Source organism: Cetorhinus maximus, chromosome 25, assembly GCF_964194155.1.
Source record: "Cetorhinus maximus chromosome 25, sCetMax3.hap1.1, whole genome shotgun sequence".
In the NCBI taxonomy this organism is placed as follows: domain Eukaryota; kingdom Metazoa; phylum Chordata; class Chondrichthyes; order Lamniformes; family Cetorhinidae; genus Cetorhinus; species Cetorhinus maximus.
In genome coordinates, this window is record NC_135903.1 from 24,212,827 (window position 1) to 24,284,915 (window position 72,089).

Here is a 72,089-nt window from a genome sequence, read left to right on the forward strand (position 1 = left end):
TTTCACCCCACAAAGCCTGCTCACAATAAACTTCCATTAGCAACAAAATAAGCAGTACTCCAGCCATGATTTCACCCTTCCATCCAGAATGACATACGGACATACCTATTAGGAGAAGGGAGTAAGCCATTCGGCCCCTCGAGCTTGCTTCACCGTTTTATAACATTGTCTACATTATACCAGTGACTTACAACTCAAAAGTATTTAATTGGCTGTAAAGCAATTTGAGACATCATGAAACGTGCAGTAGGCAGAGCAACTGTAGCAATGGTGAAATTGGAGGCCCATTGCTGATTCTTTTAGAATAATTAATGACAGAGCAATCAATTGATGTTAGGAAAATGGCTACAAAGAAATCATGACATGTATAAAACAATTCAGCTCAGTAGCTAATGCAACCTTATCTTTCTGACTTATCTGGCACCAACCCACAATATACCATAAATGGCATCTGCCCCTTTAAGCTAATGACACTATCCCCAGGATTTGTCAATCAGACATCTACCAGCAGCTTAGGAATGTAGTCTGAATTGTTGATCTGAATTTTTCAAAGAAGAATGATACAAGATTCATAAATTCAGTACGGCCTTAACTCAAGAACGCGATTGGTTCCCCTTCCCCCAGAAACTGTCAAATTGTGTTGTACACTGTGAATTCAGAGCTTGAAATGGAAAAATGTAATTAATAAATAAGAAACTCGAGCAGCAAAAAATGAGTGACACCTGAGTGACACCTAAACTCCACATCACATCCCTACCCGCCAACCTCCCCCGTGCCATCCTGCCACACCACCCCTCTAACACCCCCCAACCTCTCCCACCCCTCTAACACCCCCACAACCTTCCCCCCACCCACCCAATCTCAACCCCACCTCCCCAACACCCCAAACTCCCTCCTCGCCCCTTGAATACCCCTAACCTCCCTCCTCACCCCTCAAACGCCCCCATCCACCCCCTCCACCTTTCAAATACTCCCAACCTCCCTCTCCACCCCCCAACACTCCCAACCTCCCTCCCCACCCCTCCAACAGCATTAGAATTCATTCCAAAATAGAGATTTCGCTTCCTATATTTCAAAGCACGAACTCTCTCCATTGCTGCGCAGTTGCCGGTTGACCTTTGGGCAGCTTCGTGGCTTTTTGGCAGGCTTTTCAGAAAAAAAATCAGAATCACGAAGCCACCCGAAGGTCAACAGCAGCAGCGCAATAACTCAATGAAACTGACCTGAAAGACCGAAAGATCCTAAAAAGATCGGAGCTCTCAGCCTGAAGGTTCTGACGTTTTTCAAAGTCGGTCTTTCATGTCTGCAGCTCGGCCTCTAGCTGCTCAGGCTGGGACACAAGAGAATACGTTTAGAGCAATGTCCCACCCCGCCCCTAGCCACCGGGCCCCGGTGTTTAGCACCGTCTGCACCGCCCCCCTCCTCCCCCCCTCCTGAGCCCTGGTTGCATGCATAAGTATTCCTAATTTAATACTTATGTAGGGTAACAGATCATAGTCGGCCGTTCAGATAATGTTAGAAAAAAAACTGAGAGATGAAATCATTGCATTTTGTTTAATGCTGCAAGCCTAGGGGCAGAATTTTACATCCCCGTTGTGGCAGGGGCGGGACCAGAAATTGTGGCGATCCATTCAAAAGCCCATTGACTTCAGCGGGACCATAAAATCCCACCAGTGCAAAATTCTGCCCTCGGGGCAGAAATTTTGGCTTGGCGGGCAGGAGCGCACCCGACCCGTTTGACCGTGAAATGATGGCGCGTTGACATCGGCCGAGCGTGCCAACATCAACGTGCAGTCGCGTGATAGTTCAGTCGGTGGGCACACGCCGGAGTTGGCAGCGCGCCAGTCGACAATTAAAAGACCTGTTAAGGCCATTAAGTTATCAATTAAGCTACACTTTGTCACTATGCATCCAACTGAATGGTTGGTGGACAGGCGAAAAGGCCAAGCAGCCTTTGCATTTTTTTGGAAACCTCATCCACAGGCGGGATGAGGTTTCCAAAAGAAAATAAAAATAAAATAAATATTTTACAATTGAATTAATAACATGTCCCTGCTCATGTGACAAAGTCATGAGGGGACATGCTTTATTGCCTTTTTACTTTCTTTACTTTTTTATATATCTCTTCATCTCCCTGAGGCACGGAGCTGCCTCAGGGAGATTATGCGGCGCTTGGCTCGTGCGCATGCGTGAAGTTCATGCTCGGCCCACACGCCCTCCTCCCCCCCACCCGCACAGGCAGCACCGAGTGCTGCCCCTCAGGTTTCACGCCAGCGTGAAATCGCGGTGCGGTGCTGATTGCGGGTGGCGGACAAAATTCTGCTCTTGGTCTTTTGAATGAGTAGGTTTATTTTTATGTGTTGAATGCAACAGAGGAGTGATACCCAAGGCACCGTTGAACTTCCTTGGTCCTGACAGTTCCTTTTTCTTTGCCAGTGTGAAAACTTTTAAAATCAAAGAATAGTTACAGCACAGCAGGAGGCCATTTGGTTGACCATTCCTCCAATGGGATCAGTTTCTCTCCATTGGCTTTGTCTAGATCACTCGTGATATTAAGCATATTGGGACTGTTTTAAAGTTCTGGAGCCAGAAAGAATGGAAAAGGTCACACTCTTTTCACTAATCATCACTCTTGTAATTTTAAAAAAGCTCTCATTCTCCTTTCGTGGCTGTCAAGTTTCATCTACTGCCACGTTAGATTCTTAAAGGTCTCTGTAAAGACATCCTGTGATCTAATAGGGAATGAAAAACTGAAGAGAAAATGAAATAGGAAGGGAAGAAAAAGAAAGGGAGGAAAGCAGAAGTGTGACCAGAATAGAGAGCAAGAAGGTGAGGAATAAAGAGCAAAGTGAGAGAAACCAGCTTCCCAGGAGGAAGAGCGAGGGAATCAAAGATGTAAGTAGGGAAGAAGTTGGGGATCTTGTACAGTCTCGCTTTTCTGTATTTTGGGATCTCACTTTCTTGTGTAAGGGATCTCACATTGTTGCCTAATCATATGTAGCCCACTCACTTATTTTAGCACATATATCTGGCTTTGAGCTAAGCTTGACCAGCCCTGCAATAGAGGCGATGTGATTTGGATGAAAGAGCCAGAATGGTCATAGGAGCTCAAACAGTATCACATCATTTGATGGCATATTTACGTTTAGCTCCTATTATATCCAGTAATTGTAGGAAATGAAGTGCATTTTAATTATTCAATATATATTGTATATATTTCACACTGCAGTGCATCCATAATAAGTAGGATGTTCTATCCAAATTCTATATTTTAAAATTCACACAGTTTTGTGATTACAGGATGACTGATTAATTTTTAATTTTATGAGATATGCAGCAAATGTCAATCAATCAAACACATATTTGACTGTAAGCATACCTCATTGATTTGTTTTTAAAAATAATTGTCAACTGTTCTGGTCAGCTGTCCAGAGTGAATAAACTATTCTCTTTACTGAGTCTTTGATTCAATGGTATGAATACCTAGCTAATATTTGTTATTGACCCTGGTGTATTTTCATGTGGATTCCCATTCTTGTGTGTCTTGATGATGTAATGGTCCACAAAGTCTACCAGGGCAGAATTTTCTAGCGGGTTTAATGGCAGGCTGGGGTTGGGGGGGGTGGGGGGTGGGGTGTGTGTGTGTGGAACAGTGTGTTGGGAGCTGAAAAATTGGTTTCCTGCCGGCATGAAATGAAGGCGGACACATGTGCTCCCGCCCATCATGGCAGGTCACCATTCCTGCCAGAGGCTGGCGTGAAACCACTGAATGGGATGCACCTGAAGGCTCAACCAGAAGTACCCTTCCCCCATCCAATAATCCGCGCTGCCAGCGGAATATCACGCCAGACTGAAGACGTCCAGACCAACGTGGCATTGACATGTCAGGACTCAATTGGAAGAAGACCTGGGGCAGCCTGAAGAGATCAGACTGTGGACCCTGGAACACCACCTGCAGCAATGGGTGGAGCATCAACCATGTGGATCTTCAGGCTGCAGGAGCTTCCAGGAGGTGGATCTTCAGATTACAGGAGCCTCCAGGAGGTGGATCTTCAGATTACAGGAGCCTCCAGGATATAGATCTTCGTGCTGTTGGAGCCGTCAGGACATGGATGTTCGCTCTGCAAGTGGATACTCAGTGCTGGGGGCAGGGGAAAGACGGGGAGGAGGGGAATGAAGAGGTGGGGCGGTTGTGAATGCCTGGAGAGGGATGGGGGAGATTGAGGGTGGTAGAGGAAAGGGAGCGATGCTATGGGGGTCGTGGAATGGGTGAACTGGTAAGGAGCGGGAGGATGGGAAGGGCCATGCTGGAATGTGGGCGGGAGGCGGGGTCTGCAGGTGTTCATGGGAATGGAGGAGATGTGCAGGTGTGAACAGGCATGGAGGGGTGTGCAGGTGTGAACGGGGATGGGGGGGTGTGCAGGTGTGAATGGGGATGGGGGGGGTGTGCAGGTGTGAATGTGCATGGGGGGTGTGTGCAGGTGTGAACGGGGATGGGGGGGTGTGCAGGTGTGAACGGGGATGGGGAAGTGTGCAGGTGTGAACGGGGATGGGGGGGTGTGCAGGTGTGATCGGGGATGGGGGGGTGTGCAGGTGTGAATGGGCATGGGGGGGTGTGCAGGTGTGAATGGGTATGGAGAGGTGTGCAGGTGTGAATGGGCATGGGGGGGTGTGCAGGTGTGAACGGGGATGGGCGGTGCGCGGTTGTGAATGGGGTTGGAGGTGTGCAGGTGTGAACGGGGTTGGAGGTGTGCAGGTGTGAACGGGTATGGGGGTGTGTGCAGGTGTGAACGGGGATGGAGGGGGGGAAGAGGGGAAAGTGGATCAAAGAGAGGAGTCTGTGGTGTTGCCTGATGAATACTGGGGCACACACTGAGGGAATTGTCAATAGGAAGGTACGGTGAGTGTTAAAATGGGCAATAGGTACCGGTAAGGTGAGAGGGTGAGGATTTGGCAATGACAGGTGAAGGTGCGCTGAGGGTTGTTGGAGGGGACTTGGAAGTAAATGCGGAGTCTGGGTGTAGGCAGGATGAGAGGAGCATGCCTAGTGTAACGGAGTGGGCTTCTCGGGAAGGTAGGCGACTAGGATAGTCACCTGCATGGGATGGAGGGTGATGGGGGCGGGTTGAAGGGTAACTATGGGATGGTCAAATTTTACACCTGGGGGTTCAATGGTTATGCGGCAGAGAGTGTGGGTCATGGGGGAAGGGGTAAAGGTATTGAACTGCACATTGAAGGTAACACAAACCATGGTCACTCATAACAATACAGAGCCTCATGGTGGAGATCTCGAGATGCTGCATGCGTGTTGGATCATCGGGGGTGGATGGAAATGCCGGCCATCTCATTTGAGCAAATGAAGGGGAACTCCAGCATGTAGTACTTACAATGCTAGGGCTTGGAAAGGATGTGAGTGAGAAGAGCAAAGGCTCAGCGTGCGCAGGAGACTTCTTACACATGGCTCACAAGGGCCCTGGCAAAGACCTTTGCCTCTCTGAACATGCATAACTCCAGGGGACATGGGCCCAGCTTGGGGTACTCCTCTGAAGATGGTGGGAGGTGGGGGGAATTACAAAGCACAAATAAACCACATCAGACCTCATTAAAGTACAAATGTATTCTCTGTACAAAAATGTAATAACAGTAACAATCACCTGTGCAACCGTATTTGAAATCAAAACTTCTTAATCTTGCATTCCTTACCACTTCTTCTAGGTGCTCCCCTGACATCCGCAGCAGGAGTGGAGGCAGCCTGCTGACCGGTCTGCCCTGTTGTCTTGGGTGACCTTGGTGGGCATCCTCTGGAGGCCCGAGGCCTGAAGGGCCCCAGCTCACTTTGGCTGTCCTGCTGTGGGGCAGCTGCTCCCTCTGCGGTCACAGGGGACAAAACTGAAGGGGTCACAGGCAAAGGGGTTCCGAAAGGCCAGACATTCTTAGAAAGTCTTAAGTGGAGGTCCCAGGGGTGTCCAACAGCCTCTCCTCCTCCCTTTGGATGCCCGAGGGCCGCTGCCTGACTCCTCGAGGAGAAAGCTCCCCTGGAGGGAGGTTGAGATGCCCCGTCCCCCTCTTGCGTAGCCAGTGCAAAAACTCACCCATGTCTACAGCGATGGAGTGTAGGTCTGTGCACATCTCCAGCAGAAACTGGGCGTTCTGCTGGGCCAGGTTCTCCATGGCATCTGCCATCCTTCCCATGGGGGCCTCAATGCGCACACGTCAGCAGAACTTCATCAGCCAGCGGGCGCACTGACTCCTCTGTCTCACGTGCCGCTCTGTTGAAGGCCCTTGACACCTCTGCCTGATGTTCCCCCGCCTCTTGCTGCATCTCCAGCATCTCATGCGGAGCCCATCCCAGGGGCCCATCATCCGACTTGGACGTCACAGTTGCCTCTGCCTCAGCACTCCTCCGAGTTTCGGTGAGTTGGCTGACCCTGCCTCCTCTGGCTGCCGACACGTGTCCATGTGGTGACTACCAGAATGTGAGACCCTGCCTGAACAACATCTAGTACCCAGCAGGGTGTGTGTCTCTGTCCTGGTGGAGGGTGCAGGTGACTGCTCTGACGCCTGTTCAGGTGTACTTTCTTCCTCCTCTTCTATGTCCTCGGTCCTCTGTGGCCTGGAGAAACTGCTGGACAGGGTCTGCTCTTCTTCCCTTGCCTTCTTCCTGCTGGCACCTGTAAGTGAGAGAGGAGAGAGCAAGTGACTGAATGAACTGCCTCCAACATAGCGGAACGCAAGACCCTTTGACCCTTATGATTCTATGCGACTACATTATAAATGGATCCTTACTGGATGGAGGCCGCCCACCGACCTCTCCATTCGCATCGGGTCGGTCTGGTTCCTCCCCTGCCAGCTGGGCTGCCCACTTCTCAAACTCAATGAGGTTCTTGAGGTCAGGCTAGGCCCCTCCTGTCTCTTCTCCCTCTCTCTCCTGTTATGCCTCAACTTTTCCTGAACTAAGAAAGAAAATGGGGTTGAGAGCAATTGGGTTTCATGTATCTTTCCCATGCTTCCGGTCTTACAAATAACCCATTGGATTGTGTGCCACCCGATTGATGTACTGCAGGTTGTCCACAAGGGTTCTGAGGCAGCACCCTCCACAGCGGTGAGCCCATGAAGATAGAAGGATAAGGCTCATAGAGGCATGTCATTGGCGATGCCTGCTGGTGCCCTCAATGCCTAATCCTTTCCCCCCGCCTCCACCCCAGTCAGCACCTGAGCTCTCTGTGTGGAAGAGTCGGGGACTTACAGAGGCCTCTCCACCTACAGTGGGGATATGAGGTATCATCTTATTACATTGCTACTGAGGCCCATGTCTGCTCTATCATTCAGTGAGGAGTGTGAGCAATTGATGGTTCACTTTCCCTGGTGGTGAGGATGAGGTCAATCATCCATTTGCGGCATTGGCTCTGGTGGAAGCCCTGGGTAGTGACCACCCTGGACACTTCCTCTCACGCAGAGTTGGTCAGATGACTCAGTGTCCTCCTTCCATCCTCAGGGTACAGGGCACCCCTCCTGGCCTCGATTTACTGCACTGAACAGAACTTCAACGGAAGCGACACTGAATCTGGGGGCCGGAGCATCCTGTGATCAACGGGCCATCTCCTCCTGGAACGGTGGGTAAGTTGATGTCTCGGAGCCTTTTAAATATGACGCCCGGATACAACGGGCCCATCCCACTGCACAAAATGTCAGGAAACCCCCAACTGCATAAATAATTAGGTCAGCATCGTGCCATTTGGCGCAAATTCCCACCATCCTCCGCAGCGGGAAATGCTCCTGATTCCGGCCCCCTCCACCACGGGACTTAGGCTTGGAATGGAAAATTCCAGCCTTAGTATTAGCAGATCCTGGCCCGCCTTTTCTCTGTGGACTATGGCCGGAATCTTTCAGGCCCGCCTGCAGCGGGAAGCTTGGTGGACGGGCGGATCTCAATTTCGCGGGAGGTCAAAAATCAGCTTCCCAACAGCGGGATGAACTTTTGCAAATAAGTTCTCTGGAGTTTAAAGGCGGGTCAAGCATCCTGACGAACAATGTCAGGAAGCCCTATTGCATGTATTTTCATGTCGTACATGTTCATTACAAGGTCAGCTGATTAGAATTAAGTGCCCCCTCCAAAGTAAATTCTCTGCCAGCCAGAAATTAGAACATTCGCATTTACAACCGCATATAGTGGGGTGCACCTGGTGTGGTAAACTTCTTCCTGGACTTTGACATGAGTGGTCGCTGCTTTGGCCTTCTCGGTGCCCATTCATACATGTCAGCCTCTCGATTGAGATTGGGTGCCGGTAGTCCGAGCTGAACGAAGGCTGGACAAGGGAGGCATGATGAGTGGGGAAGGGTGGAGTGAAGGCTTGACAAGGGAGGCAGGATCAGTGGGGAAAGGGGGAGGGTGTCCGGGGAAGAAAGCCAGACTGTTCGGGGCATGTTAGAAGGATGCCCGGGGAAAGAAGCCAGATTGTCCTGGGATTGTTTAAGAGAGTATGCATGTCACACATGTCTTGTTCCCATTGTAGGGTGCTGATGACCTCTATGAGCAGTGAGAATCATAGAAAGATGGGTCTAAAGGGTAGGGTTGGTGAGATCAAGACTTTGGTTCTAAGGTTTTGAATGAGGTACTGAGAGGCAGAGGGTGCAGTCACAGTCAGAGGGGGCAGTTAGATCAGGTAGGATGGAAGTGTTAGGCTCATGGGAGGGTAGTGGATGGTCTCATGGAGGAGGGCGTCGTGGAAAGTCAGGGTACAGCTGGCCTCCAGAATGGGAGGGGTCAGGGTCAGGAAGAGCATGGGCACAACGACAGTTCTGGGAACAGAGGGGAGAGCAGGAATGTCCACATAAATGACACAGTGGAAATTTTCAAGAATGTTGGCAGGGCTTGAAAATTGCAGCTATGAGGAAAGATTGGGTAGATTGGGGTTGTTTTCCTTGGAACTGAGGAGGCTGAGGGGTGACCTCATTGAAGTGTACAAGATTCGGAGGGGCCTAGATAGAGTATACAGGGATGTCTTGATTCCCCTAGCAGAGAGGTAAATTACCAGGGGGCGTGGGTTTAAGGTGATTAGTAGAAGGATTAGAGAGGATATAAGGAAAAACTTCTTTATGCAGAGGGTGGTGGGTGTTTGGAATTCACTGCCTGGTTTGGTAGTGGAGGCAGAAACCCTCAACTCATTTAAAAGGCACCTTGATCTGCACCTAAAGTGCTGTAACCTGCAAGGCTATGGACCGGGTGCTAGAAGGTGGGATTAAAATGGGCAGCTAGTTTTTTTTTTCGGCCAGCACAGACACAATGGGTTGAATGGCCTCTTTCTGTGCTGTAAATTTTCTATGGTTCCATGGTTCTATAATAGGGTCCAAGGTAACGGAGGGAGGTTTAAGGGTTGCAGCCGGGTGAGGAATAACAAGGCCGTGACTGTATAGGAGGATGGGGGAAACTTGGTAGGTAACAGGGGGAGGTAGAAGGTGTTTGGCACGCTGGCAAATCTCACACACACCACGCTGAAGCTCTCAAAGTCTCTGAAGCACAGTCCATAAAGCCTTTCAAGCATTCAGTATGGGAGGTGTCTCTTTTCGGGTGGGAGGACTTAATGCTTCATTTTTTGGGCCAAGTAAAGGAGCACCAAATATATTATTAGTCCAACCCATAGAGAACTCAGCTGAGTTCTGCTCTCGAGGTTCCAATATCCAATAAACCAGCATTGCTCCATGACTACATTCCAACGAGAGCCCATCAAGGTCTGGAGCTACCATACATTGTTTGCTGATTGACATCTGCTGATGTCAGAGTCAGGGATGAAGGGAGGGAGGGAGGTGGATGTCTCCAAGGGGCATGGATGGCGGACAGCAGCAAACTCCTGGCTCCAAACCTCCATCCTCGCAGGTAAATGATCATGGCTGACAAGGGCTTATGTGGTAAGCCTTTCTATGATGCCAAGGCAACGGTCTCTCTCTAGAGACTTGAGAGTGATGGGCAAACTGAACAGTGTCGGAGGGAGGGTTCTCGCATATGCCTGTCATCACCCCAGGCAATGCACAATGTCTCCATAAACAGTCATGTATGAATGGGAGAACATCATTTCTGGTCCTCCAGGATGTCCTTCACCCTGATTGGTCAAGGCATTGCCCTGAAGAATGAGACCATGGCTGGTTTAAATTTCAAACAATGCTTGACAATTAACTGTCAGTCACAATCACTGGTGCATTCTTCAGTGCAATGCCTCTACCAATGAGAGTCCACTTGCCAACCAATCAGCACTCTCTTCACATACAGTATAAATTGTTGTTTTCCCCTTATATTCCAAAGTGTCCTGATGAGTGCAAGACAAAAAGCTTCAACAAGTCTCTTTTTTCTGCAATACTCAAGTTCTTACAACCAAACAACTATTTGGTTTTCAATGCTCTGCTGACTGGCAGGCTGCGGCTCCTTATTTGTAACACACATTATAGTTTGCTCTCATGTACCTTGATTTATCGCCACTGAATTAAACTGCATTACTTAACATCAGCCCTGCTGGTGATGTGCATGCACCAACTGTGCTGATGTATAGACCCCTTGCACCAAATGCACATATCAGAACCTGCACAGCACTCTTTTCTCCCTTGAACTTGGCACCTGTGAGTAGAAATTCGTTTTTCCCCACGTCGTCACAAAGTCTGTATGCATGGCACATTGGAAGCAACATTAATTCTCACATCAACAGGGGTGCACTCATGTCACCCTCCTACCTTCTGTCAATGGGGAGCAGACCGTACAGAAAGCTCTTTCAGGTGGAACCAGAAACATGGGTGCACAGGAAAGAGCAGCATGAGTGGACCATTTGGCCCCTCGAGATTGCTCCTCCATGCACTTTGATCATGGAAGTTCTTGTAATTAGACCCCAATTGCTACTCGCCCGCAGTAACCCCATGTCCCTTGACATATTTATCATCCCAAAAAGTATTGAAGTAACTTTGGAGTTCACTCAATGACAGTGCCTCAACTGCACTATGGGGTGCTGAGGACCAACCATTCACCACCCTCCAATTGCAGAGAGTCCTACAAATCTCAGTCCTAGATGGCCTTACTATTTAGGAGGTTGTGATCCATCATTCAGGACTCCCCAGCCAGGTTACTCATCTTTTCTGCATGGACCCTGCACAGGAGCCCTGCAAGAGCTCCTGATTCTTCACCTAGATAGCCTCTCAGTCCTTCACATGGTCCAGCACACAAGCCTATCCTACTTGCTCTCACCCTATGGGATAATACCCTGGCCCTTTAATGATGTCTGGTGCACTTTGGTCGCAATGCCTTTATGCAAGGTCTATTCCTACCGTTGATGAGGAGACCTGCAGGCAAACAGTTCTCCATGTGAGGTCTCACAAAGACTGCAATCAAATACATACATATCTCTAACTCTACACTCAATCCCTCTTGCAGTCAAAGTCAAATTGCCTGTTGCCTCCTTACTTGCAGCCTTCACCTGCATGTTAGCTCAATAATACAACTGAACAGGACAGCCAGGAATGGTTGGGCATGCCCACCTTGTCACTTTCCTAACATTTAGGGAAGCCTCTGGTTTTCTATTGTTTAGAGCACAGTGGAAAGCTTCACTCTTTTAACCCTCAAGCTGCATCTACAGTGTTCCTTGCCACTCACATGGCCTGTTTAACACCCTTGAGGATTCTTTGCATTCACACACATCTCACATCAGAGCAACAGCAGCAGGAGAGCAATGAATTTGCTGTATAATCTGTGCAGACATCATTCTCAGAGCTCAGAACAGGCTGAGCTGCAAGTAATGACTTGCATGATGCGTGACCAGGCAGCACACTCACAAATGATAGCCAGTGCTTAATCATACACATGTGGGATTATTGAATAATCACTATGTTGATAATGTGAGAGAAGTGAATCTATAGGAGTTCATTATTGGACTCTGATGGGGGTCTACATTCCACACCCTTAAATAACCGCAACCATTGAAGCAACTAGCAGCAAGACGGAATCCAGAAGACTTCCAAACTGTGCAAGTGAACATATATTTACAAGTAGCAAAAGTATATGCGATGATTGTACACCCAGTGCCACCTATGTGCCTCCAATACTGCTTTATTTTTCTCTTTCTATTACTACGTTTAGGTGCAGCCCCGACACCCACAGCTGAGTGGAGGCAGCCTGCTGATTGCCATGCCCTGTTGACTGTGATGACTTTGGTTGGGTATCTTATGGTGACCCGAGGCCTAGACAGCCCCAGCCTACTAAGGGTCTCCTGTTCAGGTGAAGGTGCACCCTCCTCGGCCTGACCTGCTGAAGGTAATGGGGTGACTGGCAGAGGGGAGGTGGAGCAGCAGGGCACCCTTGGAGTGCCCTGGGATGAAATCCCCTGGGATGTCTGGCTGGCGCTCCTCCTCCCTGTGGGTGCACAATGGCACATCCCTGATTCCATGGAGAACTGAGGCACCTGGAGGGAGGTTGAGGTACCCCTTCCCTCTCTCGTCTAGCCACTGCTGCACTGCACCCATGGCTAGGGAGATGGAGTACAGCCCTGAACACATATCTGGCAGCCACTGTGCATTCTGCTGGACCTGAGTCTCCAAGGCGGCCACCACCCTTTGCATGGAGGCAACCAAGTGCTTGCATGCTGGAGCCACAACATTGGACAGAATGTGGACGGACTCTTCCAGCCTTTGATTCAGAGGCACATGGCCTCTGGCATCTCTGCTTGATGTTCCCCTGCCTGTCTCTGCATCTCCAATATTTCTCTTGTGGCTGGTGTCCAGAGGCCCGTCATCTGCATTGGGCTCAGCAGGGGACTGGTCTCTAGTAGTCCTCTGAGTATCAGGGACCTTGGCTGTCACTTCCCTGGTCAGCTGTGGACCCCGTGTCTGTGATGTGCTCACCAGATTGTGACCCCAAGCCTACACTAGAACGTGCACCCACTGAAGAGAGTGTATCTGCGCTGGTGGAGAGTGCAGGTGAACACCATGGCAGTGCATCCTCTGAGGATTCTGAGGCATCCTCCTCAGAGGTGGAGCTGGAGCTGTGGATGGTCTCCTTTCTTTTACTCCCCTTTTCTTGCTGGTACCTGGAATGGAGGAAAGGAGGATTTAGTAGATGCCTAATCAGGTTCTATTATTAAAGCCATGTCTCACTCTGTTGGCATAGCTGACAACTGCAAATTCGAGGCATCCTCTCTGGCTTGCTGGGGGAATCCTGCCTTGCTTTTGGCACATGCACAGTCCTGGTCCTCCCCTGCTAGTTCTGTGGCCTCTTCAAAGACGCTGAGCATCCTAATATCCAAAATGCCACCTCTGGTCTTGGCCTGCTCTCTCTAGTTGTGCACATTTTTGTCCTGCAAACAGAAGGATTGAGTGCCTTCATATGGGTGAATGAGCAATTTAGGAGCATGCATACCTATACCAGCTCCTGAGGTCTCCTCAGTAAGTGATTAACAAGCAGGATGTCCTGTAACTGAAAGAACTTTGAGAGCATTAAGTAGTTGGCACACATTCAGCGCACATGCCCCATCTATTACTGAGTCCTGCAACCCAGACTCTTGTCTGACATCTCTGTGCACCCGCACACCTACACTGTCTAATGCCCTTATGGGTGTCACTTTGCAGAGAATAGACAGTGCCAGTTACCCTGGCGGAGGATATCAGATCATTTATCCTTTTCCTACATGGTACTTTTGTAGGCCCCACAGATGCTAACCTCTGCTACCATCTCTGCCCAGGCTGCCGTGGTCAGACAGGAGGGCCTCCTGCTGCTATCCCTGGGAAACAGGACCTCCTGCTTTTCCTAGAGGGCCTGGAGCAGAATCTGCAGGGAGACTTTGCTGAAACGTGGGTCCACGTGTTGGGCAGAATTTTTAGGCGGGCGCAGGCCCGACCCGATCAGACGCAAAATTGCACCAGATGACGTCGGGCGAGCGTCCCAAAGTCATCCCACGCGCACGCGATATTTCAGTCAAAGCGTACACACAAAAGTCGGAAGCGCGCCCTCCAACAATTAAGAGGTCAGTCAGTACAATTAAAGTTGTAATTGTCTCCGATTTTTCGTGGTCCGTCCAACCTTATGGTTGGCGGACGGGCAAATTGTCCAGGCAGGCTCGGCATTTTTCACAAAACTGCATCCAAGGGCGGGATGAGGTTTCCGTTATTAAATTTTTAAAAAACGTACGGGCAGAATTTTTGTCACGTTTATGTTCAGGTGACCGATTCTGATGCGTGAACCGAATTTTTTCTCCGAATTTTAACAACTTCGTTTACTGGTTTTAAAGTCTTCAGCTCCCTGAGGCAGCTCTTTGCCTTCAGGGAGCTTTCATTCAGTGCTCGCCCGCGCCCACGCTTATGTCAGTGCCTGCCCTCCTCCCACCCCCACCCCAGCTGCGCTGAGCATTTCAGCGCGCACTTCACACTGACTGGCCAATTAACGGCCAACCAGCATGAAATCGCGGCTGAGAGCTGATCGAGGTCGGCGGTCTGTTCCCTGGCCATTCCCAGGCCCGTCGGTTGGCCCTGCATGCCGACCTTAGAGTGCTGCCCGTTGTTTGTTCTGAGACATTATGATGGCTTCTGAATCTGGGAGCTCCCGGCTTGCAGTGAGTGAATGGCTGTCCACATGCCCTTTAAATGTGGTACCAGGACCTTTGACCCCCTGAGGTAAGGGCAGTGATGGCAATTTTCTGCCCGCCCTGCCACAAGATTCGCCAAGCTCCTCATGCCTGCATATGTGATGAGCTGAGCAGCGCGAAATCGCGCAAGGCCAGCTGTCCCAGCCCCGAACGGAAACCACACTCATTTCCGCTCCCACCACCCAATTTATACTCCAGAATGGAAGATATCATCCTACATGTTTGTTCTATATGTTCATGTGCCAACAAGATCTAAACCACACACACAACTTAGAAAGGACATGGATCTGAAACTTTGCTGAAGGGTAGAGAAATACAGTGGTGGCATTTGATTGAAGTCAGCAGCTAAGCTCACAGACAAATGGCTTATTGTACACTCACTACACAATGGTATTCCTCGGATTTGTGTAGTGATTATGTTATTGCACTTGCCTGCATCAAAAGAAGAGGTCAGTCAGCACTTTATAATCTTTCTCATTCCAGTGTTCACAGGACTCTTGCACTGAACTAATAGAACACACATAACAGTAGCCTCATTGTTCCATGCATCCATGTCACTCCAGTGTCTGATTTAATTCTAATTTGTGTTTCCTGTGACTTAGTAACTTCCTATGTTTCCCAGAGGAAACTGTGCTTGTGGGTAGTGTGGGTCAAAGAATAGGAATTACAGTGTGATAGTTCTACCTCGACTTGTACTTCATCTGGGCATATTGTCCCCACTTAAAGTGCGGAATGATCCATAATTTTATTGTACATTATATAGAATTTATTAAACATCTTACGGCTGGCCTACACTTCTTCTCCAATTTAATGTGTGGTTTGATTTTTGAGTCAATCTGTTTATGGCAACATTTCATTTCAACATGTATTTTACAATGGTAAACTCTGTGTCAACATTGGCCTGATATGCTGTAATTACTGACTTCCAACCACTAAATAATTCTGGTGTGTTCTCTGAAGCTCTCCAGAGATTTGAATACCCTGCCACTGGGCACACAGCTTGGGAAAGAGATCAGCATAAGAAAAGAAAGACTATTTCCCAGCCCTTGTTATGAACATTTGAGAAATGATTAACTGGAAAGTGCCCATTGCTCAATCCAACCTGTCCCATATTGTAGTGATGCCTTGTGTATCACAATATAATCACTCCCCACTCCACAGAAGCTAGGTCATCTCCTGACAAGAGCAAAAATGCATGTATAATCCCAGGCCAATTGTTGGCGACTGTTGGGAAAATCTGGAAAATTCCCCTCTGACTCTTTAGGCAATCAAAATTTATTCAGGATACAAACCTGGCTTGCTTAATGCTGCTAGGTAGCTACCTCTTGTATAAAGAGATCTCCATCCTCACCTCTTGTTTGGAGGAATTCTACAAGGGTTACTGAATGAACCTCAACCTGTTCCACTACTCGCTGCCAAACGAATCATCTCATGACATCTAACCTAGTTCAGGTGTGGCACAAATACAATATAACCCTTTCATTTTATAAACCTTGATCAAGTCACCCTTGGGCCAACTACCTTCTCAAATGGAGACCTAGCTCCTTGAGTTTATCTGTGTGACTAAGATGTTTTATACCGGTAATTAATCTTCTGGGCCTCCTCTATACCCTTTCCAAAGCCTCAATCGCCCACCATGTGAGGAAACTAAAGCTGGATACTTTATTCTAACCGAGGCCTGACTAAGAACAAAATAGTATATTTAGTTTTATAGTTAATTGCCCTTCTGTTGATGACACAAACTTTATAAAACAACTTCTCTCCTGTTTGTATAAAGAAAACCGAAATACATTTAGAATGCTGTCCCTCTGTCTGGTTCCTATGATTGATAAATGCATCTGTTTCTCTTGGAACTCCAGCCCCTGCTCCCTGCAAAAACCTTTGCAGCTGCCAAAAAAAATGTTTGTTTGCTTCCTGACCCTGCTCTTGGCAAAAAGCCCTTAGGCCTATAGAGCTGATCATGGCACTTGGACTTCTAAAAAAACTCCAGTCCAGCTTTGGCCTCTAACTGCCTTTCTTGATCCAAAATCAAATAAAAACTTTCCCCAATTCCTCTTGGCCCTATTCCAAAATTACAGTAAAGGAGCAGAAAAAAAACCCTGTGGTAAAACATAAGCCACCCAACCCACCCCATAGATTAGTTTTTGGTATTGATAAGAACCTACTGCTTTGAGTTACCAAAACAGATTTTAATCCAGGCAGCTAATTTCCTATTAATAAACTAATGAGTCATGGCATTATTTCTCAAAATCTCACTGTAGATCTTACCAATGATGTTTGTTCCTTGTGGTGTGTATGCAACCTCTGGAATCATTTTAGTCTTCACTTAATCTTGCTGAGGTTGTATCATTCACACCTTTATAGAATCCTAGCAAAATCCTTGCTTCAGTGCAGAGGGATCTGGGTGTCCTCATGCATGAATCGCTGAAAGCTAGTAAGCAGGTACAGCATGTAATAAGGAAGGCAAATGGAATTTTGGCATTTATTGCTAAAGGAATAGAGTATAAAAATAGGGAAGTGTTGCAAATGTACAAGGCATTTGTACAACTGTACAAATGAGACAGCACCTGGAGTACTGTGCACAGTTTTGGTCCCTTACATGAGGAAGGATGTAGTTGCATTGGAGGCGGTTCAGAGGAGGTTCACTAGATTGATTCCAGAGATGCGGGGCTTGCCTTATGAGGAGAGATTGAACAGTTTAGGCCTATACTCGCTAGAGTTTAGAAGGATGAGAGGAGATCTAATTGAGGTAGATAAGATGCTAAAGGGGATAGACAAAGTAGACGTGAAGTGGATGTTTCCCCTTGTGGGGCATTTTAGAACGAGAGGCCATAGTTTTAGGCTGAGGGGTGGTAGATTTAAATCAGAGATGAAGGGGAATTACTTTTCTCAAAGGGTCGTGAATCTGTGGAATTCACTACCTCAGAGTGCAGTGGATGCCGAGACGCTGAATAAATTTAAGGAGGAGATAGGCAGATTTTTAATTAGTAATAGATTGAAAGGTTATGGGGAGAGGGCGGGAAATTGGAGTTGAGGTCGAAATGAGATCAGCCATGATCGTATTGAATGGCAGGGCAGGCTCGAGGGGCTGAATTGCCTACTCCTGCTCCTAATTCTTATGTTCTCATGTCCTATAGCGAGTCAGTGGTCCGATCTGACAGATGCACAGTGAAGGTAGAAATTTGCCACTGTTTCATTATAATCTATGGACAGTTAACAAAGTTGCAATTTAAGGATTTCAAATGATTTTATATTAATTCTATGTGGTATTTCTTACTATTATGTCTTGCTTAGGGTTGCCAACTGTGATTAAATGTATTCCTGGAGGTTTCATCACATGATTTCCCTCCATACTCTCGCCATTAGTTGAACATCACATCGATCCTTGTGATGTACTGCCTTCCTGCCAATTAGAAAGCCAAAAACCTCATTACACAATTGGATGATGCTTGACTGTTAACAAACAGCCTATTTTTCCCCATTTTCAATATTTTTATATCTGGTAAAGAGAAATGTTTAAAGAAAATGACCAAAAAAGCAATCTTTTTAAATTTTTAAAAATTCATTTATGGGATTTGTGTGGCTAGGCCAGCATTTATTGCCCATCCATAATTGACATTGAGAAGGTGGTAGTGAGCTGCCTTCTTGAACTGCTCTAGTCCAAGCACTGTCAGGGAAGGAGTTCCAGAATTTTGATCCAGTGACAGTGAAGGAACAGCGATATATTTCCAAGACAGGGTGGTGAGCTGGAAACTCCAAATGGTGGTGTTCCCATGTATCTGCTGCCCTTGTTCCCCCTAGATGGTAGCAGTCCTGGATTTTGAAGATGATGCCTAAGGAGCCTTGGTGAGTTTCTGCAGTGCATCTTGTAGATGGTACACACTGCTGCCACTGTTCATCAGTAGTGGATGGAGTGAATGTTTGTGGATCGGGTGCCAATCCAGTGGGCTGCTTTGTCCTGGATGGTGTCAAACCTCTTGAGTGTTGTTGGAGCTGCACTCACCCAGGCAACTGGAGAGCATTCCATCACACTTCCGACTTGTGCCTTGTAGATGGTGGACAGGCTTTGGGGAGTCAGGAGTTGAGTTACTCACTGCAGGATTCCTAGCCTCTGATCTGCTGTTGTAGCCACAGTATTTATATGGCTAGTCCAGTTGAGTTTCTGGTCATTGGTAACCCCCAGGATGTTGATAATGGGAGATTCAGCTATGATAATGCAACTGAATGTCAAGGGGCAATGGTTAGATTCTCTTCTGTTGGAGATGGTCATTGCCTAGCACTTGTGTGGCACAAATGTTAATTGCCACTTGTCACCCCAAGCCTGGATATTGTTTCATGTCTTGCTGCATTTGGACATGGACTGCTTCAGTATCTATGGAGCCATGAATGGTGATGAACATTGGGCAATCATCAGAAAACATCCCCGCTTCTGACCTTGTGATGGAAGGAAGGTCATTGATGAAGCAGCAGAAGATGGTTGGGCCTAGGACACTACCCTGAGGAACTCCTGCAGTGAAGTCCTAGAACTGTCCCTATGATTTTTCTCCAGGGTTGGACAGTGTCCTGGAGATTGATCTTCAATTCCTGGAAACTCCAGGCCAATCCTGGATGTTGGCAACTGCCTTTTGAGATGCAATGATGCAGAGGGATGCCATAGTAGCTGCACACAGTCAAGGTATCGTGACGTGAACACTGAAGAATAATTTGGTTGTTATTTTTAGCCAATCATTTAATGTTGTAAAAATATAAACAAACTCTTCTTTCTGCATACAGAATAAAACATCACAGGAACATTAGGAAACCACGGGTTAAATGTCTTGTCTGGTTAAAAGAGAACTACAGGCATTAGTCTCAGCAAAGTTAATTTTCAAATAATTCAATGATCTTGTCTTCCTTCAATGTATTAAAGGACAATGGGGAAAAATAAATCATCCACATGATGAGCAATAAACTGTTTATCTCACTGAGAGGGGACTTCATTGTTCAATCGAATGTACTAGAGTGGTAAATTATGATGACTCACTCAAAGCCTTTGAAAAATCTTGAATACGGGAAGCACTCCTGCCCATAAACCTTTCTACTCCCTGTTATGGATTTTGCTCATACTTTTGTGTCAGCATTTCCCTTAAATCTTGCTGTAAACAGTCAGAGTGCAGGTTTTGGCCATGCAAGGTGATCTGTGAAGCAACCTTCAGAAGCTCCTGTCCTGACTCAGTCCACATCTTGACCTCATTTTAGTTGATTTTAGATTTCAACTTCTACATTCATGATTTATGAAATTCTACTTTTAACACATCCCATATTGTGTATATTGATGTGTGTTCAATGCATTCAGTATTTTTTCTGTATTTAGTGAACTTCAGTGCTCTGATTATTTTGGCATTTTACTGCTTTAAGGTGTTTATCATTTTCTCCTTTTCCCATCCCTGGTTTCCTTGGGGCACACTCTCCCCTAACCAAGGGGCTTAGTCGACCAGCTGCAATTAGGCCTCTCTCAATGCTGCTTTATAACCTCCTGCTTTATGTGTGAGAGCAGCCCTGCCTTTGCTCCTCACCCTTAGAGGAAACACCTGACCTCCACCCAGCAGTTGTACACAGTGGAATGGCTGAGTTAAGCAAATCATTGTAATAATGGTCATTCCAGCAGAACTTACATTTTTATGGTCTATGGCAGGGCATGTAATAGGACACGTCATACCACTCTGTTCGATTTCATTTATGGAGAGCCTTTAATTTGCAAGAAAAAAAAACCTTCAAGTGAAAAGTTACCATTGTTACATTCTTAATTGAGCTGCTGAAGAGAATGACTTTACTAACGCATGATTGAGTGCAGACCCATTACCTGGTTGGATTGGTTCCAGGAAGGCATGTGTCATTGGAAGCTGTTGGTATTAAGGCTTCCATTTCAGTGCTGGGCTTGAGCGAATCACAGGAGAGTACTGGTCTGCTTGCTCTGGCTGTTGTCAGGGAAGGGAAGGTCTATTCGATGTAGTGCAGTGCTGTTAGAGTGCTGGTGTTTCCTATATTGAGTTCTCATTGACACTTGAGCTTTTTTGATGGATCTTATTTTATATATATTATTTGATGGGTGAAAACAGTACACACGCGGCATGAATTGAAGTTTTAAAGTGTACAACTCAGAGTTAATCGTATTTAGCTATAAAAGTTTGTTTTATTTATTCATCTCTCCACAGGGAACAATTTGTAACATGATATTGAAGTATATCAAATCTATAAAAGAAAAATGCTTTTGCTGCTTTGTACATGCAGATGTTTCCAGGATTTGTTTACAGGCAACTGGAAAGCCTTTTCCTCCTGTTTAAGATATTGCTCCATTAAATGTGTGACTAATCATTGTTCACAGTTAAGTATTCAATGAATAGTGGGCGAGAGTGAAACAGTGTTCACGAGTCATACCCTGTTTTTGGTTCTTGTCAGTGCCTGTATCTGACCAGTAATAACCTAATGACATTAACACCTTAACCACGAAGCTTCCTGTTAAATTGCAAGAGTTAATTGATTAGTCCACACAGGCATTTTTAATTTTTTCATGGGCTGTGGGCATCATCGGCAAAGCCAGCATTTCTTGCACATCCTAACTGCCCTTGAACTGAGTGGCTTGCTAGGCCATTTCAGAGGGCTCTCTTAACTAAGAGTCGTTGCTGTGGGTCCGGAGTCACATGTAGGCCAGACCAGGTAAGGATGGCACATTTCCTTCCTTAATGACATTAGTGAACCAGTTGGGTTTTTACAACAATGGACAGTAGTCTTATGGTCACAATTACTGAGACTACCTTTCAATTCCATATTTATTAATTGAATTTCAATTGCACCAGCTGCCACGATGAGATTTAAACCCAGGTCCCTAGAGCATTAGCCTGGGCTTCTGGATTACTAGTCCAGTGACATTGTCACTACGCCACCGTCTCCGCCCAGTTGTATCACTTTAAATCATATCTTTGATCTGATTCATCTAAAATATCTGGTATAAATAAAGAGAATAGTGTACACTTAAATGATCTTAAATTAGCAGTGGGGTCACTTATCAGAAGGTGGAGCAATCAAGGGGTTCACAAGAGGCTGGGTCTAATAACCCGGGCAGAATGGGGCGAAATGAATCTGGGCTAGAAGCACAAAATGGGCTCACATCGAATTGATGGCCCAGCTTTCACTGCGCTAGTTTTATTTTCTGTTGACTTGGAAAATGTTGTCAGGATTTTAAATTCCAAAACGCATAAAAGTGACAGTGGGGCAAGGAAACGAGTCTCCTAAAGGAACTTGAATTATAATTCTGGGAGCTTAAGTGGAAAGCAGATCAGGCTTCATGAAAACTCAGATGCCAATTCACTGCAAGCCTGTTGCATGTTGCTGCCGTAAATCCATGTCACCCCCCCAATGAGCTTAAATTCCAACATTTCAGTTCCTTTTTTAGAAACAAACCTGGAATATAAAAAAAAACTGGCTGCTGTAAAAGTGACCAGAGGGTTGTTTGATTGTCTTAAAACCCCACTTGGATCACTAATATTCTTTAGGAAAGGAAACCGGCCGTCCTTCCATTGATCTTGCCTATATGTGACTCCAGTGCCACACCCACATGGTTTACTCTTCACTACTGTCTAAAGTAGTCACTCAGTTGTATCAAAGTGCAACAATGCAGCAGTTCAACGATAAGGCTGACCACCATCATTTCAAAGGAAATTGGAGAAAGGCAATAAACGCCAGCATTGCCAGTGATGTCCACATCCTAAGGATAAATAAAACAAATTCCAAAATACAAAACTGAGTAATATCAGCTGAACGATGAAATCAGATTTGCAATTAATCCATAACTTAGACAAGATATTAAGCTCTCTGTTATTTGCCCGAGTGTTAACGTTCCTATGGCATTTGTCAGATTGTCATTCTTCCAGTGTCCTGGGCTGCCTCCCTCCATTAAACACACCTCATGTTAACTGATTATTCACCTCATTGCTGTTTGTGGGATGTATTGTCCGCAAAATATCCCTGCTGCATTTGCCAACATAACACTGGTCACTGCACTTAAATAATTCACTACAGAAAATAATTCGTCTGTTCCACTAACGACCCCCAATTTATTAATTTTGAGGTCAGAAAAAAGTTCCAAGATTTTCTTGTCTATTTTTATTCACTTCAGTTACATATTAAAGTCTATGACAGTGATGATTTTAAATGGTCTCTAGGGTGGAATAAACTCAATAGGCTCTTCACGTTCTGCACTTAGGTTGTGTACTTTCTCAGTTCAAATGCTATGGTAGATGTTAAAGATAATGAGGCAGGAATTTGCCTTGGTGTTAAACTGGTGATACTGCATTGACCGCATGTTACATGTCTCAGTGGAACTGAATATCGGGTGGGATGTATAAAAGGCAGCCAATATGATACCGCCCACGACCAGCCATGTCTAATTTCTAATCCCATGTATGCTGTGCATGGAGAAGTGTATCGGACCAACAGTATAAAAGATAGCTAAGCCTTTGTAACTAGGGTTGATTTATCTGCATTGCTTTGCTGCATTTCTTGACTCATTGAAGGGTGAACAAGATAAATCTTAGATCTCTTCTTTATTCAATGTCCCAAATGTTAATTAGCTGCAAAACTGCTAGCGTCCTTGCTAGACTACAATATTTTCTGTGAACGCAGATCAACAGTGAGGAAACAGAACTGTTTGAAACACGCACTCTGTTGCCTGTCACTTTGAAGATCTTGCAGCGGGGTAATTTCATGAGGGCATGACTTCTGCCCTCGTGCCACTGACCTTTGCCTTTTCACCCGTGCCCCTGTCAGTCACACAACAGGACCCTAGGTGAGGCATGCCGCTACAGCAGTAAAGGAAACCATTCATAACATGTGGGCTGCCTTACCTCCCACCAACATGTTGAAAAACAGTTTTGAAGCAGGCATGGAGTGGGTGGCTTTAAAATGAGTCTAAATGGGTTGGATGGACTGGGTGGATCTTTAAGCAATTTTTTAATGTTTGCTTATCTTGTCTTTTACACTGGCACAATGAGCCAAGACCATGGAGGAAGCACATCAGAACTCCTGCATTGGAAACTGAGGCCTAAATTTTACAGCTCAAAGCTCCATGATAACATGAAAAAAACCAAAAATACCTGGAAAAACTCAGCAGGTCTGACAGCATCTGCGGAGAGGAACACAGTTAACGTTTCGAGTCCATATGACTCTTCAACTGAACTAAGGAAAAATAGAAAAGAGGTGAAATATACGCTGGTTTAAGGGGGGCGGGGCGGTGAGACAGGTAGAGCTGGATAGAGAGCCAGTGATAGGTGGAGATTGCCAAAAGATGTCATAGACAAAAGGACAAAAAGGTGTTGATGGTGGTGATATTATCTAAGAAATGTGCTAATAGGTGACATTAAGGGTAGAAAGCAGGACGAGCAAGGTACAGATAGCCCTAGTGGGGGTGGGGTGGGGGGAAGGGATCAAAATAGGCTAAAAGGTAGAGATAAAACAATGGATGGAAATACATTTAAAAATAATGGAAATAAGTGGGAAAAGAAAAATATATATAAATTATTGGAAAAAGGGGGATCGGAAAGGGGGGTGGGGATGGAGGACAGAGTTCATGATCTAAAGTTGTTGAACTCAATATTCAGTCCGGAAGGCTGTAAAGTGCCTAGTCCGAAGATGAGGTGCTGTTCCTCCAGTTTGCGTTGAGCTTCACTGGAACCTTGCAGCAGGCCAAGGACAGACATGTGGGCAAGAGAGCAGGGTGGAGTGTTGAAATGACAAGTGACAGGGAGGTCTGGGTAATGCTTGCGGACAGACCGTAGGTGTTCTGCAAAGCGGTCACCCAGTCAGCGTTTGGTCTCTCCAATGTAGAGGAAACCACATTGGGAGCAGCGAATGCAGTAGACGAAACTGAGAGAAGTGCAAGTGAGATGCTGCTTCACTTGAAAGGAGTGTTTGGGCCCTTGGACGGTGAGGAGAGGGGAAGTAAAGGGGCAGTTGTTGCACCTTTTACGGTTGCATGGGAAGGTGCTGTGGGAGGGTATTTAGGTGTAGGGGGTGAAGGAGGAGTGGACCAGGGTGTCCCGGAGGGAACAATCCCTGCGGAATGCCGCCGGGGGTGGTGAAGGGAAGATGTGTTTAGTGGTGGCATCATGCTGGAGTTGGTGGAAATGGCGGAGGATAATCCTTTGAATGCGGAGGCTGGTGGGGTGATAAGTGAGGACAAGGGGGACCCTATCATGGTTCTGGGAGGGAGAGGAAGGTGTGAGGGTGGATGCGCGGGAGATGGGCCGGACACGGTTGAGGGCCCTGTCAACCACCGTGGGTGGAAAACCTTGGTTAAGGAAGAAGGAAGACATGTCAGAGGAACTGTTTTTGAAAGTGGCATCATCAGAACAGATGCGACGGAGGAGAAGGAATTGAGGGAATGGGATGGAGTCCTTACAGGAAGCGGGGTGTGAGGAGCTGTAATCAAGGTAGGTATGGGAGTCGGTAGGCTTGTAATGAATATTGGTGGACAGTCTATCACCGGAAATTGAGACAGAGAGGTCAAGGAAGGGAAGGTAAGTGTCAGAGATGAGCCATGTGAAAATGATGGTAGGGTGGAAATTGGAAACAAAATTAATAAATTTTTCCAGGTCCAGACGAGAGCATGAAGCAGCACTGAAGCAGTCATCGATGTACCGGAGAAAGAGTTCTGGGAGGGGGCCGGAGTAGGACTGGAACAAGGAATGTTCCACATACCCCATAAAGAGACAGGCATAACTGTGGCCCATGTGGGTACCCATAGCCGCACCTTTTATTTGGAGGAAGTGAAAGGAGTTTAAGGAGAAATTGTTCAGTGAGAGAACAAGTTCATCCAGACGGAGGAGAGTAGTGGTGGATGGGGATTGTTCAGGCCTCTGTTCGAGGAAGAAACAGAGAGCCCTCAGACCATCCCGGTGGGGGATGGAGGTGTAGAGGGACTGGACGTCTATGGTGAAGAGGAGGCGGTTGGGGCCAGGGAACTGGAAATTGTTGATATGATGTAGGGTGTCAGAGGAATCACGGATGTAGGTGGGAAGAGACTGGACAAGGGGAGAGAGAATGGAGTCAAGATAGCAAGAAATGAGTTCCATGGGGCAGGAACAGGATGACATGATCGGTCAGCCGGGACAGTCCTGTTTGTGGATTTTGGGTAGGAGGTAGAAGCAGGCCATCCGAGGTAGGGACACTTTCACTCCTTTCAAGTGAAGCAGCATCTCACTTGCACTTCCCTCAATTTAGTCTACTGCATTCGCTGCTCCCAATGCGGTTTCCTCTACATTGGAGAGACCAAACGCAGATTGAGTGACCGCTTTGCAGTACACCTTTGGTCTGTCCGCAAGCATTACCCAGACCTCCCTGTCGCTTGCCATTTCAACACACCACCCTGCTCTCATGTCCGTCCTTGGCCTGCTGCAATGTTCCAGTGAAGCTCAACGCAAACTGGAGGAACAGCACCTCATCTTCGGACTAGGCACTTTACAGCCTTCCGGACTGAATATTGAGTTCAACAACTTTAGATCATGAACTCTCTCCTCCATCCCCACCCCCTTTCCAATCCCCCTTTTTCCAATAATTTATATATATTTTTCTTTTCCCACTTATTTCCATTATTTTTAAATGTATTTCCATCCATTGTTTTATCTCTACCTTTTAGCCTATTTTGATCCCTTCCCCCCACCCCACCCCCACTAGGGCTATCTGTACCTTGCTCGTCCTGCTTTCTACCCATAATGTCACCTATTAGAACATTTCTTAGCTAATATCACCACCGTCAACACCTTTTTGTCCTTTTGTCTATGACATCTTTTGGCAATCTCTGCCTATCACTGGCCCTCTATCTAGCTCTACCTGTCCCACCCCCCCTTAAACCAGCTTATATTTCACTTCTTTTCTATTTTTCCTTAGTTCTGTTGAAGAGTCATACAGACTCGAAATGTTAACTGTGTTCCTCTCCGCAGATGCTGCCAGACCTGCTGAGTTTTTCCAGGTATTATTGTTTTTGTTTTGGATTTCCAGCATCCGCAGTTTTTTGCTTTTATCCGTGATAACATGAATCCTTCAGCTTCAAAATAGCACCATGGGATCTTTTATGTCAAAATGAGAGGACAGCTGTGGCATCAGTTTAACAGCGCATCTGAAAGGCGGCACCTCCAATAATGTAGCACCACGACCGGAGTGTTAGTCTGGATGTTGTGCCCAAGTTCGCAGAGTAGGACCTGATGCAAGAGTCATGGCTGACACAGTTTCCAGTGCAGATTTCACTTTTCGCTACAAGTTGCTACCTTTTAAACAATGTAAGTGATGTGATCACTTATCACCACATTACCAACCCTTTCTTTTGCTCTCCATCAAATTACCAGGTAGCAAGAAGCTTTTTCAAAAAATAAACATTTTGGTGAGTGTCTCCTAGTGGGAGATAAAGGCGTGCGACACTTTTATCACATCGCAAGTGAGCGATACAATATGAAATCATTTACGTGCTTGTGTTATGAGTCTGTGAATAAATGGTTAAAAAAAAACACAGGGCAGGATTTTCCCATCCATGCTCTAAGTGCGGTGGCGGGGGTGAAAGTTGGCGTCTTTGCTGCTGGCCTCAATGGCGGTTTTAATGCCATATCACCTGCTTCCTGCCTCAATGATTATGCGCACATGGGAGAAACGTCGGATCGTGGGCGAGCAGCTCTGATTTGTCTGCCCCACCGTGAGCTCACAGGTACCTCACTCCAGGTGCCATATTTAAAGAGCAGACAAACACAGCTGTCTCAGTGCATGCAGCATGGGACTGCTCCACTGAAGACATGGCCCCAAAAGACATGAAGACAGCAGTCCCCAAGTTCAGTCACACCTCCCTGGGCCACCTACTGGATACTATGGAGGCCTGGCCCGATGTCCTTTATCCCCACTCTGGCCGGAGGAGGTCCACCAACATCACTGCTCTGGCTTGGAAGGCCATGGCAGAGGCGGTCAGTGCCAACGCTGCACAGAAGCGATCAGCCACCCAGTGCAGAAAGAGGGTGAAGGATCTCATCTGTTCCGCCAGGGTAAGTCAATTACTTCATCACTGTCAACTCGCACTCTCACCAGCCCATCAGACATTCGCTGGTATCCCACACACTGCCAGCTCAAGGGACCTCACCACTCAATCTCTCACACACACCTTCACATCTCCATATGCCTCAGATCCTCTGGAGATCGTGCCCTCATCCCGTCCGTGGGTCCGCTCAGCACCCACACCTGTTAGGCATCCTTGTCATCCACCCTGGCAATCGTCCTGCTCACACTCTCTACATTAGTCTTTATGCAGGACAAGCTCACACACAATCGGAGGAAGAGGTCTCAGGCCGGGGATGGAGTGGCTGGGATCAAGACCCTCACTCCTTACGAGAACTGAGCCATCACACTGGCCGGCGAGGGCATGGACCTTTCCTGTGGCTATGATGAGGTCATCGAACATCACCCAAGTGAGGATCCTGCACCAGCTCATCCCTCAGACAACCACTGTAAATGCATTGGCCATTTTTCAAGTCACCTGCCTCGCACTAATCATCTCTACTTTCTTTCACAGGCATCTCTGCAAAGTGCTCGAGGTCCTTAACCAGCCAGGCCCTCAGCTCGAGCCCCAACGACACCTCAGATGAGCCTGAGGGCAGCATTGTTGAAGATCCGTCACAATGCCCACACCCTCCAGCAGCACAGAGACAGACACCTCAGTGGGACCTCGTTCTAGAGCATCCTCAGGGAGTCACAATCTGGTGAGCACAGCAAACAGCAGGCTGAGGAAGGGGCATCCAAGGTTGCCAGCACTCGGAGAACTGCTGGAGGCCAGAATTCTGCTGTGTCCGACTCAAATGATGAGCCTCTGGACTCGATCCTCAGTCAGCTGGTGGAGCTGCAGCAACAACCATGGGAACATCAGGAAGGGAGGTCAGCTGTGTTTATTAGATTACAACGGACAATGTAGGGAAGCAGCGCTGTGCCAGATGTTGTGCCTAGCCCCCCTCATCTAAACATGTCTGGTAGCAATCTGGTAGCAATAATATGGCGGAGTGGGTAAGGCGCCCACTTGCCCTTAGGCCTGTTGAGGTCCTTAAGCCAATTAAAGGTCTCCTGGGGACCTCAATCCATCTCCACTGCCATAATACACTGGACAATGGAAGACAAGTGAGAGTGGAAATGACAGTTTTTCACCAAAGCTGGTGATAGAGCAGGAAGAAAGGATATATCCTATGGGAGGTGCCCTGTACACATTGGTGGCACCGCCTCCTTAGATCGTACCCCCCACTTTGTGCCTCCCAGCCTGGACTCCAGATCCCACACCCCCACATCCCCAGGGTGCCCAATCTGTGCCCACCCAAAAAGCTTGGGACTTACCTCACTGGGTCACCATCGATCCTTGTGAAGATGCTTGCAGTCTCAGCAATGCTCACTGCTGGGTTCTGATGCTGCTGGGATTGCAAGAGCTGCTGGCCAATCAGATTGGGCAGGACCTTCTTCCACTGAGGGGAGAATCCCACTCCTTTTAAGGCCACCCGCAGGGTAATATCACTGCGGGGCAGCCTGAGTTTAAAGTCGGTTGGTTTGTGACTGACTTTTCTAATAGTTGGGTTGGAGGTGTATTGCTGCCACTCACCATCCTCCCACACATAAAATTCAGCCCCAAGTCGAGAAAGTAAACTTTCAACAAAAGCGCTGTGAATAAACCCTTTCCCACAAGCAGGTAAGAAAGCAGCTGCACGTAATATTTCATGCAGTGTTTCCATGAGTATTAATGAGCCCTCTCAATTGCCATTGTGCTCTTGTCTTGCTTTTGATGGTGACTTTCAGGAAACCCATGGATGTGGTGTTAAGTTTAAAACAGTGTTAAAATATTGTTTCAATTGAACGATTGCCATGGCAATCCAACTCCCCTGAAATGCGTTACAGACAAACAGCCTAATGAGCTTGAGTTAAGTGAGGATGTTGGAGGGGTGGAGCTGGCTTCCCAAAGTGCTCACACTATTTCTAGTTTCAACTCTGCCTGCACTAAAACTGACACATTCCTCACAGTTAACATTCCTTCCTATGATTCTTGAAGGGAGCAATGCAATGAAACGAGGGTCAACAATGCTAAAAAGAATAATGAATATGAAAAGCATTGTGAAGTTAGTTTAAGGACTAAAACAGAAGCTGAGAAATGTTAATAATAATATAAAAGGAAATAGGACTTCTTGGAAGCATATATAAAGTAAGAGAATAGCAAGGGTAAAACTGCTCAAGGATGAAGGGAGAAATTTACTTGATTATCTAATGCCTATTCCTCACTCATCCTTCCAAACTGAATCAGCTCTCACTTCTCCACATTGAACTGTACTTGTTACCTGTTGGACAGATTGCAACTTCTTCTAAAACAAAAACAGAATTACCTGGAAAAACTCAGCAGGTCTGGCAGCATCGGTGGAGAAGAAAAGAGTCGACGTTTCGAGTCCTCACGACCCTTCAGCAGAGTCCTCACGACCCTTCAACCTTGCAACTTTTTCTGTTTTCCTGAAGTCATGTACAGTTCCTCACGCTGCTTCCCAAGTGCCTCCCCTTTTTGTGCCATCAGCAGATTTTGATACTCTGCTCCTCGTGCCTAAGTCCAAATCATTGAGCATAAATTGTATCCAGCCCTGACCCTTGAAGTGCCCCACTTCCGGCTTCCTCCAATCTGATTAAAATCTGTTCCCAACAATCCTTGTTTCATATCCATCAACAACTTTCTAAAAATACTGCCACAGTTCCTCCCTTACAGTTTACCTCCATTTTTTGAGGCTAAACCTCTTATCAAACATCTTCTGAAAATCCACTTACGCTGCATTCCCTTTAGGAACTAAAACTGTTTAATATATCAAATCATACATCCTCTGATATTACCAAGTGACACTTTGATATGAAAATACATTCCTAAGCAAATATTGGCAATGAATGAACTCTGGCAGGCAGTTCCCATGCAAGCCTTGCTGTGAGAAAGCTGGTTCACTTTGCTTTTTTCCCTCAAATATAGTAGTCTTCTCTATTGTTATTATTGCTTAAAGAAACCTGTAGCTATGAACAAAATAAACCACAGATAATTCTATTTAAAAAGTACATTATCATCTAAAGACATAACTTGCAAGACACTTTGCCAGTTTTCTTATTGAGAACCAAATGGAAGGTCCAACACCTGAACAACAAACCAACGCCAAGTTTGAAAAGCCTATGGGACAAGACAGTGGGGGGAGATTTTACGTAGTGGGGGAGGGGCAGAAGGCTGGTCAATTGCCAGCAATAGCAGAAGTGGGAACAGATTATCCATCACCATTGACCATTCTTCTTTTTCATTTATCTGGTGGTTTAATCCACTTAGAATCTCCAGTACTATAACAATGTTCCTCTAAATTAGATGCCAATAAATATTTCAAAGTCACTATAACTTTGACCAAAGCGATTTGTTATGAGCAGCAGGAATTATCCCACATGTTTCGCTATTGAGGCCGACAAATCTTCAATAGCTGAGTGGGTTAAGTCACTTGGGCTCAATGCCCCTTTTGCATATGGCAAGGAGGGAATGTACATTTTTTTTATTGTAAAACCTCAATGAGAACAATGCAAGGCACCGAATTGAGAAAGAAATAGAGGTAAAGATGTAGTGCGGTGTGGTATTACAGTGGCTGTTGCTGAGCTATTGATTCAAAGAAATGGATTAATAATCCCAAGAATGAGTTAAAAATCCTGCCACGGCAGTTTGAGAACTAGAATTCAACCTAAATCATCAAAAATAAATCTCTGCAAAGCCAGCCTCAACATTCAGGTAGATCCCAAGAGGACAATGCAGCAGTCATGTGGGAGCCGGCAATAATCCTTGGGGCTTCTGTGAAACCAGAAAAAGCACTGTTACTCCTCCTAGATTTAGGTAAAACAACAACGGGGAGAGCATCTAAAGAATGTTTTTGATTGCAGTTACAGCAGTCTTGTTAAGAAATACTTCTTAGATCACAAATAGGCCTGGTGATCCTGAATATAGCAGGATGGGCCAAATTTGGGAATGACCCTGCAACAGAAATTTTAAATGGCTTAAATAAATCTACATGCAAGGATCCCAATGCTTGTTTTAGATGGCTGCCAGGAACGGGGTGATAGTAGTAATGTTACTGGACTAGTAATCCAGAGGCCTTAACTAATCCTTCAGTGATGTGAATTCCCACCAGAGCAGTTGAGGGAATTTAAATTTAACTAATTAAATCAATCTAGAATAAAATGCTAGTCTCATTGATAATGAGCATGAAGCCATTGGATTTTCTAAATCAATTATATTTAGCCTTATATTTATGCCCCCTCAATCAAGACCCCCTCGACCACTGGAAACAGCCTGGCTCTATCTGCCTGGTTCGCTAATGTCCTTTAGGGGAGGAAGTCTGCCATTCTTACCCGATCTGGCCTACCTGTATCTCCAGATCTACAGCAATATGGTTGACTTTTAAATGCTATATAAAGTTTGCCCACTCATTTGCGGAGGGGCAATTAAGAGTGAGCAATACACCCTTGCCTTGTCAGCAACACAGACCTCCAAGAACAAATAGAAGAAAAGTGTGAAAAATCACCTGTTTCAACTGGAGTTCAATGTATTTCCGGCATTTTGGGGCAAGTTAGATCACTCTATGAAATAGGTCCTTTTGTGCCTGGAAAACAAATGGAACAAAGTCCAATTTCTCAGCCAATGATTTTCCACATCATTACAATGCACAGACACTATTTTGTTAGAAGCTGATATTGTGTTTTATTCCAGTTCAGTTTTCAATCAGTGTGAATTTAAGCTTACGCTTTACTTCTGAAATTTACTGAATGCAAAATAGTAAATAATAGATAATGTTACTCTTTCTTTAAAAAAAAAGTTTGAGAATACTATTAGGTGGTAATAAATCCAGGACAAACTGCTTCACAAGATGCAGTTAAAAAGAGCAGTCACTTTATAGTGATAATCTGCGAATTAAAATTCTGTATTTGATTTTTCAGATGAAGAAAATATGATCTGTTATCTTAATGGAATATGGGTTATTATTAAGCACCTCTCACCTTCTTAAATGTTGGACCTCAGAAGCTTTTCTAAATAACTAATTCTCAGCCGGGTTTACAAACTGATCAATCACTTTGGCTTAAGCCCTTTTTCAAATCTTCATTAAAATTTAAAAGGGCAGTAAAGAGGCCACCTGCTTTGCTTCTCTGAGGCCTGTTTTAGCAAATTTCAACCCTGTTTCCAGGCACAGGCTGGGAAACCCACCTGGAAAATACAAGTGACCTGACACCAGAATATCGACCAGGGTCAGGGGCACATCTTTGCGGCAGATGCGAGTGCGGCACTGCCACTGGTGAAAAAGCCCCAAATGGAAGGTTTACGCCAAGATATTAGGTTACCATGTGGCTTCTGACTGAATCTTAAAGATACCATGTTCATAAACTGTTTGACTTAGTGTTTCCTTTGTTCTTGTGAAGAAGTTGAAATCTCATCAATAGATATCTCTGCATTACATTGGAAATGATATAAGCCCTTGCACCTGTCCTCCTTATACATCTACTTGACAATTGTGAACATTTGATTGACAATTGTGAACATCTGATTAGAATAGAAGAATTGTAAATGATTAAGGGACGGCACCCAGCAGATAGAACCAGGCTGTTTCCAGTGGTCGAGGGGGTCCTGATTGAGGGAGCATAAATATAAGGCTAAATATAATTGATTTAGGACAGAGAGCAAGGGAGATGTTTTTTTAAAGAGTTGAGGCTGTAAAATGTATGACTGGGTTAAAGCAGAGTCAACTTTTAATAGGACAGATATTGTTGAAGGAAAGAAAGATAAAGAGACCCAGGGACAGGGCAGAAACAGGGGATGAGCACACTGCACTTGTGTAGAATAAACAACATGGTTTAGCCAAGCCCCCTTGTTTTCCTGTTATTCTTATGTAAACATCTTGAAGTGGGTGGCATTTTTCAAATTCAAATTTTACTTTTGATCAAATATTTTAAAAGGTTAATTAGTACTCTGTATACTGCTCTTATTGTTCATTTGTGTCTCATATATGTTTTGTAAAATATGGTCAATTTGCCTGTTTAGCAGATGCTGTCAATGAAAACAGTTACGCCTGAGACAAGTACCCTTACAAATTATGATTAGTTCTCCTTGGAGAGCGTCTTTTTCAAAGTCTCCAGAAGGCATGCATACATTTATGTTTAAAGAAAAAGACTTTTGCCTTTTAAATAAGCACCCCTCCCATTAAAATATTTTCCTTGGTGGTCTCATTGCTGTCCATCTGTGTCTCATTCCATGGTGTTCAATGATGGTCTGCTTCAAATTTCCTGATGATCTCCACCCAATTCCCTGATGGCCTATACATCTGAGTCACTGACAGTTCACTAATAGTGTCTGCAGGATTCATTAAACAAAGTGGCAGTTCAAATTCCTCCTCTGGGCTATTTTTTGCACATTCAAGATAACCTGTGCATGGGACTTGTCTGCTGATGGCCTTGGGGCAATATTCTCCTCGTGATCCAATAGAAACCATTCCCATATGCAATTCAACAATTTTACAAGGCAATCATTTTGTTAAAAATCAATAATTAATCAATATCCCATGGTGCTGCATAGGGGAAGTTAAGTCTGACTTTATTATCCAGGTTAGAAAGGGATGTATCATGTTTCAATATATTATGAATTTTGAACAAAAACAGACTGTTAAAGTAACCACTGCAAACCATGTGACTTTTAACAGTATCAGCTCTGGACAGTCCTGAGACTCAAGCAAATACCTAATTATATATGGACGTTCATAACCATCCAGGAAATTCACACACCCCTTTGTTTAAGATGAAATGTCAACAAAATGACTATAACATTTCAGCCGACTTGTCTTTCTGGTTCACCATGGACAAAAGACATATCGAAACTCAATGTGTGTTAGACGAATGTGAAGGGTCCCCATCGACCTCCCATTGTTTTATGATTACCCCCATCCGAACCCTGACTGGATAACTTTCAAAGGGCAGAATTGCACTAAGTGCGGTTTGGGCATAAAAAACGTTTAACCTGTAGGCCACAATGGCAGGTTTTTGCGTCGTATTGTCCGCTGCCCGGCATTTCCACTTCATTAATAATGCATTCACGGTAAATGCGCCAGATCGCTGGTGGGTGGGCCCGGATTTGCACGTCACGCCATGACTTCAGCGCTTCCTTGCTCTGGGAGCCATATTTAACCCGCATCAGAGTGCAGCCTACGCAACGTCTACAGATCAAGACAGCTCCAGGTGACAGATGCCCAGGTGAAGATGACCACAGCCCCACATTTAGTGATGCATCTCTGGGGCACCTGCTGGACAGAATGGAAGACCACCACGATCTCCTCTACCTCCACTCTGGCCGTAGGACGACCACCAGAGTCAACAATCCGGTCTGGGAGGTGGTGGCAGCGATGGTCAGCGCTGACGGAGCCCAGAGGAGGTCAGCCATCCAGTGCAGGAAGAAGATGAATGATCTCATCCATTCCACCAGGGTAAGTCAACCACAGCATCACTCTCAATACACACTCTGAAGCCCATCACACACCCACAGGGATCTCACACCTCAAGAGATAACATTGCTAACTCTCACACACACTCACACATTACCATCAGGTTCATAGCCTCTGGAAATCGCCTCCTCATCCCGTTTATGGCTCCACTCACCACACAAACATTCCACACGTCCTTTTCATCTGCTGTGGCGTGCATCCTACTCACAATCTCTCCATCTGTTTCCATGCAGGAGAAGCTGGCTCACAGCAGGGAGAAGTCCCAGGCTAGGGGTGGAGTGGTCCACGTTAGGCCCCTCATTCACTTTGAGGAGCGTGCCATTGCGCTGACTGGTGAGGACGTGGACCGTGCCTGCGGGGATGATGAGGTTGGCAGTGAACACCCAAGTGAGGATCTTGCACCAGATCACCCCTCTCTCAACGCAACTGTGAGTGCCTCTCGCTCCTGTTTTTGATTCTGCTGCCATGCACTAATTATCTCCACTTTGGTTCACAGGGAGCTCAAGCGACCGATGCCCTCAGCCAGCCAGTCCCTCAGCTCCATCCAGGTCCTCACCTCCAGCCAAGAGGACTCATCCTCCATTGGAGAGCTGGAAATAAGCAGCCTGGAAGACCTGTCACAGCGCTCACCCACACCCTCCATCAGTGCAGAGACACACACCTCGATGGGACCTAGATCTAGAGCAGGCTTGGATTCACAATCTGGTGGTCACCGCACAGACACATGTCCGCAGCAGGAGGAGGCAGGTTCAGCCAAGCTCCCCGGCACTCATAGGACTGCTAGGGTAGAGGCATCTGTGAGGTCCGAGTCAGATACGAGCCTCTGGATTTGGCCTTCCAACTCACCTTGGGGAGTCAGCAGAAGGCGTGGGAACATCGCGCAGAGCTGTTGGAAGCCCTCAACTGAGTGACACGCAAGTCGGAGGAGTGTGTCCGCCTGCTCTCTGATGAAGTGGTGCCCACAAGTGCGCATATGGAGGTCTCCAATGGAAGGTTGGAAGACACCATGGAGATCCTGGAGGTCCAGCAGAATGCAGAGATGTGAGCAGACCTGCACTCCATTGTGGTAGCCATGGGTGAGTTCTTGCAGTGGCAACGTGAGAGGGAAACGGGCACCTCGACATCCCTGCAGCTGCTCTTTCCCCTCAAGGAGTCAGGCCGGGGCTGTCGGGCACCTAAAGGGAGGAGGAGCGGCAGTTGGGCACCCCTGGATCATCCACTCAGGAACCTCAGAGGCTGTCTGCTCCCTCTGAGCCCCCTTTGCCTGTGACCCGCTCAACCTCGCCCTCTGTCACCACTGAGGGAGCAGCTGGCCCACAGGAGGACAGCCAAAGCACGCTGGCACACCCAAGACCTTGGCTCTCTAGAGGACCCGTGCCAGAGTCATCAGAGGCAACAGGGCCAACCATTGCACAGGCTGTCTCCACCCCTGCTGTGGATGTCAGGGCAGCACCTAGAAGAAGTGGTAGGCCTAGAAAAGTTAAGAAATTCTGATCGCAAGTGGTTGTACAGGTGAACACATTTTGTCACTTTATAATCTGAAAATATATTCACTTTCGCTAAATAATGTGTAATATCTTTCATTTTCATTTACAGGCTTCATGAGAGCTCCCCCTGCACCCCCTGCCCCAGTAGCAGTTCAGCTGCACACAAGTGATTTGGGTGGAGAAGTATGTGGCAAGGCCTTTCGGAGCTTCATACAAGCTCTCTCCCATGCATGTGGAGCCTTCAACCATCACACTCATCTCACTGTCCCCAGCATTTTCAATGCTGCCTGCTGGGGTTCTCTCTCAGTTGTCTATCTGAGCTGACCCCCATCTCCGCCCACCCACTGATCCCACTCCCAATCCAGCATCTGTGCCCGTCCAACACCAGTCTCCACTCACTTTCAATTTCAAAAAGGTGGTAGTGGTCAAATTCCTCATGACCTCCCCCATCCTTTCCCCTCCCTCAGTCACCCATGTCCTTTCCCCCATAGCCACAGACCACACCCCCAGCATAACCTTTAACCTCCCCACCATAACCTTCCAGCCCAAACCCTTGTCTTTCCAGGATGTCCAGGTGAACGTGTACGTTCCTTACCTTCCTGAGAATCCCACCCCTATCAACACTGACCTCCCCGACCTCCTCCTTCCCACCCCCATGATCCGTGTTTACCTCCTTGTCAACCACCAGCCACCCTCGCCCCTTCAACTGATACCGTCCAAAGTGCTTTTCCCTCACCCTCCCACCCTACCGGCTCCCTCTGCCCATTGTCACTCTAACCATCCCCTCCAACCAGACCCACCCTCAGTTCGCTCCCCAGGAGACAGTCATCGAGTCCACAGACCTCTCCCTTACATGTTCACCCAATACCTCCTCCCTCCTAACACCTCCTCCCCCCTTACACCTTCCTCCCCTTTATGCTTTCCTCCCCCCATACTTACCCCTCCCACCATACACCTCCCCCCCATCCCACCCCCCCACCCCTCCCCCAGGCTCCCCCCTATCCCCTGACACCTTCCACCTCCAGACTCCCTCCTCACCCCACTGGCCATCTTCCCCCCTCTCTGGACTACCTCCTCCCCCCGACACCCTCCTCCCCCTGTACTCCCTCTTACCCCTGGACACCTTCCCCTCTCCGAAATCCCTCCCTTACACCTTCCTCCCCTCTTACATCTACCTCCCCACTTGCACCATTCTCCCCCATTACACCCTCCCCTCCCCATACTTCCTTCTCTGCTTCCGTACGCTCTCCTCCATCCAGATACCCTCCTTCCCCCTTCCAACCTCACCCACCCCTGCTTCCCAACCTCACCACCACCCCCCCCCCTCCCCCCCACCCCTCCACCACTATTCCCCCAACCCCGGTACACCTTCCTCTCCTATTCATGCCTTGGCCCTCCTCTCCCACCCTTTCCACTTTGCCGATCATCCATACTAGCTCATGGCAAAGTCCGTGAAGTTCCGAAGCAGGTCTGAAGCTTCCACATAGGCCATGGAAGATTGTAGCAGCCCACGGCGAAGTCAGTGAAGTTCCAAATCAGCCTCAAAGCATCAGTGAAGTCCATGAAGAGCCGAAGACTCAATGAAGTCAAGGTTGCTGACTGGAGACCTCCCACCTTCTGAGAGTTGCTTCACGGTGAAGCCATGTGCATGAGGCTTCACCTACCATGTGATGCACATGTTCCTCCAGGGAACACTGCAGAGAAAGAGAGACCATCAGAAAGCCATTCTACCAGCTGCAGTCAACTAAGCAGCCAAGGTAATAAACAGCAATACCTTGAAAGTGGGAGAAGGATTCTCCTCAAACTGTTCCAAAATCAAGTTCACCTGAGAGCCAACCTTCCAAGGTCCAGTAACTGTAGGCTTGCTCTCCTCGGATGTCTGCAATGTGAGCAAGGCCCTAAAGGCATGTCCCTACTTCTGCGCGTCATGCTTGTCCTGAAGTGTTCTGGGCCAGCGTGTTCTCCCACCGGCGTAACGGTAAATCTGACATGGTGGATGCAAATCAGGTTCACACAGGCCTCCAGCGGGATTCATGATCCACCATGGCGGACACCACCAGATGATCCTGCTGCGATTTCATGCTGGCGTGAAACCGATTTCTGCCCCTCCTGCTGAATTGTCCCCCCTACCTCCTCGCTTACCATGATGCCTGCCGCAAACTGCAGTGGACGATTCTGCCTAAAGTGTCAAATGACAACACAGAATGTTTATCGACCTGACTACCCTCCTTATTTGGAAAAGGACTTTGGACTTGCAACTGGTCACATGGGTGAGACAGCCATGTTTGTTGCCTGCTTTTAAAACAGCAAAAATCAGCACTGCAGAGAAAGAGATACCATCAGAACGCCATTGAACCAGCTGCAGTCAACTAAGCAGCCAAGGTAATAAACAGCAATACCTTGAAAGTGGGAGATGGACTCTCCCCAAACTGTTCCAAAATCAAGTTCGCCTGAGAACCAACCTTTTGTAAATCCAACAATAAGAAGCCTCACAGCTTACTGAGAAACCTCTGCTTTTCCAAGACCTTCGCTTCAACTAAAAGCATCAACTCATCTAAAACTACAGGCCTGCTGCAAAAGGGAGGCTGATCCAATTATTCTTGGCAATCATATTTGTTCTTCATCTATATCTAATTTTTGTGTAGGTGATTAATATGGATGAGTTGAATCAGTGAGAAGTAGTGTTTTTATACCTCCAAAGCAAGTGTGTGATAATAAATAATCTTCTTTGCTTTAAAAGCTCATTGAAAGCTTGCTGCTGGAATTATTTAAATTGGAACAATCACTCTGAAGGTAAGAAAATACACATCTCACTTAGAAAACACATTGATCATGGACAGTAAGAAAACACATAAGTTCTACCCATGAGAGGTAGGATAACTGGATGGGTGGAGGAGGGCTCAGGACATGATGGTGGGAAACAGAAGGGAGGGGAGAAAGGGAAAAGTAGGGAGAAAGAGGATAACATTTGAAGAGTCACGTGACATTAGGCCGGATTCAATATTCCTGTCCGTAGATGTGGGAGCTGCACTGGGAGTCCAATTCCATATCTGTGAGGGGAGGAAGAGGAACACTGTTTTCCTCATGTAAGGGGAATGGTACAGAGGGTAGGTTTTCAGCTCAGGTGGTGTTGACTTGCTTCCAGGTGAGCGGGCTGGAAGAGGCAGGAGTTGCTTCTTAGAAGGTGGGAGAGTGAGATTGCCTCCTTTTTGCCTGGGGTGCGTTACTGTTCACGGGAGCAGCAAGTTCTAAGTGGAGACAGTAAGTGGGGGGAGGGGGGTGGGGTGCGGTTCTTCGGGGTAAGGTTCCACTCAGATGGGTGTTGGTTTGATTCCCTTAGCAATTGTTAAGGAAAGCCTGTGTATGTGCTCACTCAGCTGAGGAGGGATGCTGGCAGAGGGAGTAGGCAGCATAGATTTTACTTTAGGGGTACATAAGCTTATTTTCCGCCTTGAGTGAAGATGGAGACTGAAGGTTATAATGTCTGTTGAGGGAGAGGTACGAAGCATTTATAATCTTAGAAGTTTACAGCATGGAAGGAGGCCTTCAATGGGTGTTACCATCTTGGGGGTTGATCAGAAGCTGAGCAGAACTAGCCATATAAATACGATGGCTACAAAAGCAGCTCAGAGACTAGGAATCCTGAGGCGAGTAACTCACCTCCTGATTCCCCAAAGCCTGTCCACCACCTACAAGGCACAAGTCAGGAGTGTGATGGAATACTCCCCACTTGCCTGGATGAGTGCAGTTCCATCAAATTCAAGAAGCTTGACACCATTCAGGGCAAAGCAGCCCGCTTGATTGGCACCACATCCACAAACATTCACTCCCTCCACCACTGACTCACAGTGGCAGCAGTGTCTACCATCTACAAGATGCCCTACAGCAACTCACCAGGGCTCCTTAGACAGCACCTTCCAAACTTACGACCACTACCATCTAGAAGGACAAGGGCTGCAGACACGTGGAATCACCACCACCTGGAAGTTCCCCTCCAAGGCACTCATCATCTTGACTTAGAAATATATCGCTGTTCCTCCACTGGGTCAAAATCCTGGAACTCCCTTCCTAACAGCACTGTGGGTGTACCTACACCACATGGACTGCAGCCATTCACGAAAGCAGCTCATCACCACCTTCTCAAGGGCAATTAGGGATGGGCAATAAATGCTGGCCTAGCGAGCAACACCCACATTCCATGAAAGAATGAACAAAAGGCCATTCTGTCCATCTTGTCCATGGCAGCTGACAAGTAACCACACAGCCTAATCCCACCCTCCAGCTCTTGGTCCATAGGCTTGTAGGGTTACTGAACTTCAAGTACATATCCAAGTACTTTTTAAATGTCCTGGGGGTTTCTGCCTCTACCACCCTTTCAAAAAGTGAGTTCCAGATCTCCGCCATGCTCTGGGTGTAAAACTTCCCCTCAGATCCCATCTTAACCTCCTACCCTTTAATCAGCGGGCATATATTTAGGGCATGGGCCCCTCAAACAAGGAGAATTGAGCCTTTCAATCCACTTTATCAAAATCCCTCATAACTTTATATATTTCAATTAGATCTCCCTCAGCCTCCTCTGTTCCAAAGAAAAGAATCCTAGCTTAACCAATATTTCCTCATAACTAAAATTCTTCAGTCCAGACAACACCTTCTTAAGCCTCCTCTGTACCCTGTCTAGTCCAATCACATTTCATGTTCATTTCAATTGCTTAGTCTTTCTGACTATGGTTTGTGGAGCAGCCCAAATGGTTAGCCATTTGGTCTGATTGCTTCCAATCCTTTCAATGTACCCTTAGGGACTTGAGTATCACATTTTTCATCTTTGACACTGGGGAGTGGTAGCTGAAACCTTGGTTAATATTTGCGCCGTGGATAGGAGAAGAATTGGCTATGGCTGCGATCCCTTCTATAGGGGGACATCCTGTTCTCGGGTGAGGCAGGGGAGCACATGATGTTGGATCAATTTTGGAGGGGTTAGCACCTGGTGTCCAGTTAATGAGCTGCGTACTTCTTGCCCAAAATTACCAGAGCACTTAATACGCTAAGTGGCAACTTTGCAGTTGACTATAATGAAAATGGTTAGGGGTTTTTCTGATTTAATTGATTGCCCCATGTTAGTAGCTGAACAAACACAAGGTGTACTGTGGGATGCCAATTCTGACCTTTGCAGGCATTGGTTTTAGCGTTAAATTAATAGGAATCATGTTTTAGGCCCTTTATGTTAATAAGGGGTAAAATGCATGTTGACGACCCCTGCATAAAAGTTTCTCCCGATGATCAGGGTAGGCCTCAGGCTTGCTTGGCTCAGCATTCTTCAATGGCCGTTGCAGCTGTCAACTAAAGGTAAGCTTTAATGTGAATTTTCTTTAAATTAAATTTTCTCTTCAAAGGCGGGTCCAACTTCCATCCTGGAATTTCACAGAGTCACAGAATTGTTATGGTAGAAGGAGGCCTTTCAGCCCATTGTGTCTGCACTGGCTCTCTGAGCATTTTAACTGGGTGCCAATCACCTGCCTTTTCTCTGTAGCCCAGGGGACAGGTGACCTGTGCCCCTAATATAACAAATTTAAGGTGATTGGCAAAAGAATGTGAGGAAAAGGTTTTTTATGCAGTGAGCGATTACAGTCTGCAATGTAATGCCTGAAAGCGTGCCAGAGGTAGATTCAATCATTGCTTTCAAATGGGAATTGGATAAGCACCTGAATGGAAAGTTATTGCGGGGCTACAGGGAAAGGGTCCCAGAGCGAGACTAGCTAAATTGCTCTCACACAGAGCAAGCATGACTCAAATGGGCCTAATGGCCTCCTTCTGTGCTGTGACCATTCTATGCCTGGAGACACAAAAAGACCAAAGACTTTGTAACTGAAAATGTGTTAATTTTGTTTCGCATTATGAACATCAGCAGGAAACTCAACCCAAAGCAACACATACTAAAAATGCAACCAATCCCTCTCCACCTGAAAATATTCCAGATTAACATTTAACTGAGATTTAGACAAATAACAACCATCCCACGAGAGAACACAACTGCATACCATGAATCTCCAGATAGGTCTGTAATTAATTCAACAGCAACCAAGCTAATCAATACAGTATTTACATGTTGTGATAGATATAAGATTGTCTGCTGCAAGCCCATGTTATAATGAATTATGTATGGGACAGATTGTCAACATGAAACCATGGCTGAGGAAGTTGATATGGCAACAGGAAGTGCACACAGGTGCAAGTTTTAAATCAGTCACTGATCACTCTGCTGAGGCATTGTGCACAGGAATTGAAGGGTTAAGTGTGATCTTTAGGTGAAGCAGGTTGAGTGGGTAGGGTATAATTAGATCAGGGTGCACCAATGGCGGATTTACAGTTAGTGAGGTCCTGTGCTCAGCTTCATTTGGTCAGCAATAGGTGGGGGCTGGGGAGAGACTGATACCTATCGCTGGCCTTCTATCCAGCTTCACCTCTTAAACAGTATAAATTTCATCACATTTCGACTTCTCTTTAGTTCTGAAGAAGGTCCTTATGGGCTCAAAACGTTAACTCTGTTTCTCTCTCCACAGATGCTGTCAGGCCTGCTGAGTTTTTCCAGCATTTTCTGTTTTTATTTCAGATTTCCAGCATCCGCAGTATTTTGCTTTTATCGTAGCAGTCAGCAAGCTGCCTCCACCCCTGTTGTGGATGTTGGGGCTGCACCCAGACATAGTGGTAGGGTTAGAAATGTTAAGGAAAATTGATCTCGCTTTCGGGTCATGGGTGTGCTAGACATGTAACTAAATTGTACTTTTGTTATGTGAATGTTCCTGTCAACCGAAGCCATTGTGACTTTTTACTTTGGAATCCTCTTATTTCGAGATTTAGCCTTGCTCCCACTCAGTGATAGTGTCCCACTGTGAGATTCACATTACCGTGATGTCAACCTCAGTTGAACTAGTATCCACACCCCTTGTGTGATGTCAGGGAGACATATTTAAGTCTTTATTGGAAATGTGTGATGTAAGCGTTTCTAACCCTTCTTCCTCAAGGAACACCATCGAGTGAGGGCAGCTCATCAGCATTGATAACCTAGCAGCATTTGTGGTAGTGGCAGAAGGAAAGACACACAAGGGAGGAGGAGGTCCCTAGGCATGTTCACATCTCAGTCACAGCAGTGTCTGCATCACTTAATGGCAGCTAAGACTTCCAGTCTTCTCTTGCATTGCTCTTGTTCCTAAGTGGATTCTCCGCTCTCAAAGTGAGCTCACTCACAGGGCCTCATGGACCAAAGCAAAGATCATGGCCTAGCGATTCATAAGCTCAAAACGCGCAAGTGTGAATGTGGGACTCTTCCTCGCTGCAAGGGGGTGGGAAACCCCTGAGTTGAAAGAAAATGGCATTGAGGGCTAAGAGAGAAGTGGCCATATTCCCTCACTTGACTCCTCCTAGAACCTGTCAGTGGTTAACATATCACTGGCACTTCTCCCGCATCTTCCTTCCTCCATGGCGTGATCGCGCTCATACTGACCCTCAACAGCCTCCCGAGGTCCCTGGGTCTCCGGATCTTCATCCTCTAATGAGCTCTCATCCTCCTCCAGTTCATCCTCCTGCAGGGGTTCACATCTTTGCATTGCCAGATTGTGAAGGGCGCAACACACTGCGATGATGTGGGAAACCCTGTTGGGAGTTTATTGGAGTGAGCCACCTGAGTGGTCCAAGCGTCTGAAATGCATCTTCAGAAGCCCTATAGTCTGCTCTATTAGGGAGTGTGTGGAGCTGTGAGCAGCGTTGTACCTCTCCTCGGAACGACTCTGAGGGCAACGCACCAGTGTCATCATCCAGCATTTTGGCGGGTACCCCTTACCCCCAAACGGCATTCCTTGCAGATGTAATGGTCCCTCAAAAATCTCAGGCACCTGAGAGCGATCAGGGTGTAGGAGTCATGGCAACTCCCAGGGTACTGTGCACAAATGTGCAGTATGTGCTTCCAGTGATCACTCACCAGTTGTACATTGATGGAATGATAGCCCTTGCAGTTTATAAACATTAGGGGCTGCTGCCATGGAGCCCGAAAGCCACATGGGTGCAGCCTATTGCACCCTGCACTCTAGGGAAGCCTGAGATGGTGGCGAAGCCGGTGAATCTCGCAGCCCAGCTATCTTCGTCCAGAGCAGACCTGGCATAATGATGGGCCTTCCTGTAAAGGGCACCTGTGACCTCCTTTCTGTGTTGATATGTTGCAGACTGAGAGTTGCCGCACAGGTCCCCTGTTGATGCTTGGAAAGAACCAAAGACCAAGAAATTGAGTGCTGCGGTCACCTTCAAAGCCACAGGCAGGGGATACCCTCCAATTCCATGTGGTGTCAGGTCTTCATGAAGAATGTGGCATGTGTGGTGTACCAGAGCTTGGGACAAGTGCAGGCGTGCACAGCATTGTCCCTCACTCATTGTAAATAGGAGACTCTTCTACAATAAACCCTAGGTCTAGTGATTCACCCCATGGCCTGGGTCTCTCCTTCTGATGCTCCTGTTCATGCTCTGGCTCTGCTTGACTATGTCGCTCAGGCGGGGCCTCCTGCTGGAGCTGTGCGTGGAGCCGCCTCTCTCTCCCTCACCTTCTCCATTGCATTAGGACCTTGACAAAGGCAGCATTGAGCCCTGGATGTGCTTTTGCCTTCTTTCTGAAAGGAAACATTGAAGATATTAATGATTCAAGGGGCAAGAAAGTGAAGTTCAGAAGATGACACATTTGGAGACAGTAAGAGGCCATAGTTTTTCCTGCCCTACTTGCGTGGTGGCTGATGCCGCCTTGTCCCTGAGACACTAGCACAAACATCGAGGTGGCCAAGATGGAATCGCAGATATGTAACATCTTGAGCCCTGCATGGGATGCTAAAGTTTCAGTGAGACGATTGACCCAACCTAGCTCTGTGCTCCAATCTCTGACGTGGTATATTAATGACCAATCAGTTGCTCATTGTCAATGAGTGGATGCCCTTTGGCCCGTTAGGAGTGTCAATTCTGGTGAACATGTGACAGGCCTTCATTGATGGAATGCCATATATGATACAGCTGTGCCTCTTTCACTATTGCCTGCATTCCCAAATTCTACATTCCTATGTGTTACTCTTGAGATGCAGTGACTGTGATGTGAAGTCACTGAGTTCTGAGTAGCCTTTAACAGTGCTAATGAAGCCATTGGCTTTCAGTGGCTTTCATGGCAAGGAGATCTTCCTCCTTCCTTTCTAAGCAGACTCCTGCTCAACCCGGCGGCAACATGCATATGGTGCTGATATTTTTGGGAGCACCTCAGTAGACACAGTGCCGGCTTTCATTGCATGTTTGCAGCAATTCACCACTTGAGCACTCACTCATCATTTTGGGGCCTCCCCCTTGTTTTGGGGCCCTGTGCCACGGCACAGTGTGTTTCATTGTAAACCCACTCCTGGGATGCACATATATGCTCCCCGTCTCTTTTTTATAGTCACACTTTCTGTCCTTATTTTTATGGCATTTATCTTATTTATATTTAGGCAATTCTTACAGTTTATGAGGAGAAGAAAAAAATTAGTTGAAATACTCCAGTTTTTCTCCTGTGCCAGCCCAGGAACTATTAGGAAAGTGTGATTATTGACAGTTTCCTATATAAACGTGGACATTTATTATGGTAAAGTTGACACAAGTGAGAGAAAACTGTAAAAGGATAAAATTAAAGGACCAGGAAATGCATGTAAACATAAGATACTTAAATATATTTTAGGCAGATAAGATGCCTGTTTTCTTTTGGATCCCCTTATCTCCGGAACAATAACAGCGAATGATGCTTCTTGTTCCTTCAGAGGAGACAATAAAGTAAAACGCTGCTGCATATTCTTGGTACAGGTGAATGTTAATTGTCCCACAATGCCAGCTTGAGTTATCCTGCTGTTCTGGTCCAGCATTCCCCATTCAGCCAAAAACATCAAAAAAGATCATTGATCCCATTGTTACCATAGATGTCAGTGTATAAGTCGACATTTGAAGCCTTGAAAAATCCCCTTAAAAACTGGGGGGGGTCAACTTATAGGCCCAGTGTAAAAGTGAAGCACTGGTGTGTGTGGTCATTGGCCACATAGGGTCTGCTTATGGGCGCGTCTTTGCAACACAGCCTGTAAAGCCTGCTTGATGTCTTTTGCCCATATGGTACCAGTAAGTAAAACACGCATTTGTAGCATGTCAGGGTTGAAAAGATGGATTAACTTATACCCAAGTATATGCAAAAACATTTGGGCTGGAAAAATGGGCTTATTTTATAAGCTGCGTTGACTTATATGCTGCGATCTACAGTATTTGTGAAATACGGACGGTGTAGAATTCCTGTTCTGGCTCCCTACATAAATCACTGGACTTCAAAATTATTTTATTGTGTTTGGAGCGCTTTGTAACATTTCAACATGAGACATTAAGTAGCAAGGAACTTGCATTCATATAGCACCTTTCTCAATTTTGGGATATTCTAAAGCCCTTTACAGCCAATGAAATGCACTTGGCATGTAGTCACTATTGTTAAAGTTGGAAATGCAGTAGCCAATTTAAATACAGCGGGTCCCACAAATCACAATTAATTAATGGTCAGATAAGCTGTTTGAGTGACATTGGTTGAGGGATAAATATTGGCCCGGGACCTTTGCGAGGACTCCCTGCACTTGTTTGATTGGTGGAATGGGCTCCTTTTTATATTGAAATAGGTTTTCAGCTTATCCTACTGCTTATGATCATGAGCCTTGCTCCCAGCATTTTGTGAAATGTAAACGTTGTTCCTCAAATTATCTAATTAAACATTAAGGCATCAGAACTGTGCTAAGTACTATTAATAACATGGATGCTGGGTAGTGAAATTTTTGTAACCACTGTCAATTAGTAGACCAAAGTAACATTCTTGTATAATCTCTCAGGAGCAAGAAAAGAGTGCAAGTCAGGGACAGAAGCAAATTCTGAAAATTTACAAGCCAAAATGTTTCTTCACCTTCAACTTAATAATGAAGATATTTTTGCATTTTTATGGAAGGGATATTACAAATGATCCACAGTAAAATTAATCCAGTGTAAAAATTTGACAGAGAATGGCATGTTCAAAAAGAATTGCCATTATGGGTGAAGATTCTCTCTGGTCACTATTTGTTGCATAGAGACATAAGAACAGGAGTAAGCCATTCAGCCCCTTGAACCTATCTGCCTTTCACATGTAGATTTGAAAAATTCCACCCAAAATTTTTAATTTTTAAAATTTAATGACGGAAACCTCATCCTGTCCGTGGATGAGGTTTCCTCAAAAATCCAAAGGCCGCCTGGCTGATTCGCCTGCCTGCCAACCATAACTTTGGACTGGCAGTGAAAAATACAGGCTAATTAATTGATTAATGGTCTTAATAGGCCTCTTAATTGTCGGCGGGCATGCTGCCAACTCTCATGCGCGTGCCCATTGGCCAAAATGTCACACGAGTGCTCGATGACACCGGGATGCTCGCCCGACATTATCGTGTGCTATTTCACACATGTCGGGCACGCGCCTGCTTGCCGAGCGGAAAATCCTGCCCGATGTTTCCAACCTGTTTGCAGTGTAGGAAATTGTGACTGAAATAAATTGCCCTCTCTTCACCCCCACAATCCATCTTTAATTTACGCCATTGTCCGATGTCTAAGAGCTCATTTAAAGGAAGAACTTACAGTCGTAAAGTGATTTTCATGTCTTTATGATGTAAAGGGGCACATAATCTTAAAATCGGAACCATGCTGTTCAAAAAAGAAGTTGCAAAACAATTCTTCACAAAGAAATTTGAAATTCTTCGTGACAAAAAGCAAACTAGCTCAGTTAATAATTTTAAATCTGATAGACTTTTGCTAGTCAATGGTATTAAGGGGTATGGAGCTAAAGCAGGTAAATGGAATTAGGATGCATATCAATCATTTATTGAATGACAGAACCGGCTCGAGGGGTAGAATGGTCTGCTGCTGTTTCCATGCTCCAACAAAGTTCAAAGCCAACTAATTGCATTCTTAGCAATCACTGTCATCATGCTAAAATAAAAACAAAATACTACGCTTCAAGTTCAAATGACTCTTCTTCAGAGCTCTGAGCTCTGTTTCTCTCTCCACAGATGCTGCCAGACCTGCTGAGTTTTTCCAGCATTTTCTGCTTTTATTTCAGATTTCCAGCATCCTCAGTATTTTGCTTTTATTTTAACCTCGTTTAAATGTCCCATCTGAAAGACAACACTTGCTACAATGAATTGCCTCCTCAGCACAGCATTGAAGTATTGGCTTTGATTAGTCCCCCATTAGGGCTTGAACTGACAACCTTCTGAGTCAGTGATTAAAAATGCTGACAAACACTAAAGCGATACTTTGATTTGTGCTGCGCTGCAAACTGATATTGATGTATAAATAAAGCTTGAGTCTGATGAACCTTGAGTGGATTGCACCAGACTGATTGTGGGGAGGTGGTGGCATAGTGGTATTGTCACTGGACTAGTTTTCCAGAGACCTAGGGTAATGCTCTGGGCACCCGGGTTTGAATCCTACCACGACAGATGGTGAAATTTGAATTCAATATAAATCTGGAATTATAAGTCAGATGATGACCACAAAACCATTGTCAATTGTTGTAAAAACCCATCTGGTTCACTAGTGTCCTCTAGGGAAGGAAATCTGCCATCCTTACCTGGTCTGCCCTACCTGTGACTCCAGGCCCACAACAATGTGGTTGACTCTTAAATGCCCTCTGAACAAGGGCAATTATGGATGAGCAATGAATGCTGGCCTAGCCAGCAATGCCTAAATCCCATAAATGATTTTTTTTTTAAACCCAGAGATGTTGTTTCCAGAGGAATGTTTAAGCATGTTCAGCATTGAAAGTGCACGGTAGATTGACAGTACAGCTGAACTTGCTTGCAAGACAGGCAAAATAGTCAATTTAAAGCAAAAACCATTAAAGAATTGATTTATTTCCTTGTAGGAATGCTTATTTGCTAACAATTGGTAGCTGTGGCTCAATTGGTAGCACTCTTGCCTCTGAGCCACAATGTCCTGGGTTTAAGAACCACTCCAGGACTTGAACACAAAAATTAAGTCTAAAACTGCAATACTGAGGAAGTGCTTAGTCCATGCACTTTGCTGAATTTTTTCAGCACTCTGTTTTTACTTAGGAAGTGCTGCACTGTCAGAAGAGCTGTCTTTCAGATGAGACATTAAACCGAGGTCCTGTCAGTTCTCTCAGTTGGACATGAAAAATCTCTTGCTACTATGCGAAGAACAGCGGAGGAGTTATCCCTGGTCGTGGCCAATATTTATTTATTCCTCAATCAACATCACAAAAACAGACTCTCTGGTCATTATCACATTGCTGTTTGTTGGAGTTTGCTGTGTGCAGATCAGCTGCTTTGTTTCCTGCATTACATAATAGGCTGAGTATCCTTTAACTGAAATCCATCCAGGCCAATTGCACTTCAGATTTCAGATAATTTCGCTTTTCGGATGCCACATATGAAGTTGCATTCATAGGCTAGCTATAGTCTGAAATAAATAAACGCTCGAAAAGTAGGATGTATGACTGAATAATAAATACAGGGTGCCTGTAATAAGTTTCATTTTGACATGTTCACCACAAAAATCGCAAGGTAAACAGTGCAGACAAACAACTAGACTTTCCACGCTAAAGGTTGATGAGGTTCAAAAAAGTGCGGGTTTTTGAATGTGTTATGTTTTCGGGCTTACGGATAAAGGATGCTTGTAGTGACCACATTTCAAAAATACCTCATTGGCTATAAAGCGCTTTGTGACATCCAGTGGTCATGAAAAGTTCTAAATAAATGCAAGTCTGTTTTTAAACTAATTGCACTCGAATCTTCCATTCGGGAGTCTAAGGTCGGTGGTGGGTGTGGAAGTGGGAATGATTTCCGTGGGGTCGGTGGGGCAGCTGGCCACGCGGGATCTTGCGCTGTTCAGCTCATTATATATGCATCCGCGAGCAGATCGCTGAGTCTCGCAGCAGCGGCAGGCAGGAAGTCACCATCCCCGCTGCTACCTCATGGGGTCGTTAAGTTCAAGCACCATATTTAAAGGGCACTCGGACAGCCATTCACTCAGTGCAAGCCAGGAGCTCCGGATTCTGCTGAGATGGCTTCACGGTTCAGCGAAGCCTCCCTACAGGTTCCCCTCCAGGCCATCCAGGAAAAGTGACACGCTGTTTCCCAGCGATGGCAGCAAGAAACCCTCCTGTCTGACCATGGCAGACTGGGCGAATGTGGCACCGGAGGTCAGCACCCATGGGACCCTCCAAAGAGCTGCCCAGCAGTGCAGGAAGGGGAATAAATGATCTGTTGCGCTCTGCTAGGGTAACTGGCACTGTCTACCAACTGCAAAGTGACTCCCATAAGGGCATCAGGTAGTGTGAGTGTACAAGCACACAGAGATGTCAGACAGGAGCTTTGATTACAGGACTCAGCAGAAGATGGGACATGTGCACTGATTATATGCCAGACACTTAATGCTCTCAATCTTCTTTCAGTTGCAAGACATCCTGCTTGTTTATCGCTTACTGGGAGGGTTCAGGAGCTGCCATAAGCATGCATGCTTCTAAACTACTCATGCGCCAATGGGATGACACTCAATCCTTCTGTCTGTAGGACAAAGACATTCACAATAAGAGGGAGTGGGCCAAGACTGGAGGCAGCATTCCAGACATTCATGTCCTCACCCCTTTTGAGAAGCAGACTGTCAGGCTAGCTGGGGAGGACCAGGACTGAGCCTGTGCTGAAAGTAAGATAGGACTCCTCCCGGAAGCCAGAGAGGATGCTCCATCCCACAAGGATGAGGAGGCCCACAACAGAGACCAACCACAGCTCCATCTCCAACCCCACCTCTGAGGAGGATGTCTCAGAAGCCTCGGAGGATGCAGCGTCACAGCATTCACCTGCACCCTCCATCAGCCCAGAGACATTTACACCAGTGAGTGCACATTCTAGACTAGGCTCAGGGTTACAATCTAGTGAGCATATCAATGACACAAGTCTACAGCGGTGGAGGAAGTGACAGCCGAGGTTTGCGGCTGGAGACCAGCCCCCTGCTCAGCCCCATGCAGATGATGAGCCTCTGGACACTGGCCATAACAGGCCTGATGGACAGGCAGGACATCATCAGGTAGAGATGCTCAAGGTCATGCATAGACTGGACTGGAGGCTGGAAGGAGTCTGTTGTCATGGCTCCAGCATTCGAGTGCTTGGCTATCTCCATTCAAAAAAAGCATTCCAGAAATTGCAAGTACTTCAACTCTAATTAAACACAAAAGCAACAGTCCAACAGGAGGTTACTTTCCAAACATTGGCGAAAAGCAAAATTGGCCATTGACATGTCGGCGGGTGCACAGTTGATTTGGCTCTGCCCGCACCTTCCTGAAAATTTAAATGGGGCGGGATGACATCAGGGGTTCCCTCTGATGTCATCCTGCATTATTTTGCGTGTCGGCAAGCGGGCCCCCCCCCCTTCTCACCGACGGCAAAATTCAGCCCTATATGTTCACTTGCGCAGTTTGGAAGTTTCCTGAATCCCATCTTGCTGCTAGTTGCTTCAATGGTTGCGGGTATTTGAGGGTGTGGAATGTGGGCCCCCATCAGAGTCTAAGAATGAACTCCTATAGATTCACTCCTCCCACATTATCAACATTGTGATTATTCAATAATGTGCATGATTAAGCACTGGCTATCATTTGTGAGCGTACAGCCTTCACGCATCATGCAAGTCATTATTTACAGCTCACCCTGTTCTAGGCTCTGAGAATGATGTCTGTGCAGCATGTTCAGTGGACCCATTGCATCTCCTGCTGCTGTTGCTCTGATGTGAGATGTGGGTGGATGCAAGGAGTACTCGAGTGGAGTTAAATCTACTATGTGAGTGGCAAGGAACACTGTTAATGCAGTTTCAGGGCTGAGAGAGTGAAGCTCTACACTGTCTCCTTAAAGGTAGAAAACCAGAGGCCACCCCACATGTCTGGAGGAAGCTGTGGTGGGCACGTCCATTCATTAATGGCCTTCCTGGTGATTTGTCATTTTGAGCTAACGTGTAGGTGAAGACTGCATGTAAGGAGGCAACGGACACATTGACATTGACTGCGAGAGGGATTGAGTGTAGGACTTAAGAGGTGCGTGTGCAGTTAACTGAAGCTTTTATGAGGCTTCACATGGAGATTTGTTTGGCCTGTTCGTATTCATATTAAGGGTAGGAATAGACCTCATTTCAAGGGCTTGCAAGCAAAGTGCATTGGGCCTCACTGAAGGACCGGGGACTTATCCCATGAAGTGGAAGAGAGTACAATGGGCCTGTGTACTAGACCGTGCCAAGGACTGTGAGACTATCCATGTGAAGCATCAGCAGCTCCAATAGGGTTCTGCAGGGTCCATACAGGAAAGATGTTTACTTTGGCTGGGGTGTCCACAATGATGGATCACAGTCTTACACTAATGCTAAGGCCACCTAGGACTGAGACTTGTAGGGGTCTCTGCAATTGGAGGATCCGGAGTGGTTGTACCTCAGCAACTCACAATGCAGGCTCTCAATGAGTGGACTTCAAAGTAACCATGAAAATCTTAGACACGATAAAGATGTCAAAGGATATGGGTTTACTGTGGGCCTTGATCATGGAGCAGGAACATGATCTGCCCTGATCAATCTGCATGGAGGAGTAATCTTGAGGGGTCACTTGTTGTTCTCATGCTGCACCTCCCTGTGCTCTCATATATCTGGTTCCACCTGAAATCTCTCTGTAAGGTCTGCCTCCCAGTGGGAGTAGATGTGAGGGTGATATGACAGCATCCCTGCAGAGGTAAGATTTGATGTTGCTTCCATGTTGCCATGCAGTGACCTTGAAAGACACCTGCATAGGTTTGCCTCCAAGTCCTTGCAGCCACTAGTCATCATGGAGAAGCTGGTAGATGTGAGCAACCACATTCCGGGACATTCTAAGGCACCTCCAGCGTGCCTTTCACTCATCTGTAGATAGGTGCATTGCCTGTAATATACCCGTGGTTGGACCAATGTTCACCGTTGCACTGGCCCCTGGTCAGCAGCATCCTGACCTTCTTGAGGACCTGCTGCCTCTTGCTGCGCAGGCTGTATCAACCTGTGCTAGTCTCCCCTCCTCCTCATGTGGACGAGAGCCAGTGGAGAGCCAGTGGAAAGGCAGGGTTGCCTGGAGCCTGCATCATCTAGACCTCAGCAGATCTGTGAACAAATTGCAGTAATCAATCTAATTAGCATATTCTTTTCAGGTTTGCCTGGATTCCACCCAGATGTGGCATCCCCATCTCATCCCTTTCAGGTAAAGGACATCCAGGAGGATCAGAGATGAGTATTCCTCCCATTCAAACATGACTGTGCATGGAGACGTTGCTCTTTGGCCATGGTGATGACAGTCATGTGCGAGACACTGTACAGCTTGCATCCACTACCCTCGAGACTCTATAAAGAGACCATTGCCTTGGCAGCATAGGAAGGCTAACCACATAAGCCCTGTCAGTCATGGCCATTCATCTAGGAGGAAGGAGGTTTGGAGTCGGGAGTTTGCTGCCAACACCAGCTGTGCCCCTTGGTGGCATCCGCCTCCACCCCCCTCAATCCCCCCACTTCATCCCTGCCTCTGACAGCAGCAGATGGCAAATTGCACCGTGTGAATGACAGCTACCGACCTTACTGGGATCTCAATGTATTGAGATATGGAGCAAACCGGCTGCCGTGTGGGCTTCACCGTAGAGAGGGGAACACAACTGAGCATGGTTCTCATTCAGTTGCCTCATGATTATTAGGGTGTCCCTTCAGTTGGCCAATTGTGCTGACCCTGAACTCCTCCCACCCAAAAAGACCCTCCTCCCACTTCGAGGGACTGCAATTTCAAAGCAACAATGTTGCATAGCTGAGAATCCCAAAATGGTGTGCATCACATTCAAGACTCACTCCACCACTTTCTATCATCACACTGTCATCTACTAACTTCGCTGAATCACCCGCTCTAACCGAATAAGGAGAGCACCTCAGAGATTTAATCTTGAATCACTTGAAGTTGTATATATGTATATGTATTAGATATTCAAATATCCAATGTAAAATGAAGCTGTAAAAAATTAAAGGGGGAAGAAATGTAGTATCTGAAGAAATTGCCTCTCCTGCTGTCTATTAGGGTGATGTTCTTAGAGGCTCTGACCAATGAGCCCTAAGCGTGGGCAATTCGGGTTGGGGGGAGTGGGGCTTCCTCATGAGAGTCCTGATCAAGTATGTAACATCTGAAAAGCTCACTGTAAAAAGTTAATCTATTTCTTGTTGAAACCTGTCCGGTCCGTCAAGTCATTACAGTCTGGTAAAAGCTGCAGATCCCTGCTGCAACTGAATGTAAGGTTAACAATGGCAGTCAATTTGAATTCATTCCAAACGCAATAGTTTAAGGTTGCAGGTGAAAGGAAACCTGCAAATGAGATCAGCAGGCATATATCAAAATCTTGCCAACCATATCTTCATACCTTGGCACACCTATCTGCCAACGATCTATGAAAACTGCTTCTGCAGGCTCTCGTTTCAGCGCAAGGTCACCTGCAGTCAACCTGAGACATGACGCATTGTTGCTGTGTGCTCTGGAGAGCCAAAAAATCTACACATCTTCCATTCAAAGAGAAAGGAGGACTTGCATTTATACAGCGCTTTTTCACTACCATGGATTTGTGCAGAGCAAACTCACACAGACAGCAATTTGATAACGATCAGATCATCTGTTTTTTTTTGTGTGATCTTGATTGAGGGATAAATATTGGCCAGGGCCCTGGGGCTAATTCCTCTGCTCTTCAATAGCCTAGTCTATTGTCCAGACACTTTCATTGAGCTTTAATCTCTAGCAGGCTGTCTGGAATTCCTCCTCACTCACAGGACGGAGATACTGCAGCACCATCCTGGAGCAGGCGAGATGCCATTGGATCTTTTATATCACCCCTTGCCCCACCCCACCTCCCACACTCAGTGTGAATGGAGCCTTAGTTGAACTTCTCATCCAAAAGACAGCACCTCCAACCGTGCAGCACTGCACTGGAATGTCAACATAGATTTTTGTGCTCAAGCCCTGGAGTGGGTCTTGAACCCAGAGGCACGAGCGCTACCAACTGAATCATGGCTGACACTCATATATTCACTTCTGCAGAAAAGCCTTCTCATAGCCAGCAAGCAAATAGAGAGTCCAATATAAAGCTGCTCCAGTGCATGCCATGAAGTCCATATCATTTCTCTGCATTGGGAATGGTTGCACATTTTTTTTAATGGACACCTCTCTCTTTCTCAGCCTTCCACCTCCAGACAGCCTTTGCAAAGGCCATTTGACCTGACCTTGAAGGACTGCTCAGAGAACGATAAGAACATATGGCCCTTTTACGCATGACACAATTTCCTGCCTCTCCAACTAACAAAGCTTCCTGGAAAGGTCTAATTTTTTATTTAAACGAGGTGAGCTCCCTATATCTGGCAAGATCATCCTTGTATGTTCCCAGCACATGTTGTGGCCTGGTCTCACTAACTGGCGCCAAGACAGATTTGCATACCCTGCAAAGACTGAAATAAAGATGAATAGTTTTGACTTTTTGATTTAAGTAGCGACTGGTTTCAGCCAGATAGTTACAGTATCCATGGACAATCGGCAATAACTTATTTATATGTCTGGATACAATTTGACACTCAGATCCAGGAGAGAACTTTGCGTGGGCGCTTTTGCACACATGTCATGAGCTCAGTTTAGGCTTAAATAGAAATAAATTCCCTCATGTTCTCCAGACATTCTGAGATGCTTTACAACCAATGAATTTTATTTAGAGTGCAGTCACTGTTGTCACCAGTCAATGTGCAAACTGCAAGTGCTCAAGGAACACAAATGAGACAAATGACAAGTTATTCTTTTCTTGGTGGTGTTATTTGAAAGATAAATTTTGGCTGTGCCATGAGGAAAATTCCCCTTGGGATCTTTTATATCCACCTGAGTTTAACATCTTATCTGGAAAAACAGCACCCCCCAGAAATGCAACCCTCAATGTCGACGGAACTGTCAGTGTAAATGATGTGCAGAAGCATCCGGAGCTGGACTTGAATCTACCACATACTGGTGCAGGGATGAGGACACTCACACAGCCAAGGCTAGTAAATAATCTCTAAGCACTTTATAAACTCAGTTGGATGTTGGTTTGGAGTTGGTTTCATACAAAGATACAAAATAGGAGCAGAAGTAGGCCATTTGGCCCCTCGAGCCTGCTCTGTCATTCAATAAGATCGTGTCTGATCTGTTTGTGTTTCGAGTTCCATGTTCCCATCCACCCCCGATAACCTTTGATTCCCTTGCCTAACGAGAATCTATCGACCCCTGCCTTAAAAATATTCAGTGACCCCCGCCTCCACCATCTTCTGAGACAGAGAGTTCCAAAGTTGCACAACCCTCTGCAGTATCAAACATAACCAGGGTTATGTTTTCTTTCAGGGTGATGCACCGCGCGCCATCGCGATATTTCACTGGGCGGGCGCGCGGTGAAGTGTGACGCATGCCTGCCATTAATCAAAGGGCCAGTTAAGGCCCTTAACTCAGCAATCGACGCCGATTTTCAGGCACCCGTGCGATCTTTGGCTTGGCGCATGGGCGCAACAGGCAGGCAGGTAAGAGCCTTCTTAGTAAAATTCATCCACGGGCGGGATAAGAGGGCTCAGTGGGGTTGTCAATCTGGTCTGTGAAGTATTTATTGCAGAAATATTTTAAACTTGCCTGTGTGATCTGCAGCAGTTCAAAATGAATTCCAGCAGCTTTCTGTGTACTTTGAACCTTCAGCTCAGCACCCTGCAGTCAATAATCTTTATCGGGCCTGCAGCTTTCCAGAGGCCTCCCTTTAGCCTGGGAATGGGAGCTGACATGGAGGAGGCAGCTCCTCTGAGGAGGAAGGGAGGGCTAGAATAAGGAGGAGGCCAGGAGTGCACAATCAGCCTCTAGGGGAGCCACCTTTGGGAGTACAGGTGCAGGCACATGGGGCGCTGGGCCAAGAGGTAGTCCAAGGTGGAAGGGGCCGCAGAAGATGCCACAATTCTGTTGCCAGGATATACAGGCAGAGAAGCAGCTACCTCAATATGACTGGGGTGCAGTGCCGAAGGAGGCTCCATCTCTCAAGGGAGGCAGTCAACTATTTCTGTCAGGTGATTGGCCCTGAGATCTCCGCTAACTGTGTGGGCAGATACCCCATGCCAGCAGCTCTGAAGGTCACAGTTGCTCTCAACTTCTATGCCTCTGGCTCCTTCCAGGGCTCGGTGGGTGATCTTTGCGGTGTCTCCCAATCAGCTGTTCACACTTGTGTCAAGCAGGTCACAGACGCTCTGTTCAGATGGGCATTGACCTTCATCCACTTCCGTTGGGACCAGACAAGCCAGACACAGTGAGCCAGAGGCTTCGCGGCCATTGCTGGCTTCCCCCGTGTCCAGGGTGCAATAGACTGTACACATGTGGCCATCAAGGCGCCAGCAGGTGAGCCCGGTGCCTTCGTCAACAGGAAGGGATTCCACTCCATGAACGTGCAGATAGTGTGTGATCACAGGATACAGATTCTACAAGTCTGTGCAAGGTACCCAGGCAGCTCCCACGATGCCTACATCCTCAGACACTCCCAGGTGCCTGGGCTCTTCAGTGCTCCGGCTCGTCTTGATGGATGGCTGCTGGGTGACAAGGGCTATCCCCTCAGAAGGTGGCTCATGACGCCTCTCCGACATCCAAGAACAGAAGCTGAGCAGCGCTACAATAGGAGCCACGGCTCCACAAGGGCTGTGGTGGAGAGAGCCATTGGTACTCTCAAGATGCGCTTCCGATGCCTGGACCGCTCAGGGGGCGCACTCCAGTACCCCCAAGGTCGTGTCTCAGTGATAGTGGTAGCATGCTGCGCTCTCCACAATCTTGCACTGGAAAGGGGGGGACGCAGTGGATGATGAAGACCTTGACGCAGTGGATGTGGCTGCACATGATGAATCCGGCAGTGGTTCGGAGGATGAGGAAGAACAGGGCAATGTTGAGGGGCTGAACACTGACCCGGTACTACACCAAGGAGGCAGGAACACCCGGGAGACTTCAATCAAATGAACCTTCAGCTAGCTCCACACAAATGGATCAGGAGGACCAGCCTTGCCATACACGGCATTTAAGTGCTACATCTGCCACTTCATCAGCTGCAATTAAGGGCTTTGGACATAAACCTCAATGTCCACTCAAACACTCATGACATGTCTGGGAAACATACAAATGCAGCACAAAGGAGCCACCCTCAGACATGGTAACACATGTGGATTTTATTTTGATCCATCATATGGTCCAACAAAGTTAATTCCAAACGTTGTTACGATGTCAAAAAATAAAAATTTCCTAATCTAGGGCCAACACAAAAGCACCAGTGAGAAACCCATAGTGTGCCTAAGGTGCCTTATTCTTATGTTTACGGGTGCTACATCTGGATGCCACCCCATCGCTGGAAGTGGCATCTGAGACAGCCTGCTGACTCTGCTGTCCTGTTGGCCTCGATGACCTTGGCAGACGTCCTCTGGCCCGTGGAACCAGTGCTGGCCCCGCCTGGGAGGTATCTGCTAGTTCCACAGCTGGCATCTCCCCAGTCATCGCAGCCTCAACGGATGAAGCGGTCATTGGCAGAGGGGAGGAGGAGCTGCTGCCCTCATCCGGAGCACCCTGAGAGGGGCTCGCAGAGACAACAGGCAGCTGCTGCACCGACGTGAGGTCGCTTCAGACCTCCCTGCTCACCATAGATGGATGAGCACCGAGCTGGGAAACTTGGTGCCCAGACCATCTCCCACACTGGCACTGACCAGCTGTGGCCACTGGCGCTGTGAGGGCTTGCAGGTCCAAACATATCCCCAGGAGAAGCTGCTTGTTCTGCTGGAAGCCCCTCTCCAGAAGAGTCTCCAACCTCTCCATGGAGGAAGCCTGACGCTCTGACATGAGGCTCATGGCATCACTGACACTCCGCATGGATTCCTCCACCAGGGAGACCAAGCGAAGCACACTCTCATGCAACACTCCCAGGTGCTCCCGCATACCTGGCCGCATTTCCTGCAGCTGCTGCGTGACGGACAACTCCAGAGGCACATCATCACAGCCCAACTCAGCATGTGCCTGGTCCCCTGCAGTCCTCCGGCTGCTGGCACCATTGGCACTCTCTGTCTCTGCCAGCTCCAGCGATTGTGAAGTGCCCTCTCCACTGTGCCCCAGGACACTAGCTGATGTAACAATTCCCACCAATGTGGTCATCTCTGCGCTGGTGCCTGCCTCGCTGAAATGGTATGACGCAGGTGACATTTCAGGCCCCTCAGGTGTGAGAGGGGGCGTCTGCAATTGCTTCTGGTGGACATGCTCTGATGATGCTGAAATTAACAATATGGACAGTGCATCAGTTAGCATGCACACAGTGACACACGTCATCCCTTTCCCCCAGGCTCATAATGCGCTCAGCCTTCCATAACCTAAGGAGACGAACATTGGTGTGGTGGCAAATAGTCTGGAGGAGGCCCAAACATTACAGGCGGATACAGGCGGGCTGGTCAGATGGCCTAAGGAATGCCAAATGGAATGTTATGTGGGTAAGTGTGAGGTGATGCACTTGGGCAGGACAAACAAGATACGGGAATACACAAGGAATGGTAGGACCGTGGAAAGTAAAGAGGATCAGAGGGACCTTGCTGGGCATGTCGACAGGCCCATTAAGGTAGTGGGACAGGAACATAAGGCATTTTAGAAGGTAAAAAGCATACTTGCCTTTACTGGCCGAGGAATAGAATGTTGGAACAGGGAAGTCATGTTGCAAGTACAGAAAACGCTGTCGAGGCTATAGCTACACTTCTGTGCTCAGTTGTGATCAGTGCTTCATGGGAGGGTTGTGATTGGAGTGTAGAGAGTGCAGAGGTTCATGACCAGGATGCATGCTGGCCTGGAGAGTTGGAGTTATGAGGAAACATAACATACACTGGTGAAATTTGCCGTGGAGCACAGGAGATTGAGAGGTGACATTATTGAGCTTCATAACATTATGAGGGGCATAGATAGGGTGGACAGAAAGCAACATTTCCTCTTGGCGGAGGGATGACTAACCTGGTGGCATTTATTTAAGGTAACGGGCATGAGGTTGACAGGCGAGGTGATGAGGAACTTTTGGATAGAGTAATGTGGGACGCACTGGCTGAAAGGGTGGTTGAGGCAGAAACCCTCCTAAGATGTAATAAGTATTTGGATGTGCAGTTGCGATGCCATGGCATACAAGGCCATGGGGACAGTGGTCAGAAATGGGATAAGGTGACTTTGGAAGGTGATAGACACTCACGTCTTCGAAGGACTGAGGGACCTTTGTCCATGACCCAGACCTCTGACTCTATCCGTCTGTGATTGAACAGTGTTGCTACATTAACGATTCCAACAATCATCAGTGCTTTGGAGGGTGGGAAGACAGAGCAGTTGTCACTGTGGACCTCAAATACCTGGCCTCTCCATCCCAGCCTCACCGACACCTGTGGACCTGAGTGCACGGCACGTTTCTAGCTCCAGGGCCTCCTGCTCAAAACAGGTCAAGATGACGAGCTGGGCCTGGCCGTCTCCAGTGCGTGAACGTTCATGTGCGTTATGCATATTTTTCTTCTGCAAAACAGAGAAGGCCATTTATTGGGGCTGATCGCTCATGTACTCTGCATGCACACGCCACATCCCAACCACAGTGGCCCATCTGAGGCCTTCAGTGCCTCCTGTCCACGCTACTGGTGATCGGTCACAAAAATATAGTACAGCTGCTCCCAACAACATCTCCACCCCCCGCACCCCCCCCCCACCCCCACCCCAACGGCCACCTTGGACACAGTCTGCGTCCATCACTTTCAGAAACACACGGTCTTAGCTCCCATGGCAAGGAGACGCAACTAGGTGCGGCGCCAAGGGCACCAGCTGGCTCTTGGCCACGAGACCTTGAGTCGCCCCTTCCACAATCTCATCACCGTGAACAGGATATGTGTTGGAGTTCTGGGTGTGCGCCTAGCTGCATCTCCTGCAGGTTGCCCCCAGACTAGTCATGTGCGACTAAGACCAACACATGGTGAGGGGAGAACCCATCTTCTCATGAACCACTGAGGCTGATGGGCACTATCTGCTTGACCACCCAGCATGTGACAAATGCCCAACATGATTCAATGTAGTCACGACACTAAGACTTTGGGGGGGGGGGTACCCTCAAAGGCGAAGGCTACCTGCTGGGTTAAATGCCCAACGCCAACATGGTACTCACCCTTCCAGAGTGTAACAAATTGTTGAACCGCTTATGGCACTGGATCCAGGTGCGCCGCACCATGTCCCGGGAGCTCATCACCTCTGCCACCTCCTCCCAGGCACGCTTCATCATGTGGGGGGCCCTCCTCCTCCCATCCTGGAGAAACAGCACCCCCGCCATGCTGCCACCTCCTCCACAAGGGCAGCAAGGCAGTCATCGGAAAAGCAAGGGGCGCATTGGCCCCCCCGCTGGCCTACCCTGCAGCCTGCCCTGCTCCTGGCCCACACCCTGCAGCCTGCCCTCCTCCTCTGGCCTCCCCTCTGCATTGGCCTGCTGTGCAGACCCCCTGCGGTGCCACCTGTAGTTGCCCATTGTGAACAGCCTAAAGGAGGCTGCCTGGCCATTTTTTATACAGACTGCCGGGTCGCCATTGGACCCGGTGGTCTGTACACGCCCGCTGCAAATTTAAGACTCCCGCTCTCCACACGATTGGGAAATGCGCTGGGTGGGCCTTAATTGGCCCGCCCGCGCAAAATGGCGGCGCGGCCCGCGTCAACTTCAGCTCCGCCCCTCCCGCCTAATGGAAAATTTAGGCCCAGATCTCACACCACATCTTCTTGGGTCAGCTTGGCATCCAAGTCCAGAATTATAATGGGACTTCAGTATTGCTGCAGGAAACTCCTTCATAGGCAGAACTATGCTCCCACTTTCCTCCATTTTGCATGTGAACCTTGTGCTTATCAAGGTGTTAGGAAATTATGTTCTTTCCTCAGCGAGAGTGGCAAATACCCCCAGGTCACCTGTAACAAAAATTATGGGCTGGATTTTTATGGAGTCAGAGTGACCCTATGGAGGTGTAAAAATAGCAGCTGGGACCTGATTCTGAGATTCCCAACCCCATTCCCGTGGCCTCCAATCTTCATCAGTGTGGGTTAAGGGTGTGGGCTGATGCAGGCCATGGACCCTCGCCCTGCACTCCCAACTTGTCCGGCTCCATTGTGATGATAAGCATAACCTAGTCCTCCGTAATTCTCGTGGAGTCAGGCCAGCTTTTAAAGGGCTCATGGTTATCAGCATCTCAGAGGTGTCGTGAACCATTGTCTAGATGAGGGAACCTTTTGAAAGGTAAGTATAAATGTATAACATGGCTTTACTGAGAGCCCAGACATCCATTAGAGTGCTAAAACAGCTGAGCCCCAGGGAAAACATTGCTTGATTGACTGTTCTTGCTCTCTGACCAATTCTGTCAATTGCACAATATTTAGATAAAGAGGTTTGTGCAAAGTTATGAATGAATAACTTCTCTTTAAAAGTTTTTTCCACACATCCTATTGTTACTACAGGGTGTATATAGGGTGAATAGGCAATGAATTGCCATAGCTTGGTTTGGAGGGTATGCGGGGCCAGGTGAGGTGGGTGGAGGGGCACAGCTTGGTATGGAGGATATGAGGGGCCATGGGGGTGGGTGGAGGGCATGATGTGGCAAGGGTTGGCACAGATGGAGCATGGGTGCTGAGGAGGTGTGAGGGGTCAAGACTAGAGGGCTGTTCTTTGTTTTGCTGTCAATTTTACAACCGGGACGAAGTCCCAGAGCACTGGGGCAGGCCTTTTAAACAGCATGCCTTGGCACTTGGCAGTCCCTATAGCTGCCTCCGAACTGCTTCCTGGTGCAGTGGGCCCAACTCCAGTCAGCACCCATACCCCAAGAATGAAAATCCTATCTTTGGTGGCACTTTCTTCCCAGGTGGGCAGGCCACACCGGGAAATTTCCCAACTCCTGCCCCACACGTGATACATGTTCTATGAATTTGCACTTAGTGCAGAGTTTCAAATTGTTAGGAATGCATATCAGGATCTAAATTAATGGGTGAAAGCTTGTGTGGGTCACACTGCACTCGGAGCTTGGGTTATAGAATCAGTGTGTGACAGTCTGCGCCAGGCGTGACAATTCCAAAAATGTACCCTTTTAATTTGGAGTTGCTTCACTACTACCCCAAAATATGACCCATACCACACCTCAGCTCATAACTTTTCTGTATCAATGTAGCTTCCCCTCTTCATACACCAGACATCAGTATGGTGTCTGTCACATGGATCCTGATTTTAACTCTCTTTCATTGCCGTCTGCCCGCCATCCCCCAACCTTCTCCTGCCTAGTGAAAACTTGCCAGCAATCTTCCACTCCCACCAACTGAACAGGTAGTGAATCAGGTCAGGTTGGTGGAGGGCTCTGATGAAAGTTATAGTAATAAGACCTGGCCATTAAAATTGGTTGTGCCTCCATGTCCCTGGAACCCTGGGTTTACCACTCGCTTAAAAGAGTTGGGCACATCGTACCCCTTCCTCATTGAACTCATTTTCCCTATTCTGTGTTACTCAAGGGTAAGACCACGACTCAACGTTCTGCACTGGGTGCAAATTGTTCCATGGCTTCAGGTGTCAATGCTGCTCCAGGTTAAACTGGCAGAGGGTGCACTTGTTAAGCAAGTGACAACTCAAGCCTGCACTCTGCATTCAGGTGAGTTTGTTTCACCTCATCACCTCATCAACAATGCTGCACATCTACCAAACACCTTGAAGACATTGGAACTATTTTAAATCAGGGTTAAATAAGCTCTTTTCTTGCTGATGAAATCAGGATTTGGGAAAAAGGGAAATATTTTCTCTCGAGGTAAACATTGAGATTATTTTGGATTTAGGAGATTTGTAACTCTTTTAGCAAATTGCTCCATTGATCCATTCCTACAATTGTCAATAAACCCAAACAGAAATGTCTGAATTTGTTTGAATATTCTGGTTTGATAGTTAGATTATATTTTTTAATTACAAAGGCCGGGATTTCCTGACCCCCATCGTGGTGTGATGTGCTGCGGGGGACTTGGCGGCCCAGACAAAAGCCCATTGGCTTTCGGTGGGACCAGATGATCCTAGCGGTGGGCGGGGCTGGAAAATCCCATTGTTGACACTGTTGTCATGCTTCCTCTTTCAGCAGGAAGGGCAAACGACCTGGAAGGTGTATTGCCTCATGGTCACCATCAATGGATGTGTCATCCACAGACAGGCAGTCTTTCCTTCCACTTGGATGGTGAACTTTACAGTCCTGCGTGGGCAGTTTGAACACCCTGGCTGGGATTGGAGCACGACTTTTCCTCTTTTCTTTAAAGCATTAATGGTGGCTCAAGGCAAAATCGAATAAACAGAGGGCGGGATTTTACAGTCCGCCAAAGTCAATGGACTTTTGAATGGCTCGCTGCAATTTACAGCTCTGCCCCCAGCACAACGGGACCATAAAATTCTGCCCAGAGAGTAACGTGAAAGAACAAAAAGGGCAATCTTCATTTAAGTAGGCCACACAATTTAAATGACAAGACTGGTTTACTGACAAGTACCTGATATCAAATGCCATTTGTAGAATATGTTGGATAGTAAATTCTCTTGTAGATTGACTGGGATGAATTAGTAGAGTTTGAATAAAAGAACTGAGAAGTTGACAAGATGACATCAACACAGTTTGGCCATAACATCAATTCTGGAGTGAAAACAAACTTTCTTTATAGCCTTGGTGGTTGGCTTTTTATTGATGTGACAGTCTTCTGATGTTACTTGGAAAATAAAGTGGTGAACATTCAGATCATTACTGAGTTTATCAGGTTTATCTGTACAAGTTAGAACAGTGTTTGGTTTGACACACTGAATTCGCTGATTCCATTTGGGATGGCAGTAGAACACTTCCGTTGGTCACCAGGCCCCGGGGGCTAGCAAGGAAAACAGCAGAAATTTCTACTTCCTCTGATTGTGATATGGAATGCACTGCTTAAAAGGGTCATGGAAGCTGATTCATTAGTAATTTTTGAAAGGAAATTGGATGAATACGCAAATGGGAAAGAGCAGAGGACCAAATAACTGGCAGAGGTATGATGGGCTGAATAACCTCCTTCTATGCTAGTTGATTCCAGGATACTGAAAGTGAAGATACGTGGGTATATGTTGAGGACAACATTGGCCTCCGCTGTGATGCCCCCTGCAGTCAAATGGCACATGAATGGCTGTGAAGGTTCAAATATGGATAGTGGCCACTTGGGTAAGAAATTGGCACCATAACCTAACAAGAGATCAATGACTTTAGATGATTGGCAAGGAATGATTAAAAATAGAAAGTGTGTCACTTGACTTCAGACAAAAAAAAGTCAATTTTTAAATTTGGTTTTGTCCCCCTCACTTATGGTTCCAGAAATGAGTGGCAGGGATGAGGGTGGCACGGGGGTGCAGTGGTGGATGTCATCTTCCAGCACAATAAGCTATTAATACCATAACCATAAGGCCATAAGATGAAGGAGCAGAAGTAGGCCATTCAGCCCAATAAGTCGGCACCACCATTCAATGAGATCATGGCTGATCTGAAAATCCTCAACTCCATTTTTCTGCTTTTTCTCCATAACCCTTGATTCCCTTACTGATTAAAAATCTGTCTTCCTCAGCCTGGAATGTAGTTAATGACCCAGCCTCCACAGCCCTCTGTGGTAAAGAATTCCATAGATTCACTACCCTCTGAGAGAAGAAATTCCTCCTCATCTCTGCCTTAAATGGGCAACCCCTTACTCTGAGATTATGCCCTCTGGTCCTAGATTCTCCCACAAGGGGAAACAACCTCTCAGCATCTACCCTGTCAAGTCCCCTAAGAATATTATATGTTTCAATAAGGTCGCCTCTCATTCTTCTAAACTCCAATGAATACAGGCCCAAACTACACAACTTCTTCTCATAAGGAAGTCCCTCCATACCCTTCTTTCGATAGAAACAGGGACCAAAACTGTTCACAGTATTCTAGGTGTGGCCTAACTAGTGTCTTGTAAAGTTTTAGAAAGGCTTCCCTATTTTTATACTCCATGTCCTTTAAAATAAAGGCCAACATCCAATTGCATTCCCTATTATCTGCTGAACTCATATGTTAGCTCTTTGGGATTCATGCACGAGGACTCCCAAATCCCTCTGTGCTGCAGCTTTCTGCAGTCTTTTGCTATTGAAATAATATTCAGCTCCTCTATTCTTCCTGCCAAAATGCGTAACCTCACATTTTCCCACATTCTATTCCATCTGCCAAGTTTTTGCCCACGCACTTAACCTGTCTATATCCCTCTGTACGCTCCTTGCGTCATCCTCACCACTTGCCCTCCACCTATTTTTGGGGCATCTGCAAACTTGGTAACAGTACATTCACTTCCCTCATCTAAGTCATTAATATATATTGTAAATAATTGTGACCCCAGCACTGATCCCTGTACCGACATGCTGCAGCAGCAACACATCACCTGCCCTGCCATCGCTACCATATTTTATTCAATTACTTAATTAATTGCTCTAGTATCCCTGCTCTTTACACTTGAAGAATCCCCTGCTCTTTACATTTTATTGGAATTTTTTTTTACAAACCAGTATCAATCTTATACTTAACAAGCTACTTTTAAGAAAAAGAGAGAAAAAGAAAATATAAGACTAGAGACCTAAACACATGCCAAAGACCTTACTTTTACTTTAAAGACTAGAAATGCTCACCAATCCTATTCATCAATCAGCTGCTCTCCGTGCTCTTTAATGGTCTCTCGCCTCTCTCCGCACACCTTAATGGTCTCTCACCTCTCTCTGCACACTTTAATGGTCTCTCACTCTTCTCTCATTCTGCCACTGTTAATAGCCCCACTGCTTCTTGCACTCTTTCATTGTTAAAGGCCCCTCTGCTCCTCTCGCACTCTCTCACTATTAATGGCCCCGCTGCTCCTCTTGCTCTCTCAATTATTCATTGGATTTGAACCAGTGAGATACCTGAACACATTGTACAGTATATCCAAACAAATTTTTTAGTAAGAATCACTGGTTAGTAAGATATTTGGCAGAATTTTTCTTCTGCAATGCATAGGGGCTATGGCCAGATGCCGCGTCGCTTCTCCTAATTCAGTAGAGATCACTTAACTCAGCACTGACTGGAGATTGAGCCTGGCACCTTTCTCCCAATCTGTGTTGCTCAGAAACAATTGACACTTCTGATCCATCGAAGGAACTAGTAACATTTCTGTGACAATGCATAAGGTGCAGTGGGAGGTCTTTCGTCATTATTTGAACACTTTTACAGCAACTTATAGTAAAATTCACTGTGTGATTTATGGTCATCCGTTTCTTTTTTGTTATCCCTTCATGGGATGTGGGTGTCACTAGCTGGCAAGGCCAGCATTTGTTTTCTATTCCTAATTATCCTTCAGAAGGTGGTGGTGAACTGTCGCAGTCCACTCCTTTTCAATTTTTCTGTTGCCGTTCAGTACAACTGAATGGTTTGCCAGGCCATTTCAGAGGGCAGCTAAGAGTTAACTACGTTGCTTTGGGCCTGGAGTCACCTGTAGGCTGGGCCAGGTACAGGGAGCAGATTTCCTTCCCTAAAGGACATTAGTGAACCAGATGAGTTTGTTTTATGTCAATCGATAGTTTCATGATCACCATTACTGAGACTAGCTTTAAATTTCAGATTTCTTAGTTCATTGGATTTAATATTTGAATATAAATTCCACCAACTGCCGTGGTGGGATCTGAAGCCATGTCCCCAGAGCCATTAGCCTGGTCACTTTGCCACCACCTCCCCTTTCTTCTTAAAATCCAGGTCCATTATAAAATAGAACTTGAGTTACTGAAGAAATGGGCCACGGGTTAGCAATTCGGAATTATCTGCTGAACGTGTGGCACAGCTTCTCTCCCCCACACCTGTAGCCTCGGGCAGCAGATTTCCACACCATCTACTGTAGTCATTGAGGAATGTGCCAAGACATGCAAATGCTCCGTCAGGAATGTGCGTTCGGTCGTGATCTATACAGTGCTCCGAGAAAGCAGGCATGGTCCATTTGCGTTCTATGGAACAAATCGTTCTGGTGAGTAATTTTCAATCTAACGCTGCAAACATCTCCTGGCTAACCTCTAAATGTCATAGGTGTACAAATCCCGATAAATGAGACAGTTCTGTCATAGCTGCAGGCATTGTATATTTTAATTAGCTAACAGATAAAAGTTAAAAAGAGGGAGGTTTCATGTCAGCTTTGGATTTACGTGCCCTAACCAGCTTGAGACAGAGCTTGCTGAGTTCCAATATAGCTCTTCTAAAAAAAAATCTCAAACCTTATCTCTACATGTTGAGCTTACTATCATTTTGTAAACAAGGAGGTAAACTGGCTATCTTTTGAGACAGAAAGTCTGTGCATTACTTTTAATAAATTGATGAACATGTTTTTTGGTGAAATTCTTCTATAAAAAAATGTTGCATTTGTGCAGTACTTTTTATGGAGATACATGTCCAATGGGTTTCATGGATGCCATGACTAAAGAGTACTGTACTAGAAAAGTCATTATTTTAAATGGGGTAATGACTTCTTTAAAAGGATGAAAAGAGGAACTTCACTTAGGTGTCAGCTGTGACTCCACGGTAACACTGGCTGGGATTCCCGGCTCCTGATTGCGGCAGGCAGGAGCAGAAAATATCGCGAGAAGGCCGAAAATCGGTTTTACAGGGTCATAAAACCAGGTTGCGATTGTGCCCTCCAGCTGTCAATGGGGTTCAGCATGGAACATCGAGAACATCATTTCAATATTTTTGCATGCCATTAGGTCTCCTCTCTGCAGTATCAATGAGAAAGAGACAAGCGTTAGCATTAGTCGCCAAAGGTCCTCTTTCTGTCAATGACTCATCAGGGGAATCGTTTCCCCACACTGGATCATCCAGGCATGTTGGCGTGCAATTAGAACAATGTGTTTCGCAAAGGGACATAAGCGATGTGCGCCTGGTGACCTGCACATTGCTCCTCACTTCACGGTCAGCTCACCTAACTTGCATTGCGTAGCGCGCGCGCGGGTATCAGCGTTAGGCTTCGCAGGCAGCACCAATTCCCTTTAAGGGGATTGTCACAGGCAAGTATCTACCTGCCAGACCAGAGGTAAAGCGGGAGTGGGGGGGGGCTTTTCATGGGCTGCAGGGCTAGGTTTGCACTGGGGAAGGTGGGGGGGTGGGGGGCAAGTGACTTCACATAGGAGAAGGGGCTGCTGGGCTTGGGCTGTGCTGGGGGTTACAAGTGGAGAAAGTTACACTCGGATACATGACTGGGGGGAGGGTGTGGGGCAGTGGGGGAAAGTTGAACAGTGTAAGTGGCCTCAAGATGGGGATGGGTGAGGTCCACGTGGGCCTTAGGCACATCCACTTTAAAATGTTCAGGGGCTAACAAGTGGATGTGCAGCAGAAGCAGGACAGCATTGGGAAATACAGAAGGTGGCTGGGGAGGTCTGTGAGGGAGGGAAACCTGAACATGAAGCTCCTCTGGGATGATGGGAACGGTTTCCATACTCACACAGGGAGGGGCCAAGCTGGTCTGGCAGTGAGAGTTCTGCACCACCATCTTCCAGCCTGTAGCAATGGCGCAGTGCTTAACTAAAATGAGGAGAAACTCTGCTGGTGAGGGCTTTGTAACAAATTGGAGGGTCGCTGTATGCACTGGGCAGGGAGCTGATTACATTGGCACACAACTGAACTGTGCATTCCTAAATGAGGAGAGAGGCACAGCTGAGACATGTTCCGAACCTTTCAATGACAGTGCAGTGAATCAGGAAAATGAAGTAATGATGCCTATTCATGCGAGACTAATCCCACAAAGTGGCACTAATCAACCTCCTTATTTTAACCCCTTGTTCACAGTGTGGAAATTGCCCAGAGTAATAATGAACTCCAGAGCAATTGGGTGAATGGACAAGCTCCAGAAGCCCATTCGAAAGTTGGCGCTGGGCAGTTCACTGAAGAGAAGCCTCAGGCCCCCTCCAAATAATCTCATTTCACTGAATGAGCATTTAGTCTCATGTTTATTTCCAAGAGTGTCGTATTAGAGTGTGGTGTCCCAGTGCCTGGGCTGAAAGCAGCACATCTAAGCGCCTGATCAAAGCAATGTCAGAGCAGACAGTCACATTGAGAGCAGGATACGTGGTGGGGGATCCTTGATATGCATGGGCACTGGCCATCATTTAAAAGGCCTGGACTCTCTGACACAGGAACAAAGCCCTTGAACCTACATTCACTGATGAGTCATTGATAGAAAGAGGACTTTTGGAGACTAATGCTAACACTTGTCTCTTTCTCATTGATACTGCAGAGAGGAGACCATCAGGAAGATAGATGCTGGATTTATTGTAACCTGCATTATTGCTTATAGGCAGGAGAGAAGAAGGAGAAGATTGCAACAGAAGCACCTGGTTCGCCAAAGGGAGGAGCAAGACCATCAAGACCAAGGGCCAGCAGGGCCTCAGCCGGATGCAGGGGATGAGGCTCACACAGACATAGCTGGCTTACAAGACTCAGGGTCTACAGAACTCACACGTCTTACGTGCAGATGAGTGGGAACCAGTGTTGCCGATGGCTACGCATGTTTAGGGATCTGGTGACTCACATTTTCCATATTTTCCAGCAATTGGTGTCATGGAGACTGGGAGAGCATCCATTGCTGGTGACTGCGAAAGTAACAGCTGTTCTGAATTTCTACGCCAGTGGCTAACGGCCGCTCTGAACTTAAACGCCAGTGGCTCCTTCCAGGGCTCCACTGGGGACCTTAATGGGATCTCTCAAGCATCCACACCTGAGGTCACAGGCACCCTTTTTGCCAAGGCCCACAATTATGTTAACTTCGACAGATATCAAGCAAGTCCAGTCAAGGATGCCCAGTCATTGGTCTTTACTGAGATGGCCGGATTCCCACAAGTGCAGGGTTCCATCGACTGCACTCATGTGGCTATAAAAGCTCTCTTAGCAACAGGCACTGAAATACATAAACCGGAAAGGCTACCATTCAGTCAATGTGCAGCTGGTCTGCAACCAGAAGACAGTGATCATGCAGTTTAACGCCAGGTGCTCAGGAAGCATCCATGGCTCATACATCTTGAGTAGATCACAGGTCCCAAACATCTTCAAGGGATCACACTCGATCCAAGGCTGGTTCCTCAGTAACGAAGGGGATTCACAAAGTAAATGGCTGATGACATCCATCCAGTGGCTTCAGACTCCTGCAAAGAGAAGGCATAACAAGGCTCGTGCTGCTAGCCGGGCATCGG